Here is a 61,261-nt window from a genome sequence, read left to right on the forward strand (position 1 = left end):
TTTTATGATAGAGATAACATAGCGACTATAGTAAATGGGACCAGGGGCACAAGAGGTTTTAGGTTATACTTTATACTTATACTTTTTAGTGGAATGGCGGCTTAGGTTTGTTAGGAGTGCAAGAAAGGGAGGCACAATCGTCTCAGGCCCATAGTGTGCCACATGCAAACTGCAGGCCTGAGAAATAATCAACTGTTTTAAGTCTATCACCTCATTTTGATCAACTGGTAAGGTAAATAAGAAACAAGAAACCAATGTTAAAATGCCTAATCATTTAATGATTCTCCTCCGATAAATAAAATAGTCAATGTACAGTGCTACGGACTAAGATCACAAATAGTTATAAAACATGCTTTCCCACAGACGCCAAACTATATCAGGATAACAATAAGAACTAAATTATGTACCAAAATAACTTTAGCAGATAACCTGTCATTCAGAATCTGAATTATCTATTTATACACTTAAAGAATTCATTGGACATTGGCTTACTACCTAAAAGTAAATCCAAGTACACTATGACTCAAAAGAAATTAAAAAAAGTTAAGTCAAATCGTAAGTTTAACTAATAAAACCTCAACTTCTAACAACAAACAGTTCAGAATCTTTTATGTAAAAACATTTATAAAAACAGGCAATTTTTTAAAATTACAATTGTGCGGATAAGAAATTTAGCTAAAGTTGATTCATTAGTACAAAAACAGAAATGAAATATGCTATAGAATTGTGGGCACTTAGTACTGATTACAAATACAGCTTAGGCCTATATAACAATCCCAGATAATTAACATTTACATTTGTGCTAGAATAAAATATTGTCAATTTCAAGCAACAAATTCACTTATTTTAATGTATTATGTCTATTAAAACCTTTCACAGCTATGTATGCGGGTAAAACTCAACAATAAAAGCTCAAAGTTATACTTGACGTGTTGCAATCTGTTAGTTAAGTTTAGACAACTACCATTGGGCTTTAGGTTGACGAAGATTGTTTACTCAATACGCAAAAATACTCATGCAATTAATGTGTAAATTAATTAAATTGTAATTAATTTAATTATTGTAATTAATGTGTAATAATCAGTCTATTATGTATTAATTTATTAAAACCCAATAAAAATGTCAATGTTCTGGCCATTCTGGGTAACTCGACAACCCCCAAACTCGAACACCTCTGGATCCACAAATTGTCAAGTTAAAAAAAGTTAAATTGTTACGGTAGTGAGGTTTTACAGTTGACCATTTGTCTCTTTATTGATTTTTATATTTTATTAGTGATATAAAATGCTAAAAATATAAAATAAGTTATAATAAATTGTCCCTGATTTCCATTGACTTCAACCGACCTCTGCCGTTTGCTCCTAATGCCTGCCGATCCCACCCAGCATCTGCCATTTGCTTCCAACACTGCCAAACACGCTAATTAAAATAAAATAATTTTATGACCTTTAGACCAATGCCAGATAATTGGAATTGCCGGACAAACAAAATAATAATAGTGCTGCACCCTGTTGGGAAACCTTATAACTTTTTAATGCTATTATAGAACCAACTTGTAAAGTTGAAATAGCTGACTAAATTCTTTAATTCCCTTTAAATATGAATACTCATAAAGTTAACATGGGGAACTACAGACCCACTGGGCGGAGCCCGAAAGGATTTTTGAGATAAGAATATGCCTAAATGTTAATAGGGAATGTGAGCTATCATCATGCCAAATTTCAGCCCAATCAATCCAGTAGTTAATGAGTGATTGAACTTCAAACAAACAAACAAACAAATAAAAAAACACACAAACTTTCACATTTATAATATTAGTAAGATAAAATCAAAGATAATTGTTACGTTTCGCAATAGTTGTATAAAGTTTTAGCCTCTTTGTAAGATATTTTATCAGCTTTATTCCATAGAGTTTTTAAATTGAGTACCCTTCTCATCAGAAACTATTGTTTGTTTTGTTGGTAGTTTTGTAGCGCTTGTACAACATTAACACGTTCGCTGCGCCACGTCAAATGGCAGGCAAATCCCCAGTGCGGCGTAGCCCGCAGCGTCGAACAAACCCGATTGCCGCGTGTGATTGACTTTCCAATTTCGGTCTGACGAATAGCAACTAACGTGCAGGGATGTCCTGCTTTAGGCCTACAACGAGAGTCGACGTAGTTCGCTAAACACCCACAGATAGCAGCACTGCTTGGAACGTAGTGGGAAACCCTGTTGGGAAACCTTATAACTTTTTAATGCTATTGCATATTATAGAACCAACTTTTTTAAGTTGAAACAGCTGACTAAATTCTTTAATTCCCTTTAAATATGAATACTCATAAGGTTAACATGGGGAACTGCAGACCCACTGGGGCGGAGCCCGAAAGGATTTTTGAGATAAGAATATGCCTAAATGTTAATAGGGAATGTGAGCTATCATCATGCCAAATTTCAGCCCAATCCGTCCAGTAGTTTATGCGTGATTGAGCAACACACAAACTCACAAACTTTCAGGTTTATAATATTAGTAAGATTCGCTAAAATTACAGACGATTTAGAGTGTGTTATTTTTAATTCTTTTTTTTTTTAATCATCACCACTTTCAACCTCCCTTGATGAAATGGTTTTAATAAAAAAATAGGGGACATGTCTATCAATTGCGCCTACTGATAAAGCAGAAAATAATCATTACCAATATTTACACATTTTTGGTCAAATCACACTTCTGATCCTGACTAAATCTATTCAAAAAACTCAATTTAAAACCATTAAATGTTGATTAAGTCAAAATATGATTTGTTAAAAATAAGTAGGTGCCTACACATGATACATTTTAGTTATTTACAATTCATAACTTAAAACTTTGTTCACATGAATATTTATTAAAATAATAGGTTTTCAACGATTCTGTAATAATTGGATCAAGAGATACGTTTACCAGCATGTATCAACCTGCTGACCTGGACGGACCGCAGGCGAGTCAGGACAGGAATGTCCGCACAGTGGCTTTAATCGTCCGTCGACACACCGGACAGTCGCTGAGACTGTGTGCACAGTTGACGCAAGTCACTAGGTGGCCGCACGGTAGGAACACAATACACACTTCGCTATCCATGCAAATCTTGCACAGCCTTGCTTCCCGCAGACGACGGATCTCCTCCTCCAGTGTAACTGCAGATCATGCAAATTGGTTATAATAGATTAAACACAGTCACTTATGGAATTATTATATCAGCTAAGGGCAATTTTAAGATATGTTTCTGCCCTTGTTATTAAGGGCAGGCCTATAGTTGATTAATTACATTTTTTTGTTATTTAATAACCTTGATATATTTGTAAACTATTGCTTTTCCTTTGGTATTCACTACACCAGATGCATGACTGTCTGTTGGCAAAGCTTATAATTAGGGATGGGCCGATTCCGATTCTCGATACCAGCGGTATTGACAAACTGACTAATGCATTTATTTCACAATTCCTGGTCAGAGGTCCAAGGGTAGAATAAGGTATAAAATAGAATTTTAGACACTAGGACATTCTGTGGCTGGCCCCATTGATGAGATGTCTACTTCAGAATCCAATAGTCAATTACAACACTATGAACCAGCTGATTGTATTATGTTGTTTCATTTACTTTGATAACATTAGTGTCCCAAATAACAGTAGTGAAATGTTTCATTAAAGAAAGGAAGTGGTTGTTCGAGATTTTGCTGAATATCTGTGAGTGTGAAAATGTTAAAATTTGTTCTACAATATTTCACAGTTTTCCAGATTTCGGCCATAGTAGGCCAACAACGCTTTGCAAATGAATGACTATGAACATCTAAATATTGCTTTCGGGAAAATTAATACAGAATGTAAATTCGAAAAACATGTACATTTTGAAGATTAAATTGCAGGTAAGTACTGTTTGAAAGGGGAAGTAAAATCAATTTTGCTAATATGAACTGAGCGGTACAGGACACATTGATGCAATTATTGATTTAAAATTAGTTTTTGTAGCCAATATTGTGCATAGCTTTTTGACCCGGACAACAACAGGTTTTGCTGCTAGTATAAATAATTCCAAGTTCATTAGCTCACATTCATAATCGTTGTATAATCCAAAACAGCGTGCCTTTGCATTTTACAACGAATGACGTGTTTAACTAACATCAACTAATAACAAAATTCCTCTCACCAACACACCTGCACATCAGTTGTTGGGGCCTCCCCCTATAAGACCCTTGCATTTCCAATGGAGGGAGGTATCATGGCAAGAGGTTAACAATGTTGTAGCTAACCTTTCACATTCAAAAACGATGGATCACTATTGGTTTTCAAATTATAGCATCAACCAAATGATTCATTTCATAAGTGAACCTCTTGGCTTTTTGTATTACAGTAGTAAATGTTTGAAAATTTGTTATTTCTCTGACCTTCTCAAAAAGTCTAAAATTAATCCAATATATAAAAAAGTGATAAAATCTTCCTAGTAATTATCGTCCTATTTCAATAGCTTAGTGCCAATTTTTTTTACAAAATTCTTGAATGTTTCATGCATAAACAAATCAATGAATACGTGCACGCATTTGGTACATTTGGCACGCATCACGACGGTTGATCGAATAAATGTTAAGTCGTTTTACGTGTGTTCTGTGTTTTGTATTTTAAATTTATGACGAACCTGAGAAGAGGATAAACCTGAGGATGTGGCAGTTGTCACGAAACATGTAGTTTGTTTGAACAACATTAACTCACCATCACCAACAATGAACTTCAAACAAAGAACATGTAGTTTGTTTACAAATACCAAACTAGGATATTGTAAGGTAACAAAATAATTTTATTAATAGGCCTATAAAGCAATATCTAGAAGTAGGACGATGAATTCTGTAATTAATTAGGGCCTAAATCTATAAATGCATTTTAAAAAAAACTGTTTCACTAACTTTATTTGATCTTACAAGCTTTTGACTATGTACCTTATGATATTTTATTTTAAAAACTTGAATTTTATGGTATTACAGGTGAAACTTAAAATTTTTTAAAATCTTACTTAACCAATAGGAAGCAGTATGTAACTGTTGGAGGCAGTCAGTCTGACATAAGTGGTTGATGTAATTTTATCAATCTTATCCTGAGATTCTGTGTATTCGTATTCAGTTTTTAGATTCAGGTCCAACACATCGCTTAACTAGATCATGATATAGTCACTAATCAGGTCACACAATCTCAGAACTATCCCACCTTTCCTGTCCGTTCCGATTGTGTTGATGTCAGGCACACTAGTGTTGGGAGGCGGGGACTTCTCTGCAACTGAAACTCTGGAAAACAAAATAAAAATAATTACAATATTGAATACAAACTTTTTACTTGTATCAAACCCAACGCTATCCAATTAATTTTTTAACACTATTAGGTATTGCCTTACATACCTACAGTTACAGGTAGTAAGACCTTTTATGAATTTGTTAAAATAGATGCTTACTTTTTGAGATGGGATTCAGATTCTTCTGAGTCTGAGGAATCTCTGGACGAGGTTATCTGATCTCTCAGTCGAGACAAGAGTCTCTCATTGGGCCTGCGATGGACGGGAGAGTGCAGAGGAGTACTCCTGTTACAAACATTACGAGTTAAAATAAAAGCGTATGAATATTCACACTACCTAAATGCTCAAACACTAAGTAGTTTAGTCAAAAAAACCTTACAATTTTGCTAATTATTTCCTGAAATTTGTTCATAAAAAGATTTCAGCTAATAGGCCTATAATACTGAATACTTAATACTGAAAGATTTTTTTACAAACAGAAAAACTGTTAAATTTTACTATGAAACTAGCATCCACTTTGTGACTTCAAAATGGGTCCGCGGAATTGGCTAACTCTGGAACTCGCTAACCCCATGTTAAACGCCCTATCTTCAAATTTGGTCGATGAGAGGAACTCGCTAACTTGTTCGGTTTCGGAATTGGCTAACTCCGGAACCCGCTAACCCGCTTTAGAGCCGGGTTAGCGAATTCCGTCCTCGTACGGAAGTCGCTAACTCGGTTTCTCGGCGGAACTCGCTAACTCCCAATCAGAAGCCTCGCGGGCCGTCCAATGGGAGCCAAGCACGAATATTTTTGGCCAGTGTTGCCGAAAGTGTAGTACCTATATCGTATCGGTACCATAATGTCGTATCCTACCATTAATTAGGAGTAAGAGCAACGTAGTCGATAAAATAAATATATTTGGAAGTATGTTTAACATTATTCTTATGATTATTTGGGTGGAAAATGCATTATAGTCTTACCATAGACTAACCAACACAAGTAAACTTTACATCCCATTGTAAACTTTGAAGCTCGTTTTTCGTGTCTAGTTCATGTCCGGTGACACTGATTGCTAGTGTCGGCAAAATTGTGTTTCTATTATTTGATAGTTAACTTCATGATTTGTTCTTTACTGTTTGGTTATATAACTAGGGGACGTGTTATTAGTTGTGATTAGAACGTTTTATTTTGTTAAACGAAGTTTTTAATGACTGAAAACAAGAAACAGTTGTAAACAAAACACGACCTCTAAAGACATCAGTGCACCGGACAGAGCTATAAAACTGTCTTCAGCTGATCCATAAGGATGAGAAATCATACTAATATTATAAAGGTGAAAGTTTGTGTGTTTGTTTGTTTGAAGTTCAATCACGCTTTAACACACTACTGGACGGATTGGGCTGAAATTTGGCATAATGATAGCTCACATTCCCGATTAACATATAAGCCTATTCTTATCTCAAAAATCCTTCCGGGCTCCGCCCCAGTGGCTCTATGGATCCCTATGTTAACCTTATGAGTATTCACATTTAAAAGGAATTAAAGGATTTAGTCAGCTGTTTCAACTAAACAAGTTGGTTCTATGATATGCAATAGCATTAAAACGTTATAAGGTTTACCAACAGGGTACAACACGATTAGGCCATTTTTTGTTTGAATTTTTGACAATACCTAATTGAACTAAGCAGCAACAAAAGCTGTAATACGCAATGAGAACTATCAAAGTAGGATATTGTTTAAAGTTATTTTTAGGCTTATATGACCATTTAATGAATCATTTGTGATATTGTGCAAAGGTTTGATCGTTTGTGTTGTTGTTTAGGTGCAGTAGTAGAGCATTATGGCTATGGTAAATGTGTTATACTATAGCATACCGTAAACTTCAAGAACCAAATTTTATCAAACTGTGTCGTCCCCCATTGCAAACACAAAGTTTGAGTATGTCTGCAATAAACATTTTACACTTATATGCCAACCCCGTACGAAGGACGGGTACTCTGCTAGTGTACTAATATAAGGGAGTATGTGTTATATGTGGGTCTCTTACTTAAATAGTAGCTTTTTGGTATGCAAAAAGATAAAAATGCACATTTAATTTGGATCTATTATACATGTTATGAAATATCTATTTTCGTAGTCCGCCATTTGTATCTTTTATCCGAATAAATACCATTTTGTGAACTTCTGCAAATAAAATTATTGAGTTCGCATTTTATATACTGGGCTTGTAACCTTGAATCATAAATCATAATTAAATTTACACGTTAAACGTCATTACAGAATTACATTGTAGTGGTACAGTTGAACCTCTATAAGACGAATTTCAAGGGGTACGGGAAAAATTTGTACTATAGAGGTATTCTTAATAAAGAGGGTCGTTTTATCGAGGTTTAATGCTGCTGTTATTCTTCTTATAGAGGTTTCTCTTTGCTCCAAGGTTTCTCCAAACAATGACTGAGGAAGGAGGAGGGATGGGTGGGGGTTTCATGTTGAGACAAGCTTCTGTTTGTTTTGAAAACTACGTACTATGGAGGTTAAGATTATGATAAATTCGTCTTATAGAGGTCACGTTCGTATTGTAGAGGTTTTGTGCTAAGAATATTCGTTGTATAGAGGTTAATCAGTCCTAGCCCATGTCACAAACAAATTCGTCTTATGGAGGTTTTTAACTTAATTACTACGTTGTATAGAGGTGTTTTTAGCATTGACCTATATGAAAGTGTCAAGGGGATTTAAAAAAATTCGTCTTATCGAGGAATTCGTTTTATCGAGGTTCGTACAAACGAGGTTCAACTGTAATGTATTTTTAAATAGAGCTATTGAATTTAAATAAATATTCATCAATACATTATAAAGTGGTAGGCTTAAAATGTATTCATGGATTGCATTAAAAATGAGTCTATGCATAAATACAACTTGCAAATTTCTTTTATCATAGGCTATTATCGTGTAGAACCCGGGTCATCCTCTTAATTTTGTTGAATTAATATTAATTTTACGTCTTTCAGTAGACCTATTTTCTAAAAGTCTAGAGTTTTTCTCCAGGCTTGTTCTAAATGCACCCAGGCGTTCTTGTTTGTTACAATTCTTATGAATGGTGGCCATAGCTAAAATTACTTGATCTTATCCAAAAACAAAGCTATTGTCTATTGTGTAGCTCAGTACCGGTGAATGGTGAACCGAGCAATGGCTTGGTATAGTTTATATAGTTTGTGAAAGCAATATAAAGGAAACCCAACACTCAAATCAGGAAAATCAGTCAATTCGTTTATTAAGAATCGTGAATTAAAATAACCCTGTCACGTTTTATTATATCAATATTATATCTTCTCCTATTTTTTACTAGTGGTGCTTAGGTGTACAATCTAAAAACGGTTTTAAAACATGTAATATTATTGCTAAAAAATTCAACACATTTTAGAATTAGGCAACTATTTACTAGTAGACCTACAATGCTTTGGTTCAAACTATTAGGCCTAGATAAAAACTTAGTCTATGTCATCATATTTGTACACGTAAGTTGGACGGTTCAACGACGAACATTTGATTTTAAATCTATGAATTAGTTATGAAAGTTACGATAGTTGATGACTGTATTAATTAATGGTTTCGGTTTATTACGACATTACGATTAAATCTGTTTCCCGTGTTTGAGAACTTGCGTGTATTTTAGCTTAATTTCGTAGGGGTCTAATTATTTAGTACCAATTAAACTGAATTTTCAATATTTTTCATAGTCTATTATTTTCTTTTGTACTGATGGCATTTCTTTTTAAGATCGAAATCATAAACATTTAACTGGTCATTGTACAGTTAAATAAATAAACACTTTTTCGTGATTTTTCAATTGTCTTTGAATTACTTTGGGCTAGTTATCTGTTAAAAGTGGAATTGATAACAAAAAACTATAACATTTACTGTATCTTCATTGACACTGACATTTTGAAATACGGCAGTGTACGATTATTTTGTCGTACAAGGTTGGCAACGCTCCGTGCAGTGGGCGCGGCCGGGTTAGCGACTTCCAGAGTTAGCGAATTCCGCCGCGAGACAAAATCGAGTTAGCGGGTTCCGGAGTTAGCCAATTCCTTACTGAGACGGTTAGCCAGTTCCAGAGTTAGCCAGTTCCGACACACGACCGAGTTAGCGAGTTCCTGAGTTAGCCAATTCCTACGTCTCTTCAAAATCACTTGGGTCTTAGCACTCATCATGGCCATAGCTGCATTACAAGCCCTACTATTTGATCTATAGTTTTGGAAGTTCAGTTTTGGTCAGTTATAAGTGCTATGATTCCCAGATAGCACGTAAGCTTGATTCAAGCCTTGAATTACGCTTGCTTTTACTTGATATGACAGCTTTGAATTGTCACTTTTGATTCAAACTCGAGTCAAATGTCAACTTCGTGTAACACACTTGAATTACGCTTACAGTGGATTGAATTAACAGCTTTGAAATTTCACATTAGATTCAAACTGGATTCGAGTATACACAACACACTACTATTACGCTTGCACTTGCTTGTATTAACAGCTTTGAAATATCACATTAGATTCGAATCCGAGTCGAGTGTAATATTACCCACAATGCACTTCCATTACGCTTACGTTGGTTTGAAATTACAGCTTTTAAGTATCACGTTGGATTCGAATTGGAGTCGAGTGTAAGTTACCCATAATTCCGAGCGGGAACGACGCTAACGGTGGGACCGGCACTTGAAGACGCCATCGGCCATATTGCTTTGTTTTGTTTATTGTGTATTTGTGAGTGATTCATTCTCAATCTCTCTCATTGAGTTGAGAATATCGATATTCTGGTGCTGAGTTGTTCAAGTTATTATATTATATTGTTTAAGCTGATTTGTTATTAAGTTTCATCTAGGCCTATTTCTTCTTATCCATCAAGGTAAGTTCTTATTAGCACAAACTAAGTAAACTCAAGGATTGTGACTAACAAAATCAAATCGTCTTAAGTTAATTACAAGAATAGCCTAGGAAGAAATTAAGTAAACTCAAAATCAGTGAAAATTTTGAAAGAGCCAAGTAAGTTATAGCCTAAAGCCAGCCACTTTTGAGTTGGTAAGCCTACGTGCAATGAGTAGCCTAGCCTAAAAAATAAATGTTGTCAACTTATCGGCCTAACTTTGAGTTGTTTGTATGCATAAAAACATATTTTTTTTACCAGCTTGGATATCAAGCTCTCCATGTAAAATACTTAGGTATTGTGGTACTGGTATGGTCTAACTTAGGCCTAGGCATTGTCTTCGCTGTTCATAGTATAGACTATGGTAGGTTATAGCCTAGATTAGCCATAATGGGCCTAAGTTACGTTGTAGTCTATTCTATAAAGCTGGGTTTTTCTAGGCGGGGAGAAAGTAGCTTGGAGAGTGAACTCCTCTTGTCTTAAATAGTTTAATGTTACCGGTACTGTTTTCCTAGGAAGCAGAGCGGAATGCCATGTTAATCGATTTTCCGCTCTCCGCGCTCCTCTTCCGCGTCTAGGAAAACCCGGCTTTAGACTTAACTTAATGCCATATTTTATACCATGATATTTTAATGTGTAGGTAACGTATAACTTAGGGCTAGGGACTTAAAGCTAAGTTACTTCAGTAGCCTACTCGATAAGTATTTAAGCAGCTACTTTGTTAGTGACACTGTCAGATAAATAGCAGTAACCTACGTTTAATCGCAGTAAGAGTCTGGTAAGCTTTCAGGCGATTAGTTTCTGATAAAGGTAGGCTACAAAATTTCTTCTCCATTAAACTAAAAATTGGCATTAAGTTAGGTTAACTTACTTTGAGTTAGTCCACTTAACTTAAGGCCTATTTTGCTTGGAGGGACTGTAGCGATAGTCGCACAGCGATTATCGCTCAGTTACTATCGCTGTTACGGCGACCGTTTTGCTTAAGAGCGATTGATTTACGGTCGTTGTACGATTTTTCATCAGCACTCACAATGGTGAGGTCATGAGTGCGTGTTGTAACTTTTTAAACTATCTCCTCAGGGAGGAGTTAGAAGACGAGGCTCTACTTGACCCTAGGGGAAGTATCAATAGACGATCGATAGAAAATACGTGGTGATAGGATAGGAGTGAGTGATAGGGTTTGGAACGGATGCGTATCACTAGATGTCATTATTTAGGATATAAATAGAAAACTGTAGGCTAGTTTAAGCTACTTATTAAAATCAAAATTAAGAAAAATGCAAAGGAACCTAAACCTAAATAAATAAGTAGGCTAGGTTATTTATTTAGGTTTAAGTTTTTTTGCATATTTCTTAATCTTAATCCTTTAGCCTATAGCAAAATAGGCTAGTATAATTAAATAACTTCTTGATCAGCATTTTACGTGTTATTAAATTTACGGAAAGTAAATAAAAGAAACGTCTTATAACACTTAAAACATATATTTACGCTTATACTGTTACTCACAAGACGGTAAATATACAAAACAGATGGTAAGTGGTGATCGATTTCGATTGGAGTGTCCAATCGAAATCGATCACCACTTACCATCTGTTTTGTATATTTACCGTATTGTGAGTAACAGTATAAGCGTAAATATATGTTTTAAGTGTTATAAGACGTTTCTTTTATTTACTTTCCGCTAGTATAATATAATCTCACTAATATTATAAATGTGAAAGTTTGTGTGTTTGCTTGTTTGTTTGAAGTTCAATCACGCATTAAGTAACTACTGGTCGGATCGAGCTGAAATTCGGTATGATGATAGCTTTCGTTCCCAATTAACATATAGACATATTCTTATCTCAAAGACCCATTCAGGCTCCGCCCCAGTGGCTTTGGAGATTTCCATGTTAACCTTATCAGTATTCAAATTTAAAATGAATAAAATAATTTTACCAGCGGTTTCAACTACACGAGTTGGTTCTATGATATTCAATAGTACTAAAAAGTTATAGTGTTTACTAATAGGGTGCAGAACTATAATTTTTTTCATATATGACAACAGCTTATTTGACCCAAGCAGCAACAAAAAGCTATGATACACAATGGGAACTGACAAAAAATAGGACTGTTTACAGTTATGCTTAAGTTTTTTAGTTTTTTATTTATAAATAATTTGTGATTGTGCGAATATTTGGTAACTTATTCGTCTCTATTGTTTAGGTAAAGTGGTAGCACATTATTATGGCTAGGCCTATAGTAGATGTGTAAATTACCGTAAAGTTAAAAGAACCAAATTTACTCAAACTGTGTCCTCCCCCATTGCAAACACAAAGCACGAGTATAACTGCAATAAGCATTTTATACTTATACGCCAACCCCGTACGAAGGACGGGTACTCTGCTAGTATACAATACATATAAAAATAAATTTGATTAAAATGTTTTTCGTGGACCCCACATTCCCCACAAAAAAATGCTTGCGGACAACACCTAGAGAAACTCTGACCTAAGTTAAACTTAATAATTTACATTGAATGAAACATTTTAATCTGAGTCAAACATTTAAAGTTATAAATTTACTTAAGTATTTTATGGGAAAATAACATAATCCTTACTTAACTTAAGTTAATATTTTAAGGTTACCTAAGTTAAATTATCGAATAAAAGTTGCATCTGATGATATAAAATAGGCCTTTTGTAGGTTTGTTGCAGAACTGTACCTGGGTGTTTTAACATAAATAATATAAATATTTTATAACTAAAATAACTTAGGTCTAGGCTTAAGTTTCACAGGTTATGTAATAAAGATCTTCTAAATAAAGTTATACACATCGGCCTACGGCTGGATTTTTTTTAACCAGAAGCGGTTAAGATAGGCACTGTAGGGGTGGCACAATTTTTATTTCACCTGCGGAATTTTAATACGGACAAAATGAGAGTAAAAAAATTAAAAAATGTATAATTTGTGTAATATAAAAATTAAACTGTCATAACCTAACCTTACTAACCAAACTTGCTGATAATCGCTACTGATAATCGCTATTACTAATCGCTACTGAATAATTTACTACCTTTAGTCCATCAGTGACGTTGAATATTAGGATCGGTCTATTTTGATCGCCCTACCGGCGCAAGTACCGATCAGTAGTGAACTTGTTAAACAATTGATTTATTAAAATATTAAGGATACCTAATATGAAAGTAAAATCTTGAACTTCAGAAATTAAACTTAACCCCATGTTTGAAATGGGAAGACAAACTTTAGGTCTTAGGGGTTAAATGTAGGCTACTATTCTGTATTAAGTTCATTTGAAGTTTTTTTTTTTTTTTTTAGCTGCTGCACAGAAAATTTTGGGCATAAGTGAAGTCACGGAAGCCAAAGTTACAAGCGTTTTTGCTAAGTGGCTTCAACAAGCCAAAACCAGATGTGAAAGAAGGTAAGGATAAAAAATTGTCACTAACTAACTATTCAACTCACCATTAATAGAATTCCATTGGTAGCCTAATAATACTGTACAGTGGACTCAATTATACAGGGAAGGAGACACTTGAAACTGACGTGCCCAACAACATACTTACAACTGCATACTTGTTACATGATTAAAGTCTAATGCAAAATATATTTAAGCCAATAATGTTAATTCTGTAAAAATAGCCAAACTATAGACACTTTGGGATAATTACTGTAAACAAAACACAAGATGCCAAGACTTTATACCTTTTAAATATTTTAATCTTAAGACATGTGATGAAGAGTCTCAAATCTATCCTACAAGACAAGTTGTTTCAGCACCGCTCACTTCCTGCCGATCCAGGGTGGTTAAACCGTACTGATAAAAATTGTCTGGTTTAAGAATTATATCTGCTGAGTGCAGTCTGGTTACTAGGTGTTCGGGTAAAAAGGAGTCTACTGCATAATGGTTTTTCATAAAAATGTTTTTTATTGTTTATCATTATGATTACTCAAGTACTGTATAAGCTAAAAAATACCCCCGCCGCAGCAAACCTGCCGACTAAGTTAATTTCCATTTGCCTGAATTGATTTTCAATTAAATGTATTTAATTAACATTAGCTTTAATGAGTACATAGGCTTGCTGCTACAAGGAGGGTAAAAAAGTGTGTTTTTTAGTAAAATATTAATTACTTAGTATCAAATAAATAAATTTACCAAGTTTGGTCAAAAACAAGCAAACTACGACATTTTACAATATTCTCCATAAGAATAACATGGGAATTTTAAAATATATATTTTTTTTCTCCGTAACCAATAATTGTACAAAAACACTTTGATATACTAAATCATTTGTTTTTTTAAGCTCTTTAAAAAGGTTTGGAGAGAAATTGGGAAAATTTGTGATTAAAGGGTCAAAAATTAGAAAAACCCATTTTTACCCCATAAAACCCCGTTCCCATGGTCCGATCATGCTGGTTCACAAACTTATTCAAGTTTATCCCGCTCTGACACCTTCAAACCAAATTTCATCAAAATCGGACAAAAATTAACTTAGCCTACACAAGTTATCGTGTTCACGGACATATAATCTATATATACATATATAAAAATGTGAACGAATGGTGTTAATGGGCTCTGGGGACATCAAAATGAAAAAGTTAATTGGTTCCGGGCCTAGGTCTTACCATGCCACCTACGGTAATAGATTTTTTCCTATAGGGAAATTCGCCAAAAGAAAAATGCTAGTATTTTTATTCTTGTAGAGGGGTTTTCATGTTTCATAGCAATGCTGGGCTTACCTGGATTAATTTATACAGTAAATTAAAGCTTATATATATTTGTAAAGTATGAGCAAGATTTGTAACTAATATCTTGGCTATATTTAGGATAACCAACCAAGAACTATCACTAGGGTGGTCTGCCGTTACACTTTAGACGCATAAATGAGCGAAGCATTATTTGAAGATTAATGGCTAAAGCAGCTAACAACCTACAATATGTTCCCTTTCAACAGATTCACCGTTTGTTTGCCCGATATTATTTAGGTTCTAAAGAATGACAAATTTATCTGATAGTTCATTTATTTAGTTAAGAATAAGAATTGATAAAAGCCTGACCATTTGCTTGTACTTTGTAAATGTGCATAGCGGGATGTACTTGTGCAATCAACATTTGTTCTACAATCGTCAGGTCAGTTCATTCGTTCGGGACACTTGACACATCCATATTATTTAACACCGTGAATTTAGTTGCATTTGAACGACAACGCGAACTTTTGGTGATTGGTTTGAACACCAAAAAATTGCTTGAAGCTGTTAGTTGTTGGTGATGACAGTTAGTGCAAATGTAAAATTTTAGTGCATCTAATTCATGTTGGAATTGATTAGCTAACTGCCTATCATTATCAGCTTCTTCTACCACTGCTTCATCTGGTTCTTCTTGTTCACGACGCCACTCTCTTACAATATTTGCGTTATTGGTGCGTCGACCAATATTACGACGTGGCCTTTGAGGCATGCTCAAAACAAATATAGCAAAACTGTTACTTCCATTGATAAACTGTTACATTCCAACTTTAACCTAGGATGAAAGTAAACATTGAAATGTAAACAAAACAGTTACAAACAATTAACATATGTTTATCTTAATTAAATGAAACGAGATAAACCCATATGTCATAGACCCAATATAATTTTTCTTTCAACTTATATTAAAATAACAAGCGAAATTGCGTGACGCATAAAATAAAATCCAGAAGGAAATTTGCAAATATTTTTTACCTAAACATTGTGCTCAGTATTCTTTAGCTGTTGGCCAAATTTCATATCAATTGTTCAAGCCATTACATTCTGATGCTCTTACAAAGAAGTTTCAAAGTGAGGGAAAGTGAGCTTTGCTCAACTAGTTTTATACTTAAACCGTAAAATACAAAATCCCGCAGATTTACCTAATTATTTTATCGAAGTGATAATGCCGCAACGCCTAGGTTTTGCCTGAAGTAATGTGAAAACAATCCTGGGCTTGTGTTTAGCATTTTTTGACAATCAAAATGTAATTGTGTTTTATACATATTAATAATTAATACTAATATTATTGGGAAGATCATATATTGTATTTGTATATCATTGTAGGAATAAATTAATTTTCACTAAACAGGCCTACACTGGTTGTGAGTTAAACTGTGTTAGTTTAAAATGTTGCTTACTTGCCTATTTTTTTATACCAGATACAAAATTAATCATTTTGGTTGATTATCCTTAAATTTAATATTGATTCTATTTGTTTTGACTTTTTTCAGAGGGAAAAAAACCTGCCACTGTGGACAGTGGGGAAGAAGTTCCACTCAATGGGGATGAAGATCTTGTTGAATAGATAACTTACTCTGTATTATTTAAGTAATCGTAAAAAGAGGAATTTTTGAGGGAACTGTTTGTTGAAAGTTAAAGATACGAGGCATTTTCAAATGTGAATGTGTTATGTAAATCTTCAATATAAATCTATTTAGACAAATTATCTCTTGTGTTTTATTTTTAATTTCAAAGAATTCTGAATTCTACGTACTGAATAGTAATAATATGTAAAATTGTAGGGTTGAAAACTATAATAACTCATGTTTTCCTGCTCTTTTATGAAAACAAGTTTTTAGATGGTAACTCGCTTTTTTATTTAGAGAAGTGTCTTAGCATGTAACAACTAGAGGCATTGAAGTTATTAGATTATGTCGTGATTGTGTAAAATTATCTGAAATATTGGAAAATTATATTGTGCTATGCATCTCAACCTAAAAAATATGAAATTTTTATTACATGTAAGACTGTGAATCCTGGTAAAAGCATATGAATTAAATTTTCAGAAATAAAAAAAAGAGCTTGTAAGTGGCTAAAAAAGAATTATTTCTTGTATTCTTCAATTAATATTCAAATAAGATGTTTCAATTTTTATTCAAATTAGATATTTCAAGTTTTATTAAAATTGGATCTTTTAAGTTTTATTCAAACTGGAAGAGCGGGAACTTCGACGCATGATTTTAACTTGAATCAAGTTTACAAACCCGATCCTTCAAGTTTGCAGTTTTGACAAACCAAACTTATTTCAAGCTTGAATCAAGTATTTTTTAATTTATATTTAGATTTGATAGTTCAAGTGTTATTAAAATTAGATGTTTCAATTTTTATTTAAATTAGAAATTTCAAGTTTTATTCAAATTAGATGTTTCAAGTTTTATTCAAACTGGAAGAGCGGGAACTTCGACGCATGATATTAACTTGAATCAAGTTTACGGGCCCATCCGAGCAAACTTGTTTCAAGTTTGCAGATTTGACAAATCAAACTTGTTTCAAGCTTTAATCAAGTATTTTTTGCTATCTGGGTTTGGTTAAATTGTTTTGGGAATGTCAATCTTGCCTTTCCGTTACAGCAACACTTGCTAAAAAACACCTGTAGCTGTTTTATAAAGCATCACAAAAAAAAAATACTTAATTTATTAGTCCAAATTCAAAAAGAGGGGGATTGTCACTAATCTACTTAAACTACAGTATATAAAAAACAATCTTTCTAAAGAACAAAAATAAATTTTGTAAAACATGCCATCCAAACAATATTTGCAAAAAACTATATCTCATCCGGTTTTGTAGTTCCTAAACAGTTTTTCAAGAGGATTTTTTCTTTTTCTTTTCTTTTTCCTAGGATCGCTAGGCACGAGCCCATGATTGTTTTTCTCATTACTTCAGGCTAGACCTAGGGGTTGTGGCATTATCACTTAGATAAAATCCATTGGTGATTTGGCGGGATTTGAACTCGGGACCTCAGGTAAAGTCCCGTGCTCTAACCACTAGACCAGCTCGCTCCCCCAGTTTTTCAAGATGTTAGAAAGACTAATTGACATACCATGTTTCTTCTGAGTCTTGGTAAGGCACTTCGTCCAGCTGTATATCTAGGGTAGCTTCAATGAGGTCGTCAGGTGAAGTGAACGGCTGACCCGTCCGCTCAACACGCTGCCTCAACGCAGACTTTACCCGGGACAGGTCCAACCCAATCTGCAGGGCTGTCTGTAAATCAACCATCAACCACGTTTAAGTGATAAAGAATTTTGTAAAAGTAAGCAAAATGTTTTGATTTATTCTTTGGTAATTTTTACGGATATTTTGATTCTAGTTAATGATTTCAAATCATATTACAGAGTGTCTAACAGTTGATCGAACAAAATTTCAGTGACTTTGAGGGGAGGGGTAATCCAGCTACTAGGTCACGAATTGTGGATATTTATAGGCATACACTGTGGATGGGTACTCCCTTGTGTGGATTAACGTCCACAAGAGTGAGTACTACGACTATCCGCAGTGCTATCCTGATAATTAGACCTATTCGTATACACAAAGGCAAAAATGTGGTTCGGATTCCACTATAAACTGTAGGTCCCTCAGTTGCCATTAGCTGTATAGGCAGCTGTGTCTAACAGCTGTGTATTTAACAGCTGTGTCTAAGGAATGTCGGCATTGGTCACTAACAAGACTACAAGATCGTGCCACTCATCCTACACTCATCTCCATTCATACTTGGCTTAAAATACCTACTTTGTATGGTCGCCATTTTATAAGAAAGTATTAAAAGTATTAATATCTAAGAAGATTATCATATGATAATAATCTTCTGCTACAGTTTTTGTTTCAATTTTTAGTTCTCAAAAGCTTAATTTTTTTTCTTCTGTTCCTAACTCTTAGTTTTGTTGTTTTGCACAATTATTGTGTTGTTTTATATTTACTCCTGTTATGTAGGCATATGTAAAATTTTGTACTCTTGTTAATTAATTTTTACTACGTGAGTTTTTGTTATATCATTGACTATACCAATGGTTATATATGATCTTCAGAGGTTTATTTTTAGCGAATTTCCCATATAGGGAATAAGCTTTTACCGCAGGTCTCATGGTAAGACCTAGACCCGGAACCAATTTACTTTTTTGTTTTGAGGTCCCTTGAGGCCAAAAACACCATCCGTTTTAAATTCATATATATACATATTAATATTATATATGTGTCCGTTAGCGCGATAACTCGAGCAAAATGATCCGATTTTGATAAAATTTGGTACAAACGTGTAAACCTACGTTTATTTGAACGAGTTCGCGAACCAGCTTAATTGGATTATGGGAATGGGGGTTTATGAGGGATTTTAAGGGGTAAAAGATGATTCTTTCAGTTTTTTACCCTAAAAAACAAAATTTCATAATTTCTCTCCAAACCAAAATTTTGTAGAGCTTAAAAAAATAAATAATTTTGTATATTTTGTATATGTAATTTTGTTGTCCCAGCATTGTTGTATGCCCAACGGTGAAGGAGATAATTGAAAGAATTTTAAATTTAAAATTCCCATGTTATTCTTATGGAGAATAAGTAAACTGTTGTAGTTTACTTGTTTATGCATATATTTGGATCAAACTTGGCCAATCTATTATTTTATACTAAGCTATTAATATTTTACAATAAAACATACTTTATTACCCTGTAGGCAGCAAACCTATGTACTCGTTAAACCTAATGTTATTTGAATAGATTCAATTAAAAATCAAATCAGGCAAATGGAAATTCGCTTAGTCTGCAGGTTTGCTGCGGAGGGGGTATTTTATGTAGTTAAATCCTGTAATTAATTATTGTCAATAATAAAGTTGTTGTTTGTTTTATATTATACCTCCTTGTACCTTGTAGGCCTAATGTTCTTGCTGTCTTTTTAATTACAAAAATGCATGTACTAAACTATGAACTATGTAATCATTTTGTAAACTGGTTTATGCCGTGAATAAATTAATTGAATTGAATACTAAACTATACCATTCTACTTATTTTATAACTTATAATAAAAATACCCCTGCCGCAGCAAACCTGCAGACTAAGCGACTTTCCATTTGCCTGATTTGATTTTCAATTTAATCTATTTCAAAAACATTAGGTTTAACGATTACCTAGGTTTGCTGGTACATGGAGGGCAATAAAGTGTGTTTTTTAGTAAAACATTAATAGCTTAGTATAAAAGAAATAGATTTGCCAAGTTTGATCAAAATATATACATAAACAAAAAAAAAACAAGCAAACTACAACAGTTTACTTATTCTCCATAAGAATAACATGGGAATTTGAAATTTACAATTTTTTGCATTCTATCCAAACCCAATAACCATACAAAAACACTTCAATATACTAAATTATTTGTTTTTTAAGCTCTTCAAAATGGTCTGTAGAGAAATTGGCAAATTTTATGTTTTGAGGGTAAAAAACAAGAAAATCCTATTTTTTTACCCCATAAATCCCCGTTCCCATCATGCTGGTTCGCGAACTCGTTTGAATAAACGTAGGTTTACACATTTGTACCAAATTTCATCAAAATCGGATAATTTTTGGTCGAGTTATTGCACTAACAGACATATATATATATGAATTTGAACGGATGGTGTTTTTGGCCTCTGGGGACCTTAAAAGGAAAAAGTAAATCGGTCCCGGGTCTATGCCTTACAATGAGACCTGCGGTAATAGCTTATTCCCTATATGGGAAATTTGATAAAAAACATCTAAGTGTGTGAGGTGAGGAGAGGATTAGTTTTGAACGAGAATGAAAGATGCTTATTAGCACACCCATTAGTGAAAATGCTAAACCGATGATGGTTATGTTAAATTAATGGCAACCCATTTTCCAAACATACAACAGTGGCACTGACCGTAGCTGCTGGACTGCTCATCAATCTCTCCAGTTCCTCCTCGGACACTGGGTGCAGACAACACTCTACCGGCCTGGTATTTGTAATAGTGGCCTCCTGCAAGCATAATTAAGAATATGACTTTTATAAACTATCAATTTACTAAGTATTTAGCACATTTTATAAAATACAGAGCTTTATCTAACGGATATTAATATAATTGATAATTAGATTTATCATCATAGATCATTGATTAATAGTTGGTTCAATCCTGAAAAAGGTTGAAATCTCTACCCAGCTGTCCTTGAGAAACTGTTGATCTTGGTATTAGTAGCATTGACTATACACAGAATAGACTTCCCATGTGATATGAAAGTTCGAAACCAAGAAAATAGATGAAGTTCAGGACCATCTCACCAGAGGTTATTAGTGTATTGGATTGAATCTTTGACTATTATAAAGCTATTATCCAATAGTCAATGGTTGAATATTAATTAAAACAATGCAGTATAATAGCAAACAGCTGATTGATTAATCACTTAATACAGAATAACACCGTATATCCGATTGAATTTAAGGATTGCCAATGCCAATTGTGTGTGACAGAATTTACTCATAAATCAATCTTGAAAACAAAATGTTTTAAGCAATGTAAATATTGTTTCTTACAGCAATTATCTACCAAAGAACTGACTCAAGAGCTTTATACCTCTAGCAATATTGGTGGATGTTGAGTCAGACAAGTGTTAATGAACTTCTCTCCCTTGATCAGCAGCAGGAAGCCACAATCTGGGAACCACCGTGCGTGCTCCACCCATGGGTCATCACTTGGATCCCACTTACGCAGACCTCCGTTGCAGTGGAAGCACCGAACCTGGTCACTACTGCCTGAAAATAGTTCTTTCTCGTAGAAAACCTTTGTCACAATAAATAAACTAAAAATTCAATCACACAGTGAACATCCAGCATTAATATGGGTTACATCATGCAAAATCAAAATTAAAAAGATCAGTTAAAGCATTTTGCTCTATAAATTTTGACATGTTTGTACAATAATAATGTAACTACCAGTTAAAAAAAATCACACTCTCAGCTGTTGAGCTATGTTTTAATGGTAGGATTTCTTCCTTTAAACCGGCAAAATTTTGTAAACGGAGTATAACAAAAATAAAATATAGATATAGTACGATTTAGACTGGATCAATTTGAGCGGAGCGAGCGAAACTTTTATACGTAGACTTTTATGCATTTCGTAATACGGAAACTCCTCCTAGATGGCTGAAGCAATCATTTTCAAATTTTTCATGGCATATCGCTGAGTGCTAACATCTAGATATGGTGTTAAAATATTCTTTAAGGAATTCGTCCCACGGGCCCTCTTTCAATGTTATCCTTATGGAAGCAGTATCTGACACCAAAAACAAATACATAAGATCAGCTGTTGACTTAAAGGAATTATTGTAACTGTTGTTAAATATATTAGAAAAGGAATGGTATGATCATAAAGATAAAAAGTCACTAGCTCGAGCCACTGATAACATTAACATATGGTTTGGACGTTTTTTAAAAGTTAAATTTAAATAACAATACAAACATGTTTGCTTTCGGGATAGTGGCGCCATTTGTTTATGATCAATACCGTTTCTGTTATAATACTCGTGTTGTTAATCATCTTGTTATGAACTATCTAAGTGTGATTAATTCTTAATTTAAGTTTGAACATGTTTAAATATTTAGTACCAGGGGACCGACCGTTGCTCGTTAGTGTTTTTGCTTGGAAAATAAAAAATATTTAACATCCATATTTATGATTTTTTCAACATAATAGCACACAGCCATGTGTGGGGTTGAAAAAGTAATTAAGGATTCTATGTCATCTTGTTTGATTTGTCAAAGTACAAGAAATGCTGCTGGGCCATTCCATGTCAAGTCATCCAGGGGTTGTCACCCACTAGTCACAGATTCCATTATTAGAAATTAAATATACTAACTAAACCATATGTTGTAAAGACAGATTCAGGGATATGAGAACACTTTACTAACCAGCGTAGTAGAAGCCCGCCTCGGCCAGGTCGTCAGGAGACTGTGTCACATCTCCTGGCCACGTAGTGTAAGTGGCAAGCCTAGAGTCCTTACTGGAGTACTTGGGGTGCTTGGCTACCCTGTGACTCTGCACACCAAGCGATTTCATTGTGCCTGAAACATCAGAACCATCTTGTCAAACATTGACTGTTCTTCAACTATGGGTTGGGTAATAAAATAACTGTTACAAAAAACAGAGAGAAAAACAAAGAGTCAATTAAACAAAAGTTGTTTGACTAAATTCACAAACATTAGAAAAGTAGGTTAACTTATTAGATAAAAGTTATAGCTTTTCCAAAGAGAGATTTTTAATAGCCTACAGAGGCAGTGCTCATCGCAATAAGGCGTAACTCTAGATTTTAAGGAGGGTTTTAAAAAAGCTGTAGAAATGTTATTATATACCGTACAAAGGCATACATACTCTCCGAGCAGTCGCCAGCGACTTGTCTCAATGTTATTCCAGAAGTGTTTGTGTTATCAGGTACAGAAAAGTTCAGTGCTTGGATGAAACTACAACCCTCTGAGTGGCGCCGATGCTCCTCTAGGGGGTCGTCTCCTCGCTCCCAGCGTCCGATAATCACAGAACAATATGCACAACGAACCTGGAATCACCATAACATCCTGCACTTAACAAAATCACATTGCAACTAAAAATATTTACAAAACTACCTAATTTTTTTGACGGATCCAATTTTTTAAATGTGTTTTCTACCACAATGATATTTTTTATGTTTTGAACAGTTCAACACCTGTTGTTGTTACTATCTAGCGTCGACCTTTTTTATTAGATCCATCATTAATTCATAGCCCAGTGATTAATAGCATCTGAGTCTCGAGAGGATCTCGCTTTGAATAGAACCAGCAACCTTCACATTTGAAGGCGAGCACTATAACCACTAAGTTAGCCTACCCAGACAGTTTGTTAATAAGTCGGAATCACAGGCAAACTGTACATAAAATTCCCATGTTACCGGTATTCTTATGGAGAATAAGTAATCTGTTGTAGTTTGCTTGTTCATCAACATATTTTGATTACATTTGGAAAATGCATTTATTTCATACTAAACTAATAACATTAAAATAAAAACACTTTTACCCTTCCTGTTGCAGCAAACCTAATTACTTGTTAAACTAATGCTATTTAAATAGGTAATGTAATAAATGGTATATTTTTAAGGAGATATTTTTTAAAGTAATACCTACCGGTAGGCCTACTGTATAGTGTAAATCCACTCAGGCAAATGGAAATTTGCTTAGTCTGCAGGTTTGCTGCGGCGGGGTATTTGTAACATCTTATCAATATGTATAAACACAATGTTAGATTAACTTATTCCCAAGTTAGTATATTTCTTATTTGAATTTAGTAAGTGGTAGTTTAACAAACCTTATCTCCTTGTCGAACATAGTAAAATCCTGCTTTAGCCAAGCTTTCTGGAGTTACAATAAATGGTACAGGCCAATTGGAGAATGTGTCTAGTCTCATCTGCTCATCATACATTTTATTCTCTTCAACACTTCCAGCAGCTGACCCTTGAACTACATTTGATCTTGTAGTAGTGAGATTACTATTTTCTTCCGGAGAACTTACTTGCAATCCAATGCCGTTGCTTGTAATTGGTATGTTTCCAGAGAGTGCAGGACTGAGTACAAAAGGACATCTTGGATCTAAAGTTCTGTGTCTAGCCATGACTTGATCATTATAATTCCATTCTGAAATCCTTGCCCCACACTTAAAACACTGAACCTCTAGGTTTTGCCCCATGTAGTAAAATCCAGCTTTAGCTATCCTCCTGGGATCAACTGGAGCATTTGATGGCCAGTTTCTAAAAGTTCTTAACCGACTCTCTTCATTATTCATCTTGAATTGAATGTTAGTCTATGCCACCAACAATTTTAATTTTGTAAATTAATTGATAAATCGTAGGACTAGGCCTTGTTCATGATGACAAAATTCATGAAGAATTCTACAAAATTGGTTGGTGCAAGCAAACCTCTAGGCCTAAATTAAGTTAGGCTTGATCTAAACTTAAATTAAGGCCTAGCATAAGACTTTATAGGCCTACTTTCTAGCCTAGAAGTATTTGTGTAGCTGTAGTATGGTAATATTTCAGATTGATTGATTAACCAGGCTTGCTGAAAAATATACTTGCAAAAACACATAGGCCTATTTCTTCAAGTGAAATTGATGAGCTCCACTCCACTCCTTAAAATAGGCTAGTAGGTAGCCTAATAGAACAAAATGTAATTTTAAAAAATAAGTTACCACCACACTATTTTAGAATAAGTATAAAAAACTACTTAAACATACTTAATCTGTAGTAGTTCATTTTTAAAATTATAAGTTAAACTTGATTCCTGCTTGCAATGATTATCCTTTAGAATAGAAGATAACCTACGATAAAAATATAAACACTAACACTGAACAAAAATGCAAAATGCTACATCTTGTCGGACTTGTCCTTGTCTTGTGCTGACTCTGACTGCTGGTGCTGATGGTGGTGCTGCTGCTAGTGCTGACTGTAGTAAGTGAGTTGAAATACGAGACCTTACCGTCAGACCGCCACCGCCCACCACCGCGCCGTGCAGAACGCATCATACCGTGCATAGCCGAACTGTTCGTGGGAAATTGTTATCTTTATCACTGTCGCTGTCAAAACGTGTCGTTTGTAGGTTAAATTAAATTTAAATGAATTTAACTGTCATAACCCAACCAAACTTGCTGATAATGAATATTTCAAATGAAGTACTAATAACAAAAATTGTTCTGTTTATGAAATAAAATTATAAATGTCTCAAAATCAATTCTATAATTTTTTAATTATAAAATTACACTATCATTACCTAACCAAACCAACCAAACTTGCTGATAATGATACAAATTCGAGTCAAAAAGTTAATGCCTCCGGTGGGTTTCGAACCGGCTACCTCCAAATTATCAGCCCGGTCGCCCGGTGCGCTATCCACTACACCATCGAGACCTACGAACACGAAAGGGTAGCGGATTTTTATCCCCCTGGAATTGTACCCCCTGGGCAAACGTGACGTCACAAACCAGGGGGTAAAATTCCGGCCGCGAACTTTTGAGTTTCGCGACATCAGCTCGATGGATTAAACGCTGAATTAACACTATTTGTGCTGTCGACATGTTTGAACATAAAAGTTGCATTTATTTCAATGTTAAGCAATTGCGGGAATTCCCGTCATCAGCACCCAACGTGTTAAACATATATTTTCACGGTTGTGAATTTAATCAAAACACATCAAATTATAAAAACCTAGAGTGTACGGCCCGGATTTTTACCCCCAGAATTTTACATCCCGGAATTTTACCCCCCCCCCCCGGAATTTTACCCCCCGGATTTTTACCCCCGGATTTTTACCCCCGGAATTTTGCCCCCGGAATTTTGCCCCCTGGCCAGATATATAAATTAGTGAGAATGATTAATTATCTTCATTCTGTTTTAATTTTATAGTAAACATTTTATTATTAAGTAGTCTGCTGTATATTAATTTATTTGTAACATAAACTAATCGAACAAGTTTTTAATTTTAATTTTGAGATTCTAGTATTGGGATTCGATTTTTGAAGCCAACAGTTGGTTGATATGACGTATAAACAATCATCTTAATGATAATTGTATTGTTTCAAACATTTCTTTACAAAATAAATAAATAAAGATAGGCTACTTAATAATGAAATGTTTACAATTAATTAAAAACAGGAATAAGAAAATCAATAATTAAATTTCTAAAATCGGACAGGGGGTAAAATTCAGGGGGGTAAAAATCCGGGGGTAAAATTCCGGGGGTAAAATTCCGGGGGGTAAAATTCCGGGGGTAAAATCCGGGGGTAAAAATCCGGCCCGTACATCTTTAGTTGTCTAAACGCTAGTTATATGGACAGGGGGTAAAATTCCGGTTTTTATCGCTAATCTAATTAATCACGCTCTGGCTATTTTCATTAGACTTCCAAATCCGCGGGGGTAAAATTCCGGCCGCGAACAAACTTTTGGCCACTCAGGTTCCTACGTCATAGTATAGTGACGTCAGCTTTGCCCAGGGGGTAAAATTCCAGGGGGATAAAAATCCGGCGACCCAACACGAACGGCTGTCCAGTGTATCGTTTAATGGTGTTCGCTCGAGCAGTGGTGGGTGGTGGCGGTCTGTCGGCAAGGGTTAATGTAATACGGCTGACCGATTATTATAACAGCTCCAGCTGTCGGCTGTCTTGCTTGACTCGTGAGTCATGAGTGTCGACTCGACAGTGTAGTGCAAAAACAAAGATGGAAAGACTGACAAAAACGTTCGTGTTATTTGGAAGGAATTGTTTAGTTAAAAGTGCTGAGGTAAGGTAGACAGGATGTTTAATTCAGTTATTATAGGCCTACTTCTTGCAAGCTTCTTTTAAGGAATACAATATTCTTACATTTCCATCCATATAGGCCTAGGCTACATACTAAGTTAGGTTGTCTATAGTAAAAATAAATAAATTATTATTTATTTATTCAACAACTGAATGAAAATATCGAATAATTTTGATTCAATAACCTAACTAACCAAACGATAGGCTATAGGCTATCAAATAAAATACGGTAATCGATATAGGTTTATCGGTCGATGTTTTCATTCGGTTGTTTTTGACAACAGATACGGAAGTCTACCCAAAATAAGTTATACAAAACAATATTTTCAAATCAGCTGGTATTATTAGATTTGGTAACAACGCACGGTCCTGCACCAACTGGTGGACCTCCCTCAACTGCGGACTCTCGTGGACCTTACTGTAGTACACTTTTACTGACATAGTGCATCAGCCAGTCGGCTAATATATGGTTTGTTGCTATTGCTATGCTAGTCTAGTGGTTAGTGTCCCGGACATAAGATGCAAGAAAGTAACTTAAAGCAGTGTAATGGGTTTCTTGTTGGAATTAATAAATAAATCAATAAGATGTACTGGTTTGATTCCCAGCATGTTCACAAAACATTAAATGGGTTTGGACCACAGAAAACATACTACTGGACTGCTTGTTTGTACCTAACTTAACTTATTAAGTTAGCCTAGCTTCCATTAGGCCTAATGATCTGAAGAAATGGTACAAAGAAAAGGTAGCTAAGCTTAAAAAAACTCCCTACTTCTTCTACAAGAAAGTTTAAACATTTCGTTCTATCTAAATTAATGTTAAAAAAATTACAGGACAGGCTGTCAACGACACTACAACAAGTCCGATCACTTCAGCTGTGGGCCGATTGGAGAATGAAAAAAGATGTTAGGAAGCGAAAAGCACTTGAAGATAATTATGAACTGAAACTAAGGTACAATGCTATGAGAAGAAGTAATATCCTTCCTCCAGAGATAAAAGTAAGTATTTTATTAAATTGTTAACTAAATTAACAAGACTTTTTTTACCGATGCTTAACATTTTTTGCAGAGGATACGCGTCCGGTAACCGGACGTGGATTAGGCGTCCGGCAGTTACTGTCATAACCTAACCTAACCAACCAAACTTGCTGATAATGAAAAAAATCAAATGAAGGTTCAATTCTCTTCATAACAAAATTATAAATGCCAAAAATTCTAACAAAAGATGTACAGTTAAGAAGAAATTACATTCAAAGCAAAATCTGTGACAAAAAGTTAAAGAAACCGATGGGTTTCGAACCAGGGACCTCTTGGATATCAGCCGAGCACTCTATCCACTACACCACGAACAACGCTGGCCGAACATCACACACCCGGTGACGTCACTACCGGACGCCTAATCCACGTCTGGTTACCGGACGCGTATCCTCTGTGAAAATTTGTATCATGTTTTTTATATAACTGCTTGCCTCTAAGCTTAATAGGCTACTGATTTCTGTTCTTAACTGTCTAGCGGATGTGTGAGCTATAACTTAATGGGCTAATTAAATCAGGCCCAAAAGCAGAATGTTTTTAAACTTTCTGCAACGGACTTGGAAAATCTAAAGATTTTCTGCGGGCTATCGCGGTCCAAGTTGTGTGTAAATGAGCCGTGTGTGTGATAGTTTTAATGAATATTTGTCATTCGCCTATTGGGTCTGATGATGATTGGAGTGTCCAATCGAAATCGATCACCACTTACCGAAAATGCCGAAACCATTTTCAAAATTCAAAAAAAGATCCTTAGAATTATGACATTTTCAAAACCTAGGCGATCCTGTAAATTATTATTTAGAGGATTGAAAATATTAACAATTCCGTCAGTTTATATCCTGCAAACATTAATCTTGATAAAAAAAATCTTGAATCTTTTATGAATGAAAACCATAACCATAATTATTTAACACGACATCGAAATGATTTACAACTGCCCATTCATAGACTTACCTCACTTGAAACCCTTCCACAATATCTAGGGAAAAAACTGTATAAACTGCCTGATAATATTAAATCATTAGAATCTCTTGAAAAATATAAAAAAGAAGTTACCAAATTGCTGCTTAATAAAGGGTATTACAAAGTTAATGATTTTTTAAATGATGTATATATTTGATTTCTTAGCATATTGTATAGTTATTATAGTTTTATGTATTTTAATTGTCCATGACCATTTCACCTGTTTCCCAGCTATGGTGGATCTGTAAAACGTTGTGTGAAAATAAATGATTTGACTTTGACTTGACTTACCATCTTTTGTATATTTACCGTCTTGTGAGTAACAGTATACGGTAAGCGTAATTATAAGTTTTAAGTGTTATAAGACGTACCTTTATTTACTTTCCGTGAATATTTGGAAATAAATTTTAAACGCTCGTATCGGTTTGAAAACGCCTACTACTGTTATTAATTTGAATCGGTTTGGTAATTCAGTTATTCTATGCATTCTTCCTCACGATCAGTGCACCGAATATTGACTTCATAGCGTTTGTTTATATAATGCATGACATTTTGTAGCGTTACTGTAAAACGGAGAGGTTTTTGCAGAAAATAAAGCTCTCCACTTGGCCCTAACTTTGCAGGTGAAAATAAATAATCTAAAAAATAGGCTTATAACAGAATAAAAATAAAATTTAAAATAGCTAATAAATTAAACCAGTTGGGCAGGCTGGGCTATCTGCAGCCCTCCTCGTCTTTCTGCGATGTCGCACTGTCGCCCGTAGTTTATGCTTTGGAACAGTCAGGTAAAAAGTTTAATCAATTTAAGCTGCAAAGAAAAAAAATGTGTATATCAGCTATAATAATAAAGCAGCAACGTGAGCTAGGTTGGGTAGGACTACTACTACAAATAAGTAATACATACCCCTGCCGCAGAAAACCTGCAGATTAAGCTAGGTAGGCCTAATTTCAATCCGTTTGATTGAATTTTTACTAAAATATGTCCACAAACATGGAAACATGACATATTTATTCCCCATTTAAATAAGTTAACATTTTATTAAAGACTAAGTAGGCCTACCTACTTAGGTTTGCTGCTACAGGAAGGGAAATAGTGTTTTGTATTAAATGTTAATAGTAGGCCTATAATGAAATAGATATTTAGCCTATGCCTATTTTTTAATCAAAATATTAAAAAAATATATCAAAATATCTATAGCGGAAAGAACTTAAAATCACTCAACTGCAAAACATATACCACTGTTTAGGGGAGTGTAGTGGCGCAAATTCGCAACGCGACGGCACATGCACGTGGGTAAGAGAAGGGGTGTGGCCTACGGTATGGGGCCACCAAGCTTCTCTATAAATCACAATGTCGCATACTACTCAGTGCTCAGACAGACGCACTATGTTTTGGGTTATTTATTATGAAGAGTGAAAAGATTGATCGATAACTCCTCGATAAAATTTTAAGAGTAAGTTGATATTGAAAAAAAACCTGCTTGAGATGTGGCCTGGGGGCAATCTTCCCCCTCTGCCTCCCCCTCACAGCGTTCATGCGATCAAATGTGTTGCTAGGCCAATCGCATAAATGCAGGTATTTACACCAGTTCTTTAGTATTTAAATGCAATCAGGAGACTAAAATTCAATATAGCCTAATAAAGGTTTAGGTTTAGCATTGTATGTGGGTTAGCAAAAAAAATGTATATGGATAGCATTCTGAAGCAGCAAAAAGAGGCTATTTGAACTATGCAAACAAGATTATTTGGGAAAAAAACACTTTAAGAGATTATAAATTTTTAAAGTTTTTGGCAATTCTATGAAACAATTTGAATAGAAAAAAAAGGAATCAGAGGAAATAATAAGTTCATCACATTCTTAAAATTTCAGGAGAAGAAGGGAGTTTGTCCAGCCTCACAAATTAAAATATTTTGAAAAGAAACCCTCAAACCCTAGTTATTTTTTTCTAAAATTTGCTGTCCCTGAATCCATAAACAAAGGATCTATCAAAATAAAAAAAATGTAAAATAGTATATAATAAATTTTGTATTATACTCTTTTGATGAGTTTTGCACCTCCCAAAAATAGAAATTTTGTAGCCTGTTCAGTGCGATTCGCTTATGTTTACATTTTTATTCTCTTTTATAGTTTGTATTTTTATTTTATGAAATTCTAGACATTGGACACTATTCACTGTACAACCAATGTACATGATTTATAAATTAACATGTTTGACTATGACTATAAAATGGGAAATTTGCTGGCAAAAAAGCAAAAACTACGGATAGGAAAAAACACCATCACTTAAATCAACCATTTTGTGAACAAAACTTAGTTTGGCTACCAATACTGCTCTAGTTCTATGATGCTTTCATGTTGAGACTAAATTGTTTATTGTACGTTACATTTGTTATAAAGTCCTAGCCTACATTGGTAGGAACATATGTTATACAGAGGTTCCAACTAAAAGAAATTAACATAAAAATTATGTATATTGAGGTTGTCAGTACAGTCTATTCATAATGTAGGGAAATTCAAAAACTGTGATATCGAGGAATTTGTAGAGCATGGAAAGTATTTGAGTTTGCATTGTGATAAGGGGTTTCAAATGTTCTTTTAGGAGCTGGTTACTGCAGACTTCCATAAGAACCTACCAAACGATGTCAAAATGAACAAGATCATCCCACGCTGTGCTTTAACATCTCGTCCGAGAGGTAATGTTGTTAGATGGCGACTCAGCAGAATCATGTTCAGACATCTTTCGGACTACAATAAAATGGCTGGCATCCAAAGAGCAATGTGGTAGATCGTTGTAAATATTATTAAAAAGTAAATAAACTGTAGGAAAGATTTTTGTTTTTTTTCCTACGTAAATTTTAGTTTGAAGGTTTATTGTGATTCTTAGCCCCTATTTGTATATTTTTCCTTTAACTGTTGAATTTTAATTTCTAATATAATCACTAGGTTCACTGATCACTTGCCCACATTAAATAGATTAGATTCTCCTAATATCAAAGTGTACGGGGTGGAATTGTACCCCCCCCCCCCTAGGCGTGACCATAGACAAATAGAATAAATTTTGACCGGCAGCTGTGCTAGTTTTTGCGTCCACCGTGCGGTGGGCGCCGGAACCTTCCTTTGACAGTCCATATTTATTCTATTTGTCTATGGCGTGACGTCAAAATGATGACAACGATCGGTGGGGGGTACGATTCCGGCAAACCGTTTTTTGGGGGTGAAGGCGTTTGATTTTCGGAAACACCTAAGAGTGTCTTGTAGAAAATTTAATTCCTGACCATAAAAACTCTTACCGCTTTCTAGTTGTAGCCGTTTAAAAAATAGTGTTTTGTCATTTTCAGATGGCCGCCATTTTGGATTTTTGGGGAGGTTAAATTTGAAAATGGTACTTTTTGGATATTTTCTGGATAATTTAAGGTGATGTTCCACACCCTTTTCAAATTTAAAGCCTCTAGCACGTTTCTCAAAATGTTTCAGATTCATGGTTTTTATGGTTCAGATATACCAATGTCGGTCACATTCAATGTTAGGCTATTACCCATAAGAATAACATGGGAGAAATTTGAAATTTTGGGGCGCTTATTGCATACGCCATTTTAACAACTACTGAGCTGGGCGCTGACAGAAGCACGCTACTGCAACCTGGAAGAAATTCTGTGAAACTCTAGAACTTCCTCTTTCTAACAGTATATTGTTAGATCAAATTGGATTCATAGATGAGTAGCTATGATTTTCAAAATCGGACGATTCTTTTTGAAACACCCTATATTTTAAAATTAATATTATTATTTCACGAATCAGCTGTTTTTAACTAACCAACTTTCAAAACAATGTTTACGCAAAGACCTATTATAAACCTGAGATTTTACAATTGACTTTAAATAGTATAAATATACAGTACATCTTGTATCATTATAAAATCTGGTGCAAGTGTTGATGCGTGTTTTGTGTTTATGACATTTGAGGATACTGGCGTCAAATAAATGTTTCACTGATTTATGGGTAGATTTTACAATTTCTGATGCAGTTTTTTTATAGTTTACATAACTTATGGACAACTATATTCATAGCCCAGTCAATGAATGCAATAAAACAGCCTTTTTCGCAACTAAATGTTGGAAAGCTGGATTTTTTATATGTGATAAAACCACATGAGAGGTGTATTTTCCCAAAAGTCCCCACTTCTACCCCTTGAGCTTTCCCCCCCACCCCCCTCCAAACATAGAAATTGCAGTGATTTACTTAATTGATCATAATTCGAATGTTATGTAAGCTATCGAGCTGCAATTTGTTTTATTTATTTCTGATTAGTTTTCCTACAACTTTTGTATTTATAACATTTTTCTAAAACCAATACTTAGGGAGATACAAAATTTAAACTCCATTAAAAGCTTTGTTTCAGAGTGCAAAATCTTGTTTTTCTCTATGTATACTTTTAAATATAAATAATACGCAAATATGGTTCAAACAAAAGGTTTAGTCCGTTTTTCAAGGTTTACAAATATATTATTGGTTAGTCATCTAGGTGACCGGGTGAAGAGCTGAGCGTCGGCAAAGTAAGCGCGTGCGCGCTAGTTGAACACCTCTGCGCTGCGTCATCGCATCTAGCCCAGCCAATAAACGCACCAACTGCCTTTTTTCGTAGCTAAATAGTGGAAAGCTGAGTTTGTTATATGTGATGGAACCACTTAATACGTGTATTTTCTAAAAGTTCCCGATTCTCCCCCCCCCAACCCCACTCCACCCCAAAACCCCCTCAAAACCTGGAAATTACAGTCGCTCACTGTACTGGATATACTGTAATTCAAATTCTACGCATGCCATCGTAGTGAAATTTGGTTTGCATTTTTTATAATTAGTTTATCTACAACTGTTGTACTAAAGATTTTCTTATAAAACTATATCCACAGAGATATAACATTAAAACTTTTTTTACAATGTTTATGTTTAAGAGTACACAATTTTGTTTTACCCTCTATATATTTTTTCCCCAAAAAAATACGCAAAATGTTTCAAACAAAAACTTTAGTATGTTTCTTAAGGTTTATAAATATATATTTGATTAGTCATCTGAAAAAAACTGATGTAGTGTGGGGCGTCGGCATTGTCGGCAAAGACACCGGGTGCAGGCTTCCGCGCAGCACCGCCCGTCGATGCGTCGCGTCATAGGCACCGACATCGCTAAGTTCTCAAAGGTTTTATACAAATGCTATGGCCTTGTACTTTTTAGTTTACTACCAAAACAATCTGTATCCAAGCTTAACCGTTAACATTAAAAACAATTATTATTTAGATGGAACCAAATTTTTTTTTATAACCAGTTTTGGTTCAGGTAAATTAATCTCTACCTACTTACTTGTTATACTTGCAATACTTTTAATACTTGATTTCTTCATATTTGACCAACGAAAGTTTGATAGATTGAGGTATAGAACACTAGGCCTAATAAACACTTTAAAAATCACTATAAACATACTCTTTGCTCTTCCTTACGTTACAATGTGATTTCCATTATCTACCACCAATGGGACTAGCTTTGTTCCTCGCAAGATTTATACTAACTGCGCCTCGCGGTCAGTAAAGATCTAAGCAATAAACTGAAAAAAATACTAATTAGATGAAACCTAATCATTTGTACATTTCTTAAATTTATTGTTGGTTTTAACTTGTTTATCGTTTAAAATAATAATTTATTTAATTATTTCTGTCAATGGCTCAACCTATTGACAATAATATACATGGATACATATATTACATTACATAAAGCTGGGTAAGAAACATACTGAACCCAATGATGAGATGATCCAATTCGCCTATGGGTCTGAGGATGATTGGAGTGTCGAATCGAAATCGACGACCACTTACCATCTTTTATGTATATTTACAGTATTGTCAGTAACATTATAAGTGTAAATTTATGTTTTAAGTGTTAGACTATTAGACGTATTTTCTTTTATTTACTTTCCAATTAATTAATGTAATAAGGCATATATCCAAAATTCATAAATAAGTAAGTAAAAAACTATTTGTGTCCCCATACATGCAGGCAAGACTATTTACGGGATACATACAGGCAGATTATTCAAATTTCTTAACATATTGTGTAGATGTGTCAATCAAATTGAGTTTTTTTTTCGTAAAAATTGGCAGCAATGTTTTACGAATCTGCTTTACGGCACTAATACGTGGTCCAGATCAATCATTTTTAGAGACTCTATACTGTGAATCTTGGTGAGGTTCTGTTCTCTAATATTTTATTGTTTTCATGTTATCTAAAAAATTAGTCAGCATAATAGTTCTTTAATGGTTTTTGGTAGACATTATGTAAACGTTTAACATCGCTAATAAAGATGAAGGCGCTTATTAAGTGTTTTAAAATCTCCTCTATATAGACTTAATAAAAAAGTTAGTTTTAACATTGACTGGTTTTAATTTGTGTTCCTTACCATGATTAAAAATTTTTACTGACCGTGAGGTGATTCATTTAGTCACGGTTTAGCTTGGAAACAGATTGTTTTGGTATTAATGTTGGCTACAAATTAGGAAGTCTTAGGATTTATATAAAACAGTTGAGAACTTAGCGGTGCCGGTCCTTATTAGGCTATGTATCGACGGGCAGGGCTGCGCGGATGCTGATGACTAATCAAATATATATTTATAAACCTTAAGAAACATACTAAAGTTTTTGTTTGTAATATTTTGCGTATTTTATTTGGAAAAAAATATATAGAGGGTAAAATATATAGAGGGTTCAGGAACTTTTTGCAAAATTAACGTCTTAAGTGGTTCTATCACATATAACAAACTCAGCTTTCCACTATTTAGCGACGAAAAAAGGCAGTTGGTGCGTTTATTGGCTGGGCTAGATGCGATGACGCAGCGCAGAGGTGTTCAACTAGCGCGCACGCGCTTACTTTGCCGACGCTCAGCTCTTCACCCGGTCACCTAGATGACTAACCAATAATATATTTGTAAACCTTGAAAAACGTACTAAAACTTTTGTTTGAACCATATTTGCGTATTATTTATATTTAAAAGTATACATAGAGAAAAACAAGATTTTGCACTCTGAAACAAAGCTTTTAACGAAGTTTAAATTTTATATCTCCCTAAGTATTGGTTTTAGAAAAATGTTATAAATACAAAAGTTGTAGGAAAACTAATCAGAAATAAAACAAAACAAATTGCAGCTCGATAGCTTACATAACATTCGAATTATGATCAATTAAGTAAATCACTGCAATTTCTATGTTTGGAGGGGGGTGGGGGGGAAAGCTCAAGGGGTAGAACTGGGGACTTTTGGGAAAATACACCTCTCATGTGGTTCTATCACATATAAAAAATCCAGCTTTCCACCATTTAGTTGCGATAAAAAACATTTATTGACTGGGCTATCAGTTGGATTAGTATTAAAGTTAATTGAACTATGATAATCTTATAGCAAACAAAATACGCTTAAACCGGACAGAGCTAACCTTGTCTTGTCTTCAGTTGATCCATCATACTAGAGTATTTTTAGAGACTACATGCTAATGCTGAAGTTTTACATAAAGAAATATTTAGTTTAATAGCAAGCAAACAAATCACATTCCTTAGTTACATAAATCATAATATTTTTTACATAATTATCTCTAAAGCATAGGAATGAACATGAACTAGACACGATAAACAAGCTTCAAATTTACAATGGGATGAGAAGTCTACTTGTGGTTGGCTAGTGTATGGTAATAGCTGATTCTCTACACAGGAAATTCTCTAAAAATTAAGTATATACATCTTTAAATAAATTAATACGTTGTACTTATTACATAATTTGAAAATAACTTAGCTGCAATTTAACAGTGCTTTTTACAGTAGAAGTAGTATGGCATTGTTTAATTTTAAATTGTTGTCAATCAAAACAAATCTTAACCATCAACACTGAAACACACTATACACAGTGATGTCAAAGCACATTTCAAACCAACCTGCAGTGATAATTTCCAAGAGCTTGTCACTGCATACAGTAGACATTTCAATAGTACAATTAAAAAATAGCTTATTACCTAAATGGGAAATTTGCTATAAACAAAAAAATCAAGCTGTATGCCCTAATTTACTTTATAATTTTAAATTTTTAAATATTATAGTGATGGTGCATTTCAAAATACTATTAACCCTTTCAAAATTGAACTTGTTCTTTAATACATGTTATATACAACCAAAGAAAATATTCCCCTAAAAAACAAAACTGCACAGAATCAGTCAACGACTCAATAAATGCATTCTGAAAATATAGATAACATATTGAGAATCAGACGTGATATTGTTTCAAAATTTACAATGGGATGGGAAGTCTACTCGTGTTGGTTGGTTTATTTTATGTCTGTACAAACACACAGCCATCACTTCGAAAACCAATTTTTTTGGTCTAGAGCAGTGTTTCCCAACCAGTGTGCCGCGGCACACTGGTGTGCCAGTAGCCCTCTGTAGGTGTGCCGCGAAATTTTAAGTAGTTAAACAATTTATGATCAAGAAAGAAACTTTTAATAAACATACGTCAAGCACAACATACGTTAAGCATTATTTAAAACTTTCCACTTAATAAACACTAAATAATGTACATATGTTGGATAACAAATGTGAGTTTTATATTTTTTACCTTGGTAAACCCACCTTTATATTATTATATAAATATATATATTTACTAGTAAAAAATAGGTTTTACAGAGTAGGATGTAATTGAAAAAAAAAAAAAATTTTATGCACTTACTAATGTAATTTTAACCAATGATATTTTGTCTTGTGTGCCGTGACTCCAAACTTGTTCTAGTTAGTGTGCCCTGAACGGAAAAAGGTTGGGAAACACTGGTCTAGAGGGACCCAAAACGGATAAATCTACTCAAAACTCAAACTCCAAAATGTTGACAAAAACAATACATTCTCCATAGCCTATACTATGTATAGGGGGAGAAAGTAAAAGGGTATAGAAGGCGAATTGACATCATGTAACTGTGAAGAAGTCTTTTATTTATCACAAAATATCAGATAATACATACAGTTTCACTGTCAACAAGACAAGGTTTTAGGAGTTCATGGTCTAATTAATATAATACAATAAAAGATAAGCAAAGTAACGAAACAAACTGAAACAAAATTATACAATCTAATCAACTATTCTAATCTTCACCTTCACTGGAGTCACACATCTGAGAGAGTTCTACAACCTGAAACAAGTAAAACAGATGAACAACTTTCACAAATTTAATGTCACTTTGGCAAAGGTTTCCACTACAGTTTTTCATTTGATAAAACTTTGTTCAAAATGCTCTATAACTGGGTCAACATTTTAAGAAACGATTACATTTTTTATTAAAGACTAGCTGTACCCGTGGGCTTTGCCCCGTTTAACTTCATAAGTATTCGCATGGCTCAATCACGTCCTGGTTGAAGTTCGTTCGCTACGCTCACTCACCTTTAGGTTGGAGCTCGTTCGCTGTGCTCACTTGTTTTCAGGTTAGCTCGTTCGCTACGCTAACTCACCTCCAGGTTGATGTTCGTTCGCTACGCTCACTCACCTTTAGGTTGCAAATTAGCTGTTGTCATAAATTTAAAAAAGTCATCCCTTTTATTGTTTATAATACTTTGATAAAGGTTTTTATGTTTTAATATTTAACATTGAAGAATTTATACGTTGTTAAGTGCACAGGTGTGCTGCGATTGGGGTTTAATACATTTAGACTTATTCAATAGTTTTCTGTGCTGCACTCTGTAGAAACACTGTGGCACTATTTCAAATCATGACTATTGCTAATACAGAATGTTGTGATTATTCAAACCTACAAAACAGTTGGTGAAACTAAACCTGCTTTTGAATTATATTTATTTGTAAACATTGTAGATCAAAAAGTCTGACATTGGCCCACTTAAAACCCTCTGGGGCAGAGCCCTTTTGACGGATCTGCACCAAACTTCACTCGAACCATCCTTGAAAGATGCTTAATAATGCCTGAAAGTTTCCTTACAATCTGTCGAGCGGTTTCGGAGTCCATAACGTATATACATATATATACACACACATACATAGTTCCTCTTTTATAGATATAGATTGTCAGATCAAAGTTTCCACATTTTTTTATTGCAGAACAATTTTTACCTGCTGCAAGGGTTGTATTTAAGTTAGTAACATTAAACCACCGTGAAAGATCTGAGAGATCAATTCCCTAAAAACCTCTGGATTGTAATTATGATGTTGACAAATATATTTTTATCCTATATTGTAATTTCCTTGCACCAAAGAGTATATTTGATATTGTTCAGTTTTCTAACCACACCATGCTTAACTTTAAAACCACTCTACACTCCAGATAAATACACGATGTCAGGCAATGGTAACTGCTTGCCAGAACACTTGCAAAGAGAGAAAATTGTCAAGAAAATCTAGCAAGGATTAGTAGGCTGGTAAGTGCTAATATATTATTTTTTGTGGCTGGACACTGATTGAACTTGGTAGTAGAGAACCTTCCACAATGTCTGCAATAATCCCCTAAAATATAACACAAAGAGTGGCTCCCTCATCAGAATTACAAATTAAAGGCATGAAGGTAAGGTTATATAGTGCAGCTATAAAATTTACAGTTTTCAAAATGATACTTTGTCATTTTTGGCAGCATAAAAACTAAAAAAAAAAAAAAAAAAAAAAAAAAAAAAAAAAAAAAAACTTGATCAAACACTTTAATCAACCCAATATAATTGGAGGGATGGCAAAAAAGATGAGTCAATTATATCAATTATTTAAAATGGGGACGCCACTAGGTGCATATTTTAACCCAAATATGAGTGTAGGATAAGTGGCCCGATCTTGTAGTCTTGTTCGTGACTAATACAGTTTATAGTGGAATCAGAACCACATTTTAGTCTTGTGGTTAACAAATGGGTCTAATTATCAGGATAGCACTGTAGGTAGTCACTAGTGTGCTCGTTAATCCACATCAGGGAGTATCACACCCAGTGCATGCCTATAAATATCCACAATTCGTTACACCTCCTGGTAGCTGGATTACAGGACGACGACGCCGTCCCCGTCATAATGTAAGAACTACTTCAGTGAACTTACCTCTTTAAATATGTCCAAAAATTCACTAGCAGCCTGTTTGGTGCAGAACTCAGCCTTATACTGTTGTACAACGGAGGTTGAGACCTCCTCGTCATAATCTTGTCCACTCCAAGTCACTTCTTTGTCACTGACTCCCTTAAAAGCAAAACATATGACATCAACAAAAACTAAATCCAAATGACACGTTACCTATTGCCTACACTGGTCCCTGCTTATTATTTTTAAAACAAACAATGTTTACTATTGATTAATACATCCTGTCTTGATTAGTGACACTTTGACACAAATGAATCTATAAGTAGATTGTGTCCAGAGTGATGAGCAGAATGTGCATAAACACAAGAATCCTTCCCCCACCACCTTTAGTTATTTTTTACAGTCATCTCAACAATTTATTGCTGTTGGATTAATTTAATACTACCATTTAGTATACACGTACTAGAGTAGACACTCAATGGAGGCTACTGTTACCCATCGATATATATAACCTAACTCGATCGTGCTCGGCTGGTAAGCGAAAACGGTCCCCCCCCCCCCCCCCCAAAACAAGTGGTGTACCGGAGCGGCCCATAGCATTGATACTCAACTTTTTACTCAAATACCCAACTTTACTCAAATTTAAAAATCACTACTCACCCACCCCTAGAAAGCGATAGAACTAAAAAGGTGAAGACTATCAAAATCTGATAAATAAACGACCCTATCAATAACGGTTTAGCTACCTGTACTTTGCTGTCGGCCGTTGCAGAAATCATCTTAGTCTCCTCATTATCTTGTTTGAAAGTGATGCTTCCCATCTCCATTTCATTGTTGTAGAAGATCTTGAGCTCTCCCTGCCCTAGTTTTTTCCATTTCCTGCTGGGATCTTGCACATAAAGAGTGACTCTTTTCTCAAACAAAGGCTCCATGTCGTCCAGATAGTCACCCTCCGTGTAATCTCCACTACCCTCACTGTACTCCGTCGTCACCTCCTCAATAGTGACTACGGGTTCCTCTAAAACTGTAACCAAACACAATCATATAGGTATAGACAGTTTACATAATATTTGACTTAAATCGATGCAACAAAATCTTCACACATGCTTGAATGTTCCAGATACCTAGGGTTATTGTAAGTTGATTTACTGGAATCACAAAGTACTACAACACTTGTGAACAATATAATCGATTATTTTAATCATAAAGTTCTTTATTTTACTTGGTTTTGGATTTTATAAAAAACAAGAATGGCAAAACTTCTTTACTGCGAGGACTAGTCTCAGCAAACTAATCCACAAGTATTTTTAAGAATTAACTTATGGGCTATAAATTCCAAACACAGTTAGTTATTAATTGCTATATAAGTTAAAATGTTTATATCATGGCTTACAGCCTAAAAAACCCTCTTGCCCTTAATGGTGACATTCTTGACTATTGATTTACATTTATGATGCAAATGGAAAAGAAAGATTAATATTCTACTCTGTGAACCGATCTCAGTTTAGGAAGTGGTACCGGTAGCGACTTTGATAAACCAATACTGGTACTTCACTAGTTTTAACCCCACATGTAATCATATTATCTAGACATGTCTAAATTTCAACTCTAAAGCCAGATTTCGGCCGAAAGTAACACAGACTTTACATACCAGAATTTTCCCTTCGAGCTTTCACAATTGTGACACACTCTTCCACCTTTTCCTTGAACTCTTGCGCAATGTCGGAGTTCTTGAACCGAACGGCTAACCTCTCCAGTTGTGGTTCCGTATATTCCTCGGCCATGTTCATCCCGGCCCAGCAGTACGACTTGTCTGAGTTGGACAGCATCTGGAGCTCGCCTAGGTCTGGGGTGATTAGTTGATTGCAAACTACCTTGTGGACCTAAAATAAATTTACCAGGGTGAGAAAAAAACAACAAAAAGTACCAGTCTTATCACCCAAGTTGTAATTGGTAGAAGAGTGATCCTTCCATAAGATTTTTACAGGATGGATGACTCCAAGATATTGTTACTTAACAAATGGAGGATACGATATATGTAGACATGCACACATGTATATACTGTGTGATTGTATTGTGTTAAACTATCTGATGACCCCACTTTACAAGTACCACATACCTGCTTATGATCAAGTCTTAACATAAAAATGTGTATAAATCTGACTAAGGTTAGGTTGCAAAGACAGAATAATTTACCTAAACATACCAATATCAAGTTGACCAGAAGTATTTACAGTCAACTCATTCCTTTATTACTAAACAACCAGTTAAGGTTATGTTTGGAAGATGGATGGAAAATTTTAGTAGATTCGTAAAATTGACTAACAATTATGAGCTTTTGGATTCAGAAATTATGAAATAAGATGAAATGAGGGATTAATTTGTATTGTTTAACTATTGTTAACTTATTTTTTAGCACATTAAGGAGTGCAGCCTGTATAACATGTAAATGCTGATGTACCTGATCCCTCCGGAGAAGGAGGCGATAAGTATTGTACTCTCGGTGACGGAGTATTTTCATCTCTCCTGTTCCCCGCTCTTTCCACTCCTTAGTATCCGTATCATAACGATACAACTTGGCTCTCTGACAAAACTCTGCAATATAAAAGATCGTCATCAGTATTGAGACTGTACCATTGGACACCAAAGAATTTTATGGAAGTTAAGAGAACTATATTTTGAGGGTTATTTATTTAAAGAATACATGCATTAAGGTATAAAGTATATAAGTTGTTAAACTCATCTCTAAGCTTTAAGTAGGTTTGAGTGAATACCTTTGTCTTCGTCTTCTTCTCCAGTCCGAACCTCTATCGTATCTGGCAGAGGCACGATCGGTTCAAAAACAGGGTCGTGATTGGCCTCAGCATCTTCCTCTCCCCCACTTTCTTCCCCCTCTCCTTCGCTATCCTCAGCTTTGGGCTTTTGCTTAGCTTTGCCACCAAACACTGTAGTGCCAGCACCAGCCCAGGAAAAGTCGGAGGATTGGGCACTGTCTGAAAAAAAAAAAAATACCAACTTGTATCCAAGCGAATAGAAGAACAGAAGAAAAAAAATCTGTTATGGACATCAGATTGCAATTATTCAACTATTGATTGACAAAATGAAAGTATTTTTATAATAATAATAAAAGGTTAAATACCTTGTTTACGTCCTCAATCCAAGTTGACTTTTTATAATGACTATAGTTTCAGCCCCATTGTCAAATTTTCTGTCTTGTTAAATTACTGTTAATAGCATTGGTCATCGTTGAAGTCCACATATATACATACACTGACACACGAAACATTTATATATTTTTTTTAACATTGAGAATTTATACTTTTGGCCAGCCTAAACAAAAGTGATTATATCGTTGTGCGGACCGGTACACTGACTGAAATGTTTCGTGTGTCAGTGTATGTATATATGTGAACTTTAACGATGACCAATGCTATTAACAGTAATTTAACAAGACAGAAAATTAGACAATGGGGCTGTTGGCCCCGAAACTATAGTCATTATAAAAAAATGACTTGGATTGAGGACGTAAACAAGGTATTTAAGCTATTATTATTGTTATTACTCTTTATCAATCCAGGAGGCAAACATGGATAAAGTATTTTTATCATTTCAAATGAAGAAAAAATGTGATTTATAAGACAGCAATGAAAAGTTAGTCCTTATTCTATACATACCAATCAATTTCATTGAATAGTTTATGTTCATAAATATGGGGGCTTGAAAATGAGGCTAACAGTATCAATTAGTGATGTGACAAAGCTGTATCTAAAATCTGAAATTTACAGAATAAAAAATGTAGATAAAAGGTTTCTGGCACTCTTTAAATGGATCCAGAACATTAACTTGGGACTTTTACAGGATCTTTGCACAGCTGGTCAACAATAGGGTACATATAAAACAAATTTGAGGGTAAAAACAAGATAAATGTGCAATTTGACACCCAAAAAAATACCTAAGACTTCCGACATCGCAATATTAATGAGTTCAAACTCTCCCACCAACGTATTCATTTTCTAGGGGTACTTGAGTATTTTACTACTCGGCTTGACTCAAGCATTCTAAGAAAACTCAAAGAGTTGAGCTTTTTCGAATCAAATCAAAATATTCAGTTTCATAAAGAAATTACAATGGCATAATTTTTATACCAGTCTGAGACAAAATATATAATTCCAAAAATCTAATCAAGTCTATCAGAGGTGAAGAAGGATTTACATAAAAAGCTGACTTATCTGACAAAGGAGAAGTCCATCCTGGCACAGAAAAAGTATACTTCTTAAAATTGACTCATATTGTTGATATTCCACTGCCAACTATCATAAAAGACTAGGCAACTAAAAGGGGGTTTGAAGATTGTTAATTCATCTTCTGGTTGTATCCTGTTCCAGTATGGAATTTTCCCATTTAGGTAGACCTGCTATCCATACGAATACTCCATTACCTTCTGTTCTAAGTTCTTTGTTGAATTATCAATAATTAAAATCACTTCTTATTTACCACATATAAGTAAGATACAATGATACATTCAATGGTACACTTAAGTGGTGTCTAGCACCAGTCGCTAATGTCTAGAGTAAATTCTATTCGTCGTCCCCTCCCACTCTCCTTTTCCACCTCGACATCACATACTACAGCATTGTAGGAAGACCCTGTGCGTTACAACAATGCTATGTGGCCATCGCCTTGTCCCATTTGCTTGTATCCTCTGTATCTTCTCTGTGCCTTTACCAACATTTTTTTTTTTTACAGTATTATAACTTAATACAACGTTGATTATGACTCACTTGAACCGAAGGCAGGCTTGGTGGTGGCAGCGAGATCACTGAAGGTAGTTGTGCTTTTGAATAGGAACGAGGGTCCATTGTCAGTTGTGGCATTTGTAGATGTTCCCAACTGTAGTATTTTGCTTAAAACTGTATGACTTTGGGTTGGTGTGCTAAAAATTGACTGGCTTTGGGCAGTGGGTGTGCCAAAAAGTGGCTGGCTTTGGGTGGTGGGTGTGCCAAAAAGTGACTGGCTTTGGGTGGTGGGTGTGCCAAAAATTGACTGAGTGGTTGAACTATTCAAAGTAGACTGATTTTGGTTTGTGGGGGTGCCAAACACAGATGCTGGACTGGCAGTAGAAGAACCTAAATTTGCAAAAAATGGTGACCCTTTTCCCGTAGAACTACTACCTGATGAAGAAACTACACCGGGGGATGTCACGGGACCCTCAGCGCTTTCATTTATGGATGGCTTTGGTAATTCAAATGAGAAACTGCTTTTTGGCGATGAATTTCCAAACAACGAATTGCCTCCAAATACAGATTTGGTTGAAAATTGTCCTTCGGAGAAAATGAAACTATTTTGTGTAGGATTTCCAAAGAATGTGGTTCCAGTATTAGAACTTCCTAAAGAAAAGGTAAAGCCAGGTTGGGAGGAGGGAGCTGTATCAGACGGTTGGGAGGTTGGAGTACTAAACAGCGAGACAGCAGCTGGAGTGGGTGTTGTAGTTTTCAAACTAAAAGTAGAAAATGGTTGAACTGCAGTTGTCTCAGAGGTTTTGGTTTCACTAGTTGTTTTCACTGTAAACACAAAAGGCTGCGAGGCTGTTGTTGTTGAAGAAGTTGACTCTGACTTTGATCTGGAAAAATAAAACAAAACATTATACCAACAGTAGTAGCTAGAAAGCATTAAAAAAATTGTCTTGCCAGTCTAATGATTAGACATGCCAATCCTTGAAGAAAATCAATAAACATAACCACTCAGTAGATGTGTTTACTGATTAAAAACTAATTACTACATAGTATTTAACTGAAATTCCTTTGCTGTGTAGAGTTTTACCTTCGTAATTTAAATGTTGGAAATAGGCAATATTTTTAACGGCATTGGCACATGCTAGTGACATTTAATACATTTTTAGGGAAAATGTCCACACCCTGGTCTTGTAACATTAGCCTCCCTAGCTTACTAATCAATAGTCCAAAACTAATGTATATTATTGAATAAAAAAAAAGAAAAGTTCATGCACCGAGGAGCACACCAATATTGCATTATTGTTCTTGCAGTGCATGTACTAATTGTAATTACTCAGTACTGTATTTGTACTTGAAAATAACGTAATCATTAAGCTATATTTTAAATAGTTTTTGTATATAACATAAATCACTTATTTGATAGTTTTTGGAGGCTTTATTTTTAAATTTTGAAGGTATTACACATGTTGCTTCCCTACAAAACTACTCAAAGCTCGTGAGACTTTTTGTAAACTCGACTCAGCTCAAATATTTACTAGTGGCACACCCCTATCCGTTAAGAAAAATAAAACAAAAATATGGAGAATATTAAGAAAGAGTATGGATCTGATACTCATGGCCCAGTCATTCATAATTATACATCCATTAGATATTAGTAGTTTTAAAAAACCTATTTAAGTTTTAACTCTTTAACATGTTGTCAACACTACAAATATGAAGTTTAAAACTTACGTTGAAACGAACGATGAAGCAAAAGAATTTGAGTTTTCGGTTGTAAACACATTGCTTAACTGTGATTCACTTAGCTTTGTTTCTGAAGGAATGGCGTGGGATAAAAATGCAACCCAACTATTACATACTGAACTCTCAGCAGTTAAAGTGAAAAACTGCTCAGTAGGTACCATAATACTTTTTACATCAGCAGACTCAGATGAAACCTCACTATTGACAGGTCTAGTTCTTGTCATACTATTGGTTGCCAAAGATGAATAAGCTGCTATATCATGCATTGCTTTGGGTATTGTAATTATAAGTCTTGGAGCTGTTGCTGTAGACAAAAAAGTTGCAAAGGTCTGGAATAGGTTTGAAGCAATATTTGAAGGGAAAATCGGAATTCCTGGTGAAATAGATGGATTAATTGAATGTGATAGTCTGAGTGAATGATATAATTTTGGTGCTGAGCAAATAGTTGATGTTACACTTGGTGTTGTTGTCTGTGATGGAGTTGGTAAAAAAAACATCGATTTTGGAGCTGAGGATGTGGTTGATGTTACACTTGGTGTTGTTGTCTGTGATGGAGTTGGTAAGGAAAACAACGGTTTTGGAGCTGAGGATGAGGTTGATGATACACTTGGTGTTGTTGTCTGTGATGGAGTTGGTAAGGAAAAAAACGGTTTTGGAGCTGAGGATGTGGTTGATGTTACACTTGGTGTTGTTGTCTGTGATGGAGTTGGTAAGGAAAACAACGGTTTTGGAGCTGAGGATGTGGTTGATGTTACACTTGGTGTTGTTGTCTGTGATGGAGTTGGCAAGGAAAACAACGGTTTTGGAGCTGAGGATGTGGTTGATGTTACACTTGGTGTTGTTGTCTGTGATGGAGTTGGTAAGGAAAACAACGGTTTTGGAGCTGAGGATGTGGTTGATGTTACACTTGGTGTTGTTGTCTGTGATGGAGTTGGTAAGGAAAACAACGGTTTTGGAGCTGAGGATGTGGTTGATGTTACACTTGGTGTTGTTGTCTGTGATGGAGTTGGTAAGGAAAACAACGGTTTTGGAGCTGAGGATGAGGTTGATGTTACACTTGGTGTTGCTGTCTGTGATGGAGTTGGTAAGGAAAACAGCGGTTTTGGAGCTGAGGATGTGGTTGATGTTACACTTGGTGTTGTTGTCTGTGATGGAGTTGGCAAGGAAAACAACGGTTTTGGAGCTGAGGATGAGGTTGATGTTACACTTGGTGTTGTCTGTGATGGAGTTGGCAAGAAAAACAAGGGTTTTGGAGCTGAGGATGAGGTTGATGTTACACTTGGTGTTGTTGTCTGTGATGGAGTTGGTAAGGAAGACAACGATTTTGGAGCTGTGGATGTGGTTGATGTTACACTTGGTGTTGTTGTCTGTGATGGAGTTGGTAAGGAAAACAACGGTTTTGGAGCTGAGGATGAGGTTGATGTTACACTTGGTGTTGTCTGTGATGGAATTGGCAAGGAAAAAAAGGGTTTTGGAGCTGAGGATGAGGTTGATGTTACACTTGGTGTTGCTGTCTGTGATGGAGTTGGAAAGGAAAACAAGGGTTTTGGAGCTGAGGATGAGGTTGATGTTACACTTGGTGTTGTTGTCTGTGATGGAGTTGGTAAGGAAAACAACGGTTTAGGAGCTGAGGATGTGGTTGATGTTACACTTGGTCTTGTTGTCTGTGATGGAGTTGGTAAGGAAAATAACGGTTTTGGAGCTGAGGATGAGGTTGATGTTACACTTGGTGTTGTTGTCTGTGATGGAGTTGGTAAGGAAAACAAGGGTTTTGGAGCTGAGGATGTGGTTGATGATACACTTGGTGTTGTTGTCTGTGATGGAGTTGGTAAGGAAAAAAACGGTTTTGGAGCTGAGGATGTGGTTGATGTTACACTTGGTGTTGTTGTCTGTGATGGAGTTGGTAAGGAAAACAACGGTTTTGGAGCTGAGGATGTGGTTGATGTTACACTTGGTGTTGTTGTCTGTGATGGAGTTGGCAAGGAAAACAGCGGTTTTGGAGCTGAGGATGTGGTTGATGTTACACTTGGTGTTGTTGTCTGTGATGGAGTTGGCAAGGAAAACAACGGTTTTGGAGCATAGGATGTGGTTGATGTTACACTTGGTGTTGTTGTCTGTGATGGAGTTGGCAAGGAAAACAACGGTTTTGGAGCTGAGGATGAGGTTGATGTTACACTTGGTGTTGTTGTCTGTGATGGAGTTGGTAAGGAAAACAACAGTTTTGGAGCTGAGGATGTGGTTGATGTTACACTTGGTGTTGTTGTCTGTGATGGAGTTGGTAAGGAAAACAACGGTTTTGGAGCTGAGGATGTGGTTGATGTTACACTTGGTGTTGCTGTCTGTGATGGAGTTGGTAAGGAAAACAGCGGTTTTGGAGCTGAGGATGTGGTTGATGTTACACTTGGTGTTGCTGTCTGTGATGGAGTTGGTAAGGAAAACAACGGTTTTGGAGCTGAGGATGTGGTTGATGTTACACTTGGTGTTGCTGTCTGTGATGGAGTTGGTAAGGAAAACAACGGTTTTGGAGCTGAGGATGAGGTTGATGTTACACTTGGTGTTGTTGTCTGTGATGGAGTTGGTAAGGAAAACAACGGTTTTGGAGCTGAGGATGTGGTTGATGTTACACTTGGTGTTGCTGTCTGTGATGGAGTTGGTAAGGAAAACAGCGGTTTTGGAGCTGAGGATGTGGTTGATGTTACACTTGGGGTTGTTGTCTGTGATGGAGTTGGCAAGGAAAACAAGGGTTTTGGAGCTGAGGATGAGGTTGATGATACACTTGGTGTTGTTGTCTGTGATGGAGTTGGTAAGGAAAACAACAGTTTTGGAGCTGAGGATGTGGTTGATGTTACACTTGGTGTTGTTGTCTGTGATGGAGTTGGTAAGGAAAACAACGGTTTTGGAGCTGAGGATGAGGTTGATGTTACACTTGGTGTTGTCTGTGATGGAATTGGCAAGGAAAAAAGGGTTTTGGAGCTGAGGATGAGGTTGATGTTACACTTGGTGTTGCTGTCTGTGATGGAGTTGGCAAGGAAAACAAGGGTTTTGGAGCTGAGGATGAGGTTGATGTTACACTTGGTGTTGTTGTCTGTGATGGAGTTGGTAAGGAAAACAACGGTTTAGGAGCTGAGGATGTGGTTGATGTTACACTTGGTCTTGTTGTCTGTGATGGAGTTGGTAAGGAAAATAACGGTTTTGGAGCTGAGGATGAGGTTGATGTTACACTTGGTGTTGTTGTCTGTGATGGAGTTGGTAAGGAAAACAAGGGTTTTGGAGCTGAGGATGTGGTTGATGATACACTTGGTGTTGTTGTCTGTGATGGAGTTGGTAAGGAAAAAAACGGTTTTGGAGCTGAGGATGTGGTTGATGTTACACTTGGTGTTGTTGTCTGTGATGGAGTTGGTAAGGAAAACAACGGTTTTGGAGCTGAGGATGTGGTTGATGTTACACTTGGTGTTGTTGTCTGTGATGGAGTTGGCAAGGAAAACAGCGGTTTTGGAGCTGAGGATGTGGTTGATGTTACACTTGGTGTTGTTGTCTGTGATGGAGTTGGCAAGGAAAACAACGGTTTTGGAGCATAGGATGTGGTTGATGTTACACTTGGTGTTGTTGTCTGTGATGGAGTTGGCAAGGAAAACAACGGTTTTGGAGCTGAGGATGAGGTTGATGTTACACTTGGTGTTGTTGTCTGTGATGGAGTTGGTAAGGAAAACAACAGTTTTGGAGCTGAGGATGTGGTTGATGTTACACTTGGTGTTGTTGTCTGTGATGGAGTTGGTAAGGAAAACAACGGTTTTGGAGCTGAGGATGTGGTTGATGTTACACTTGGTGTTGCTGTCTGTGATGGAGTTGGTAAGGAAAACAGCGGTTTTGGAGCTGAGGATGTGGTTGATGTTACACTTGGTGTTGCTGTCTGTGATGGAGTTGGTAAGGAAAACAACGGTTTTGGAGCTGAGGATGTGGTTGATGTTACACTTGGTGTTGCTGTCTGTGATGGAGTTGGTAAGGAAAACAACGGTTTTGGAGCTGAGGATGAGGTTGATGTTACACTTGGTGTTGTTGTCTGTGATGGAGTTGGTAAGGAAAACAACGGTTTTGGAGCTGAGGATGTGGTTGATGTTACACTTGGTGTTGCTGTCTGTGATGGAGTTGGTAAGGAAAACAGCGGTTTTGGAGCTGAGGATGTGGTTGATGTTACACTTGGGGTTGTTGTCTGTGATGGAGTTGGCAAGGAAAACAAGGGTTTTGGAGCTGAGGATGAGGTTGATGATACACTTGGTGTTGTTGTCTGTGATGGAGTTGGTAAGGAAAACAACAGTTTTGGAGCTGAGGATGTGGTTGATGTTACACTTGGTGTTGTTGTCTGTGATGGAGTTGGTAAGGAAAACAACGGTTTTGGAGCTGAGGATGAGGTTGATGTTACACTTGGTGTTGTCTGTGATGGAATTGGCAAGGAAAAAAGGGTTTTGGAGCTGAGGATGAGGTTGATGTTACACTTGGTGTTGCTGTCTGTGATGGAGTTGGCAAGGAAAACAAGGGTTTTGGAGCTGAGGATGAGGTTGATGTTACACTTGGTGTTGTTGTCTGTGATAGAGTTGGTAAGGAAAACAACGGTTTAGGAGCTGAGGATGTGGTTGATGTTACACTTGGTCTTGTTGTCTGTGATGGAGTTGGTAAGGAAAATAACGGTTTTGGAGCTGAGGATGAGGTTGATGTTACACTTGGTGTTGTTGTCTGTGATGGAGTTGGTAAGGAAAACAAGGGTTTCGGAGCTGAGGATGAGGTTGATGATACACTTGGTGTTGTTGTCTGTGATGGAGTTGGTAAGGAAAACAACGGTTTTGGAGCTGAGGATGAGGTTGATGTTACACTTGGTGTTGTCTGTGATGGAGTTGGCAAGAAAAACAAGGGTTTTGGAGCTGAGGATGAGGTTGATGTTACACTTGGTGTTGTTGTCTGTGATGGAGTTGGTAAGGAAAACAACGGTTTAGGAGCTGAGGATGTGGTTGATGTTACACTTGGTGTTGTTGTCTGTGATGGAGTTGGTAAGGAAAACAACGGTTTTGGAGCTGAGGATGAGGTTGATGTTACACTTGGTGTTGTTGTCTGTGATGGAGTTGGTAAGGAAAACAAGGGTTTTGGAGCTGAGGATGAGGTTGATGATACACTTGGTGTTGTTGTCTGTGATGGAGTTGGTAAGGAAAACAACGGTTTTGGAGCTGAGGATGAGGTTGATGTTACACTTGGTGTTGTCTGTGATGGAGTTGGCAAGAAAAACAAGGATTTTGGAGCTGAGGATGAGGTTGATGTTACACTTGGTGTTGTTGTATGTGATGGAGTTGGTAAGGAAAACAACGGTTTTGGAGCTGAGGATGAGGTTGATGTTACACTTGGTGTTGTCTGTGATGGAGTTGGCAAGAAAAACAAGGGTTTTGGAGCTGAGGATGAGGTTGATGTTACACTTGGTGTTGTTGTCTGTGATGGAGTTGGTAAGCAAAACAACGAATTTGAAGCTAAGGATGAGGTTGATGTTACACTTGGTGTTGCTGTCTGTAATGGAGTTGGCAAGGAAAACAAGGGTTTTGGAGCTGTGGATGAGGTTGATGTTACACTTGGTGTTGCTGTCTGTGATCGAGTTGGCAAGGAAAACAACGATTTTGGAGCTGAGGATGTGGTTGATGTTACACTTGGTGTTGTTGTCTGTGATGGAGTTGGTAAGGAAAACAACGGTTTTGGAGCTGAGGATGAGGTTGATGTTACACTTGGTGTTGTCTGTGATGGAGTTGGCAAGAAAAACAAGGGTTTTGGAGCTGAGGATGAGGTTGATGTTACACTTGGTGTTGTTGTCTGTGATGGAGTTGGTAGGGAAAACAACGGTTTTGGAACTGAGGATGAGGTTGATGTTACACTTGGTGTTTTCTGTGATGGAGTTGGCAAGAAAAACAAGGGTTTTGGAGCTGAGGATGAGGTTGATGATACACTTTGGCTTGTTGTCTGTGATGGAGTTGGTAAAGAAAACATCGATTTTGGAGCTGAGGATGTGGTTGATGTTACACTTGGGGTTGTTGTCTGTGATGGAGTTGGTAAGGAAAACAACGGTTTTGGAGCTGAGGATGAGGTTGATGATACACTTGGTGTTGTTGTCAGTGATGGAGTTGGTAAGGAAAACAACGGTTTTGGAGCTGAGGATGTGGTTGATGTTACACTTGGGGTTGTTGTCTGTGATGGAGTTGGCAAGGAAAACAAAGGTTTTGGAGCTGAGGATGATGTTGATGATACACTTGGTGTTGTTGTCTGTGATGGAGTTGGTAAGGAAAACAACGGTTTTGGAGCTGAGGATGTGGTTGATGTTACACTTGGTGTTGTTGTCTGTGATGGAGTTGGTAAGGAAAACATCGGCTTTGGAGCTGAGGATGAGGTTGATGTTACACTTGGTGTTGTCTGTGATGGAATTGGCAAGGAAAACAAGGGTTTTGGAGCTGAGGATGAGGTTGATGTTACACTTGGTGTTGCTGTCTGTGATGGAGTTGGCAAGGAAAACAAGGGTTTTGGAGCTGAGGATGAGGTTGATGTTACACTTGGTGTTGCTGTCTGTAATGGAGTTGGCAAGGAAAACAACGGTTTTGGAGCTGAGGATGAGGTTGATGTTACACTTGGTGTTGTCTGTGATGGAGTTGGCAAGAAAAACAAGGGTTTTGGAGCTGATGATGAGGTTGATGTTACACTTGGTGTTGTTGTCTGTGATGGAGTTGGTAAGGAAAACAACGGTTTTGGAGCTGAGGATGAGGTTGATGTTACACTTGGTGTTGTCTGTGATGGAGTTGGTAAGGAAAACAACGGTTTAGGAGCTGAGGATGTGGTTGATGTTACACTTGGTCTTGTTGTCTGTGATGGAGTTGGTAAGGAAAATAACGGTTTTGGAGCTGAGGATGAGGTTGATGTTACACTTGGTGTTGTTGTCTGTGATGGAGTTGGTAAGGAAAACAAGGGTTTTGGAGCTGAGGATGTGGTTGATGATACACTTGGTGTTGTTGTCTGTGATGGAGTTGGTAAGGAAAAAAACGGTTTTGGAGCTGAGGATGTGGTTGATGTTACACTTGGTGTTGTTGTCTGTGATGGAGTTGGTAAGGAAAACAACGGTTTTGGAGCTGAGGATGTGGTTGATGTTACACTTGGTGTTGTTGTCTGTGATGGAGTTGGCAAGGAAAACAGCGGTTTTGGAGCTGAGGATGTGGTTGATGTTACACTTGGTGTTGTTGTCTGTGATGGAGTTGGCAAGGAAAACAACGGTTTTGGAGCATAGGATGTGGTTGATGTTACACTTGGTGTTGTTGTCTGTGATGGAGTTGGCAAGGAAAACAACGGTTTTGGAGCTGAGGATGAGGTTGATGTTACACTTGGTGTTGTTGTCTGTGATGGAGTTGGTAAGGAAAACAACAGTTTTGGAGCTGAGGATGTGGTTGATGTTACACTTGGTGTTGTTGTCTGTGATGGAGTTGGTAAGGAAAACAACGGTTTTGGAGCTGAGGATGTGGTTGATGTTACACTTGGTGTTGCTGTCTGTGATGGAGTTGGTAAGGAAAACAGCGGTTTTGGAGCTGAGGATGTGGTTGATGTTACACTTGGTGTTGCTGTCTGTGATGGAGTTGGTAAGGAAAACAACGGTTTTGGAGCTGAGGATGTGGTTGATGTTACACTTGGTGTTGCTGTCTGTGATGGAGTTGGTAAGGAAAACAGCGGTTTTGGAGCTGAGGATGTGGTTGATGTTACACTTGGTGTTGCTGTCTGTGATGGAGTTGGTAAGGAAAACAACGGTTTTGGAGCTGAGGATGTGGTTGATGTTACACTTGGTGTTGCTGTCTGTGATGGAGTTGGTAAGGAAAACAACGGTTTTGGAGCTGAGGATGAGGTTGATGTTACACTTGGTGTTGTTGTCTGTGATGGAGTTGGTAAGGAAAACAACGGTTTTGGAGCTGAGGATGTGGTTGATGTTACACTTGGTGTTGCTGTCTGTGATGGAGTTGGTAAGGAAAACAGCGGTTTTGGAGCTGAGGATGTGGTTGATGTTACACTTGGGGTTGTTGTCTGTGATGGAGTTGGCAAGGAAAACAAGGGTTTTGGAGCTGAGGATGAGGTTGATGATACACTTGGTGTTGTTGTCTGTGATGGAGTTGGTAAGGAAAACAACAGTTTTGGAGCTGAGGATGTGGTTGATGTTACACTTGGTGTTGTTGTCTGTGATGGAGTTGGTAAGGAAAACAACGGTTTTGGAGCTGAGGATGAGGTTGATGTTACACTTGGTGTTGTCTGTGATGGAATTGGCAAGGAAAAAAGGGTTTTGGAGCTGAGGATGAGGTTGATGTTACACTTGGTGTTGCTGTCTGTGATGGAGTTGGCAAGGAAAACAAGGGTTTTGGAGCTGAGGATGAGGTTGATGTTACACTTGGTGTTGTTGTCTGTGATAGAGTTGGTAAGGAAAACAACGGTTTAGGAGCTGAGGATGTGGTTGATGTTACACTTGGTCTTGTTGTCTGTGATGGAGTTGGTAAGGAAAATAACGGTTTTGGAGCTGAGGATGAGGTTGATGTTACACTTGGTGTTGTTGTCTGTGATGGAGTTGGTAAGGAAAACAAGGGTTTCGGAGCTGAGGATGAGGTTGATGATACACTTGGTGTTGTTGTCTGTGATGGAGTTGGTAAGGAAAACAACGGTTTTGGAGCTGAGGATGAGGTTGATGTTACACTTGGTGTTGTCTGTGATGGAGTTGGCAAGAAAAACAAGGGTTTTGGAGCTGAGGATGAGGTTGATGTTACACTTGGTGTTGTTGTCTGTGATGGAGTTGGTAAGGAAAACAACGGTTTAGGAGCTGAGGATGTGGTTGATGTTACACTTGGTGTTGTTGTCTGTGATGGAGTTGGTAAGGAAAACAACGGTTTTGGAGCTGAGGATGAGGTTGATGTTACACTTGGTGTTGTTGTCTGTGATGGAGTTGGTAAGGAAAACAAGGGTTTTGGAGCTGAGGATGAGGTTGATGATACACTTGGTGTTGTTGTCTGTGATGGAGTTGGTAAGGAAAACAACGGTTTTGGAGCTGAGGATGAGGTTGATGTTACACTTGGTGTTGTCTGTGATGGAGTTGGCAAGAAAAACAAGGATTTTGGAGCTGAGGATGAGGTTGATGTTACACTTGGTGTTGTTGTATGTGATGGAGTTGGTAAGGAAAACAACGGTTTTGGAGCTGAGGATGAGGTTGATGTTACACTTGGTGTTGTCTGTGATGGAGTTGGCAAGAAAAACAAGGGTTTTGGAGCTGAGGATGAGGTTGATGTTACACTTGGTGTTGTTGTCTGTGATGGAGTTGGTAAGCAAAACAACGAATTTGAAGCTAAGGATGAGGTTGATGTTACACTTGGTGTTGCTGTCTGTAATGGAGTTGGCAAGGAAAACAAGGGTTTTGGAGCTGTGGATGAGGTTGATGTTACACTTGGTGTTGCTGTCTGTGATCGAGTTGGCAAGGAAAACAACGATTTTGGAGCTGAGGATGTGGTTGATGTTACACTTGGTGTTGTTGTCTGTGATGGAGTTGGTAAGGAAAACAACGGTTTTGGAGCTGAGGATGAGGTTGATGTTACACTTGGTGTTGTCTGTGATGGAGTTGGCAAGAAAAACAAGGGTTTTGGAGCTGAGGATGAGGTTGATGTTACACTTGGTGTTGTTGTCTGTGATGGAGTTGGTAGGGAAAACAACGGTTTTGGAACTGAGGATGAGGTTGATGTTACACTTGGTGTTTTCTGTGATGGAGTTGGCAAGAAAAACAAGGGTTTTGGAGCTGAGGATGAGGTTGATGATACACTTTGGCTTGTTGTCTGTGATGGAGTTGGTAAAGAAAACATCGATTTTGGAGCTGAGGATGTGGTTGATGTTACACTTGGGGTTGTTGTCTGTGATGGAGTTGGTAAGGAAAACAACGGTTTTGGAGCTGAGGATGAGGTTGATGATACACTTGGTGTTGTTGTCAGTGATGGAGTTGGTAAGGAAAACAACGGTTTTGGAGCTGAGGATGTGGTTGATGTTACACTTGGGGTTGTTGTCTGTGATGGAGTTGGCAAGGAAAACAAAGGTTTTGGAGCTGAGGATGATGTTGATGATACACTTGGTGTTGTTGTCTGTGATGGAGTTGGTAAGGAAAACAACGGTTTTGGAGCTGAGGATGTGGTTGATGTTACACTTGGTGTTGTTGTCTGTGATGGAGTTGGTAAGGAAAACATCGGCTTTGGAGCTGAGGATGAGGTTGATGTTACACTTGGTGTTGTCTGTGATGGAATTGGCAAGGAAAACAAGGGTTTTGGAGCTGAGGATGAGGTTGATGTTACACTTGGTGTTGCTGTCTGTGATGGAGTTGGCAAGGAAAACAAGGGTTTTGGAGCTGAGGATGAGGTTGATGTTACACTTGGTGTTGCTGTCTGTAATGGAGTTGGCAAGGAAAACAACGGTTTTGGAGCTGAGGATGAGGTTGATGTTACACTTGGTGTTGTCTGTGATGGAGTTGGCAAGAAAAACAAGGGTTTTGGAGCTGATGATGAGGTTGATGTTACACTTGGTGTTGTTGTCTGTGATGGAGTTGGTAAGGAAAACAACGGTTTTGGAGCTGAGGATGAGGTTGATGTTACACTTGGTGTTGTCTGTGATGGAGTTGGTAAGGAAAACAACGGTTTAGGAGCTGAGGATGTGGTTGATGTTACACTTGGTCTTGTTGTCTGTGATGGAGTTGGTAAGGAAAATAACGGTTTTGGAGCTGAGGATGAGGTTGATGTTACACTTGGTGTTGTTGTCTGTGATGGAGTTGGTAAGGAAAACAAGGGTTTTGGAGCTGAGGATGTGGTTGATGATACACTTGGTGTTGTTGTCTGTGATGGAGTTGGTAAGGAAAAAAACGGTTTTGGAGCTGAGGATGTGGTTGATGTTACACTTGGTGTTGTTGTCTGTGATGGAGTTGGTAAGGAAAACAACGGTTTTGGAGCTGAGGATGTGGTTGATGTTACACTTGGTGTTGTTGTCTGTGATGGAGTTGGCAAGGAAAACAGCGGTTTTGGAGCTGAGGATGTGGTTGATGTTACACTTGGTGTTGTTGTCTGTGATGGAGTTGGCAAGGAAAACAACGGTTTTGGAGCATAGGATGTGGTTGATGTTACACTTGGTGTTGTTGTCTGTGATGGAGTTGGCAAGGAAAACAACGGTTTTGGAGCTGAGGATGAGGTTGATGTTACACTTGGTGTTGTTGTCTGTGATGGAGTTGGTAAGGAAAACAACAGTTTTGGAGCTGAGGATGTGGTTGATGTTACACTTGGTGTTGTTGTCTGTGATGGAGTTGGTAAGGAAAACAACGGTTTTGGAGCTGAGGATGTGGTTGATGTTACACTTGGTGTTGCTGTCTGTGATGGAGTTGGTAAGGAAAACAGCGGTTTTGGAGCTGAGGATGTGGTTGATGTTACACTTGGTGTTGCTGTCTGTGATGGAGTTGGTAAGGAAAACAACGGTTTTGGAGCTGAGGATGTGGTTGATGTTACACTTGGTGTTGCTGTCTGTGATGGAGTTGGTAAGGAAAACAACGGTTTTGGAGCTGAGGATGAGGTTGATGTTACACTTGGTGTTGTTGTCTGTGATGGAGTTGGTAAGGAAAACAACGGTTTTGGAGCTGAGGATGTGGTTGATGTTACACTTGGTGTTGCTGTCTGTGATGGAGTTGGTAAGGAAAACAGCGGTTTTGGAGCTGAGGATGTGGTTGATGTTACACTTGGGGTTGTTGTCTGTGATGGAGTTGGCAAGGAAAACAAGGGTTTTGGAGCTGAGGATGAGGTTGATGATACACTTGGTGTTGTTGTCTGTGATGGAGTTGGTAAGGAAAACAACAGTTTTGGAGCTGAGGATGTGGTTGATGTTACACTTGGTGTTGTTGTCTGTGATGGAGTTGGTAAGGAAAACAACGGTTTTGGAGCTGAGGATGAGGTTGATGTTACACTTGGTGTTGTCTGTGATGGAATTGGCAAGGAAAAAAAGGGTTTTGGAGCTGAGGATGAGGTTGATGTTACACTTGGTGTTGCTGTCTGTGATGGAGTTGGCAAGGAAAACAAGGGTTTTGGAGCTGAGGATGAGGTTGATGTTACACTTGGTGTTGTTGTCTGTGATAGAGTTGGTAAGGAAAACAACGGTTTAGGAGCTGAGGATGTGGTTGATGTTACACTTGGTCTTGTTGTCTGTGATGGAGTTGGTAAGGAAAATAACGGTTTTGGAGCTGAGGATGAGGTTGATGTTACACTTGGTGTTGTTGTCTGTGATGGAGTTGGTAAGGAAAACAAGGGTTTCGGAGCTGAGGATGAGGTTGATGATACACTTGGTGTTGTTGTCTGTGATGGAGTTGGTAAGGAAAACAACGGTTTTGGAGCTGAGGATGAGGTTGATGTTACACTTGGTGTTGTCTGTGATGGAGTTGGCAAGAAAAACAAGGGTTTTGGAGCTGAGGATGAGGTTGATGTTACACTTGGTGTTGTTGTCTGTGATGGAGTTGGTAAGGAAAACAACGGTTTAGGAGCTGAGGATGTGGTTGATGTTACACTTGGTGTTGTTGTCTGTGATGGAGTTGGTAAGGAAAACAACGGTTTTGGAGCTGAGGATGAGGTTGATGTTACACTTGGTGTTGTTGTCTGTGATGGAGTTGGTAAGGAAAACAAGGGTTTTGGAGCTGAGGATGAGGTTGATGATACACTTGGTGTTGTTGTCTGTGATGGAGTTGGTAAGGAAAACAACGGTTTTGGAGCTGAGGATGAGGTTGATGTTACACTTGGTGTTGTCTGTGATGGAGTTGGCAAGAAAAACAAGGATTTTGGAGCTGAGGATGAGGTTGATGTTACACTTGGTGTTGTTGTATGTGATGGAGTTGGTAAGGAAAACAACGGTTTTGGAGCTGAGGATGAGGTTGATGTTACACTTGGTGTTGTCTGTGATGGAGTTGGCAAGAAAAACAAGGGTTTTGGAGCTGAGGATGAGGTTGATGTTACACTTGGTGTTGTTGTCTGTGATGGAGTTGGTAAGCAAAACAACGAATTTGAAGCTAAGGATGAGGTTGATGTTACACTTGGTGTTGCTGTCTGTAATGGAGTTGGCAAGGAAAACAAGGGTTTTGGAGCTGTGGATGAGGTTGATGTTACACTTGGTGTTGCTGTCTGTGATCGAGTTGGCAAGGAAAACAACGATTTTGGAGCTGAGGATGTGGTTGATGTTACACTTGGTGTTGTTGTCTGTGATGGAGTTGGTAAGGAAAACAACGGTTTTGGAGCTGAGGATGAGGTTGATGTTACACTTGGTGTTGTCTGTGATGGAGTTGGCAAGAAAAACAAGGGTTTTGGAGCTGAGGATGAGGTTGATGTTACACTTGGTGTTGTTGTCTGTGATGGAGTTGGTAGGGAAAACAACGGTTTTGGAACTGAGGATGAGGTTGATGTTACACTTGTGTTTTCTGTGATGGAGTTGGCAAGAAAAACAAGGGTTTTGGAGCTGAGGATGAGGTTGATGATACACTTGGGCTTGTTGTCTGTGATGGAGTTGGTAAAGAAAACATCGATTTTGGAGCTGAGGATGTGGTTGATGTTACACTTGGGGTTGTTGTCTGTGATGGAGTTGGTAAGGAAAACAACGGTTTTGGAGCTGAGGATGAGGTTGATGATACACTTGGTGTTGTTGTCAGTGATGGAGTTGGTAAGGAAAACAACGGTTTTGGAGCTGAGGATGTGGTTGATGTTACACTTGGGGTTGTTGTCTGTGATGGAGTTGGCAAGGAAAACAAAGGTTTTGGAGCTGAGGATGATGTTGATGATACACTTGGTGTTGTTGTCTGTGATGGAGTTGGTAAGGAAAACAACGGTTTTGGAGCTGAGGATGTGGTTGATGTTACACTTGGTGTTGTTGTCTGTGATGGAGTTGGTAAGGAAAACATCGGCTTTGGAGCTGAGGATGAGGTTGATGTTACACTTGGTGTTGTCTGTGATGGAATTGGCAAGGAAAACAAGGGTTTTGGAGCTGAGGATGAGGTTGATGTTACACTTGGTGTTGCTGTCTGTGATGGAGTTGGCAAGGAAAACAAGGGTTTTGGAGCTGAGGATGAGGTTGATGTTACACTTGGTGTTGCTGTCTGTAATGGAGTTGGCAAGGAAAACAACGGTTTTGGAGCTGAGGATGAGGTTGATGTTACACTTGGTGTTGTCTGTGATGGAGTTGGCAAGAAAAACAAGGGTTTTGGAGCTGATGATGAGGTTGATGTTACACTTGGTGTTGTTGTCTGTGATGGAGTTGGTAAGGAAAACAACGGTTTTGGAGCTGAGGATGAGGTTGATGTTACACTTGGTGTTGTCTGTGATGGAGTTGGCAAGAAAAACAAGGGTTTTGGAGCTGAGGATGAGGTTGATGTT

The 61,261-nt window shown here is 36.9% G+C and overlaps 2 protein-coding genes and 1 long non-coding RNA gene across 4 annotated transcripts; 2 read left to right on the top strand and 1 right to left on the bottom strand.

The window, feature by feature from the left end:
• Window positions 1-252: 252 nt before the first annotated feature.
• On the bottom strand, window positions 253-25,346 carry LOC128992294 (baculoviral IAP repeat-containing protein 3-like). Of its 2 annotated transcripts, XM_054415789.1 has the most exons (10): window positions 25,299-25,338; window positions 24,287-24,866; window positions 23,324-23,504; window positions 22,864-23,016; window positions 21,530-21,708; window positions 20,842-20,937; window positions 18,021-18,181; window positions 5,453-5,578; window positions 5,212-5,288; window positions 253-3,153 (listed from the first exon to the last, which is right to left on the bottom strand). In XM_054415789.1, the coding sequence occupies exons 2-10, from the start codon at window positions 24,758-24,760 to the stop codon at window positions 2,963-2,965; spliced, it is 1,638 nt and encodes a 545-aa protein (XP_054271764.1). In that variant the 5' UTR covers window positions 24,761-24,866; window positions 25,299-25,338; the 3' UTR covers window positions 253-2,962. The 2 variants fall into 2 exon arrangements, with proteins under 2 accessions (XP_054271764.1, XP_054271763.1); XM_054415788.1 differs by having other exon boundaries at window positions 24,287-25,346.
• Window positions 13,531-16,646, top strand: LOC128992295 (uncharacterized). Its single transcript, XR_008490703.1, has 2 exons — window positions 13,531-13,616; window positions 16,432-16,646. It is a non-coding gene; the product is annotated as an uncharacterized LOC128992295 (long non-coding RNA).
• Window positions 25,347-27,132: 1,786 nt separating the features above from the next.
• Window positions 27,133-32,116, top strand: LOC128992590 (28S ribosomal protein S14, mitochondrial). Its single transcript, XM_054416240.1, has 3 exons — window positions 27,133-27,248; window positions 28,097-28,261; window positions 31,858-32,116. The coding sequence occupies exons 1-3, from the start codon at window positions 27,186-27,188 to the stop codon at window positions 32,041-32,043; spliced, it is 414 nt and encodes a 137-aa protein (XP_054272215.1). The 5' UTR covers window positions 27,133-27,185; the 3' UTR covers window positions 32,044-32,116.
• Window positions 32,117-61,261: the final 29,145 nt, after the last annotated feature.

Source organism: Macrosteles quadrilineatus, unplaced genomic scaffold, assembly GCF_028750875.1.
Source record: "Macrosteles quadrilineatus isolate MER2022 unplaced genomic scaffold, UCM_ALF_1.0 Scaffold_4__1_contigs__length_99947679, whole genome shotgun sequence".
Classification (NCBI taxonomy): Eukaryota; Metazoa; Arthropoda; class Insecta; order Hemiptera; family Cicadellidae; genus Macrosteles; species Macrosteles quadrilineatus.

Bases quoted from the DNA above. Each gene is read 5' to 3' on its own strand.
- LOC128992590 (XM_054416240.1), top strand. From the start codon at position 27,186: ATGGAAAGACTGACAAAAACGTTCGTGTTATTTGGAAGGAATTGTTTA. The intron at 27,249-28,096 runs GTAAGGTAGACA...AAAAAATTACAG, and splicing joins GTTTAGTTAAAAGTGCTGAG to GACAGGCTGTCAACGACACT. The intron at 28,262-31,857 runs GTAAGTATTTTA...ATGTTCTTTTAG, and splicing joins TCCTTCCTCCAGAGATAAAA to GAGCTGGTTACTGCAGACTT.
- LOC128992294 (XM_054415788.1), bottom strand. From the start codon at position 24,760: ATGAATAATGAAGAGAGTCGGTTAAGAACTTTTAGAAACTGGCCATCA. The intron at 23,505-24,286 runs GTTTGTTAAACT...TGGTGATTCCAG, and splicing joins ATGTTCGACAAGGAGATAAG to GTTCGTTGTGCATATTGTTC. The intron at 18,182-20,841 runs GTCAGTGCCACT...GTTGATTTACAG, and splicing joins TGAGCAGTCCAGCAGCTACG to ACAGCCCTGCAGATTGGGTT.